The sequence below is a fragment of the Coloeus monedula genome (genome assembly GCF_965178545.1).
Source record: "Coloeus monedula genome assembly, chromosome: 2".
NCBI classification, from domain to species: domain Eukaryota; kingdom Metazoa; phylum Chordata; class Aves; order Passeriformes; family Corvidae; genus Coloeus; species Coloeus monedula.
Window position 1 is genome coordinate 14,433,739 of NC_138782.1, and position 72,089 is coordinate 14,505,827.

The following is a 72,089-nucleotide window of genomic DNA, read 5'->3' on the forward strand; positions in this document are numbered from 1 at the left end:
TCCTCAGCTTGGCGCCCATCACCTTGTAGAGGGCGCAGGCAAGCTTGGTGACCACAGTGCGGACATTGGCGCTTCGGACAGGCAGCGCCTTGTTCCCCAGGAAGGACCAGAGCACGGGCAGGGCGTAGCGCTGGACGACTTCGGGGCTCCTGGGATAAACCCATCCCACAAGCGCTGCCGGAGGAGAGACACAAACTTCTTAACCAGCAGCCTTAATGCAAACAAGGATCTACCTCTAGTTGTGATTTTGGGAGTCTCTCTGGCTAAGATCAGTGAAATAACAGTGAGAGCCCCATGATCCAGAAATGGGCAAAGCAGCTGAACATCCCCAAAACAGAACCACCAAGCCCTCAGGACTAATTTCTCCAGATCCGAGCCTTGCACCTGTGGCAGACTTCACACCTTTACTAAATCATTCCACAATCTGTTTCCGGCATGATGAATGACCAAAATGTCAAATTGCTGTTTATTTCCATTTAGAAGTTGTCTAAACCCACTGCTGAAGGTTTGAAAGGCACTTTAGAGAGGAAATTGAGAGATTTCTAATAAAAAGGATGACTCCGTTTTTGTGACCTGGCTTAATTAGCAGTGGATTTAGACCCAGCTAAAGCAAGGCTATAAATAAAGCAAGGCTATAAATAAAGCAAGGCTATACACTGTCTTCTCTAGTATATATTGAGGTTATCATTTTTCCATGCCTTGGCTATTGCTGACATAGCAAGCTCCTCTGAGCAATCAATTACCAGCTGCATTTGGAGCATTTTGGGCAGCGCTGACACAGGAAGACCCTGACTGCACACCCTGAAATGCTCAGTCCAATGGCACTTCCCCAGCACAGGCAGGGAGCCTCAGCACTCTGCTTCTGCCCCTCTGCCCCCAAAGGCTGCCTTGCACAAAATCCGTGCCTCTAACATGTGTGCTGAGTTTTGGCCTAAGCTGTGACCCCCAGGCACTGCAGGCTTCCACCTCAAAATTTTCCAAGAGCAAAGCAAGAATTCTGTGAGGACAAAACAAACCAATCCCCTGAAACAGCATTTGCCACCATTTTCCCTAAAGGATCAGAGCTGTCCCGGAGCTTCCAAGAGAGGAGCCAACTTGGGAACGTTTAGCCCCTCCCTTTCCTGGAGGCGGCTTCTGAGATGCCCCAGTGAGAGCTCAGCCCTGAGGCCGAGCGCCGCCCCCATCTCAGGTGCTGCACACCTCTGCAGCAGCCAGGGAAAACCTGCCCAATACACCTTCCATGGCTATTGGGCAGGAGGGACAAGCTCAGCACCTCCTGATTTGGAGGAGCCACTCTAGTGTCTATTCACTGGCATTCCCTGTAAATTCTGCCTCGGAAGACCTCTTGCCTTAGAAGGGGAGGCCATACCTGAGAGATGCTCCGTGACATCCAGCAGAGCTTGGCCCTTCAGTTCACTCCTTCGGTGGCTGAACTCTTTCAGCAGGGATACTTTATCTACAAGGGAAACACACATTTCTGCTCTCTCTTCTGAGGTCATAAGAGAAAGGACAGTGGGGAGGGAAAGGGCAGGGGCAACTACATTTTGTAAAAGAAAGGAAATTCCTGCCGATTTTTGAATCTTTTTCTTCTTTCCTTCCAGCCTACTTGGGAGGATTTTAAATTCCAAAAGAAAAGCTCTCCTTTCACATTTTAAATCCAAAGTTGTCTGCTGTACCAGGAGCTATGGTAAGCATTTCACATCAGGGACCTCAAGACTTCAATCACATGTAAGCAGTGAAAAGGTTTTGCATCCCAGAGCTTTGCAGAAGTGATCTTCTCTCTCCCCTATGGAAAAGGGTGAGAAGGCTCCAAAACGCACACCTCCATTGCCACCTGAAGGATAAGCTGTTTTTAAATTGTCAGGTTACCTGTGTGGATCTAGGGACAAGACTCCAAGTTACTCATACAAGAGCTATTACTGCTCAGTGCCTCAGTAGCCTGTGGGTTTCTGTAACAGCTGTGAAATCAGATCTTGGCAGAGAGACTGGAAAATGAACTGATTTCCTAATACTTGACCGGCGTATGTATTTTAGTTTTCCTTGTGCCTATCTGTTGCGGTTTCAGGGGTCTCGTTTGAATTTGCTGTTGCCTGCATTGGCCTGCAAGCCTCCAGTCCTGCCACTCTAATAAGCCATGGCAAGCTTTTCCTGGAGACAGAACGTGTGTGGGATGAAGTTTGGTCCCTCACAGGGTCACAGGGCTGGCAGTGACAAAGCAGGCAATCTGCTTCATTGGGAACCACTACAGAGCTACACCCCAGGGTGGGTTTCAGTAGCAGGGTATTACTAAGAGCTCCTTTCCTGCATGAGATACAAAAAGGAGGTCCCAAATGATCTTCATGCAAGCATGCAGTAAAGAAGTGATCCTGCTGTCCTAAAGAAGCTAATGCCTATGATGTGGAGCCTTCCAGGAGGCTGCTCTGCAGAGGTTCTGATGCGCCAGTGTCCCTTCATGCCAACAGCAAAGCTATTCATTTGGGAAGTCAAATGGGGCCCAGGCAAACTCCAAAAATCCCTTTGGCCCTGAATTCCAGCAAAGCTGTAGTCCAGCACTTCCTCTTCAGACAAGCAGCACAGAGCCAAGGGCTCCTGGGACTTTTGGGAAATGCTGATGCACATTCAAGCCTGTTGGGGGACTGGTGCGTAAGGACTGCACCTGCACAGCTTCTGGTGGGTGTCAGCTGGAGGTTTCCACAGACAACAGCTGTCAAGGCACTCAGCCTTGACTCGCAGAGGCAGAGACACACTTGAGGAGAGTCCATGCCAGGGCTCAGCCTTACCTAAGTGAGCCATGGATTCTTCCAGCGCTTTCACAGCTGCGGCATAAACCCCGGGGTCCTTTGAGTTTAGGTTGTTTGTTATTCCTTCAACCAAACAGATGATCACCGGGTTTAAGCCATCTTTCAGGATGCCTATGATTTCAGCCAGCACGTCCAGCGCCTTCTGCTTCACTTTCTTGTGCGTATCACCAAGTCTCGGGACAAAATAATCAAAAATCTGTGAAGAGAACAAACAACATGAAAGTTGGATTAAAATGTCCTTGTTTGAGGAAGGGACGCAGAAGTGAGCACTCAGCAATGTAAAAGATGAAAGTGATCCTTCCTGTCAGGTCAGCACTTGCTTGCACAATTTCCCTGTTTTCCTGTGGGCCACTCACTGGAATGGTTGTGCAACCTCATGCTGGTTGAAAGATTTTCATATATTTTGAAGAGCTTTGGGTGGGGACAGAATAGTTCCTATGGTGTTTCTCTCCACATTTCAGTCATTAAATTAATCCCATTTATTGATGCAAAACAGTATCTTTGCTTTTGAAGTATGGAACCAGATATTTACAATGCCCCTTTTTCTACACAATTGCCTCGAGTTCTGAGGGCAGTTACGATTTTGCCAAAACTATGGCTGGAGGAGATCCAGGTTTTGTTCCATCTGTCTCAGAACTTGTGTCTGGAGAAGTGCAGGGCTCTGATCAACTCTTCCAGGATCCAGACCAATTGTCTACCCAGCAGGTAGACTTCTGAAATTTAATGTGCTGTACCGCTCTCATTAGAGCAGGTTCAGTCCCTTGACAGCCACATTATCAGGCACCATTTTCTGGACAAAGGGAAAAAGCAGCTGCTGGGAGGAGAAGGAAGAGATCTGTCCCTAGCCATTTCCCTCTTTTTCTAAAGAGAAAAAAGACCCCCCCAAGAAGGGTGAGCACCGTCTTTCCCAAGAGGAATAGGGATGCCGATGGAAACGAGTAGCCAGAGCTGTGCCTGTGCAAGACAAGTCGGAGTTTACAGAAGTATCCTTTTAAAAAAAATTGGTTTAAACCTGCCCAGCCTGATATTTCTCTTCCCCATCCAAACCCATTCTTTTGTCTTGAGAATAATTGCCACGCTTTCAGTGGCTGGATTCCCTTCACTTAACCCAAGTGGGAGTAGGAGACAGCAGAAGTTACACCAGCAGAAAACTCTGTCCTCATCTGATGAACAGCATCAATGGGCACCTGCCAGACAAATACATCTGGACTGAAATCACTTGTCCTGAAGCGTGGACCTGAATTAAATGTTTCAGGGGAAGAGGCACCAGCCTGTCCCACACAGCCAGGATGTAGTGCCAAGACACACTGAATTAACTTTCCTGCTACAGGCTTGGGAAAGGAGCTAAAGGAAAGGAACAGTGAAGACACCCTGCATACTTGGACACTGTTAGTGGAGACGAGCTGGGGGCTGCTTTTGCACAGGTCTAGGAGGAGTGCCACTCCTTCCATCCGTGTCTTAAACTCCTTGGCTTCCAGGAGATTGTACAGCTTCTGGAGCGGCTCCGTTTCTTCCACAGCCGGAGGTAACGTGACCTGGGCTTTTGGGCGGCGTAGGAGGCGTTCATCAGAGGTAGACTTCACCCTGGAAAATAAAACCAAATGAGGACCTGTTGGTGATCATACCTTCAGTTAATTGTGAGCAGAACATCTTGGGGAGGTTTCCTAATGATATGATTTGAAGCTAGAAAATCCTGATCTGAAAACAACGTGAGACCTCATGACAGTCATTACAGGAGACTATCTGCAAGCAACTTTCTCACCAGTGCTTACTCAGGAAAACCAAGGATGAGATGCATCTCACTTATCTCCAGACAGCTTCCCAGGTACACATGTTGCACTGCTTTGTGAGGAAAGAGAGACGCTACTTCCAAGTTTAAATGCTTCATCATGAGGGAGGTGCGTGTCTTATAATAAGGAAACTCATCCCTCTGGAGAAGCGGCTCTACAGCAGGCATGACAATCTGGAAAAGTAGCTCAGATGCATCTGAACAGATGGATAGGGGCATATCTGAAGGATCCAGAAAATCCGTAACAGGGATAAAAACAGAAGCCAGACATCCCAGCACTACGCTCATATGATTGCTTCCCTAGAGACTAGATCCACAGCTTAACAAACCCACTGGGAACAACTCTCTTGAGCATGGGAAGATCCTGACTATGCTACTGAGGCATGTGGTCACTCTCCTGCCAGCGCTGAGCATGACAGAGCTAAATAACTCCCCTCTGTTATCAGAGGACAACAGGTACAAGTAGCTCTCCCACTGGCAGGAAGAGACAGCAAGGACCAAATTCCTGTCTCAAATGCTGATTGCAGCACAGGGGGAAATAAACCAAACATGCTGTCCATCAAGCAAACAGTATGAAGGACAGGAATGTCAAGACAAAACGTCCACATTGAGACACCTGTTGACCAAAGTTGCTCAGGAACTGGCTTGCTACTTACTACTCATCTTGGTACTGTCTGAGGGTAAGAAAACCATGACTCAGGGAGGCCAAACCACATGCATGGGAAGTGCTATTTTGGGCAACGGCATCTTGCTTCTAGACTGGGACTTCTCATCAAAACACCCATCTGAAAAAGCCTGCTCTCAGAGGAAAAAATCCCTGCTTGAATTTACTTGTCCCAAGTGAGGCAGTGGAGACATGGCCCTCTCACAGCCTCCACAGCACTGTCCTTGCCACTGCACTGGATCTTCTGAGCTGCAACCAATGGGTGTCTTTTTGTCGCCCATTTTTTGTGGAAAGCCTTCCAGAGAAGTTGTGTTCAGCGTAATGCAGAAGGAGACATTTTTTATGATAGAGCATTTGTAGGGAAAGGAAACAATGTCTGGCACAGGTCATCTCCACCAGAAAGATTTTCCTGAGGAAGAGACATGTAAAGCTTGCCATGTGCTTTGTCACATCTAACTAAAGTGCTCAGTACCGTTTACTAGAAGGCAATGTGGCCTGGGGCTTCTTCGAGCCATCGCTCCTCTTCTTCACAGGCTTCTCGACAGATGGGTGTTCATCCTTCTGCGTTTCCATCCCCTACAAAGGCATAAAGAAACCCCATGGATCTTTAGAATGTAAAATAGGAAATTACCTGTTTAAAACACCACTTATAAGCAGGATCACTGCTACCAAGGCTTGGGCAAACATTTCCAAACTTACAGAAGGAAACAGGCCAGAGGTTCAGTGATGCCAACTCTTTGTTTTCAATAGCCCAAGGCAGGTTATGGCTGCTACCATACTGAGCAGCAGTCTAAAATCCCAAATTCATTCCTCTTGAGCATAAATGGGAATAATGCAAACTGGTAGGGAACTAATGCTCTTAAAGGAAGCTGCAGAAAAATTTGGACTCTTTGGAGGTTGGCCCATTGTGTTGGAAGTTGATTTGGTTCCACACTCACTCTCCCTGTTGCTGCACAAAGGCACACTCCCTTCTATAACGTAGGTAAAAAGAATAAAAAAAAAAACCCAGGCAAACAACTGATTTTCCACTGGATGCTGCTGAATTCACCAAGCTTCTTCCAGCTCCACAGGGCATGACAGCAGGGCAGTATTCCCAGAAGATAGACAGTAATTGTAGCAATTGGGATTGACTGGGACATCTTTTGTATATTTGGACATTTTCTTGGCACTACTGCTTCCGGTGTCTTTTGCAAAGACTCTGTTATCTCCAGAAGCACTGTTCTCACTTAATTGCGTCACTGGGGGCAGAGTAGGGATAGTGGGGTGGGGGGTTATGCTTAAATGTAAACCTATTTTCTCCTCTTTCCCTTCCCTGTTTGTGGCCGATATTCAAAATATCCAATACTACACTTTTCCTCTAATATTATCAGTTCCTTTGTGCTCTGCAGATGAACAGGCTGCGGATCAACAGTTCATTCCCAGGAGCAAAATGATTTGGCAGAAAAGGAATGAGATAAGATTAGGTATGTTTGATCTCATATCAGCAGTGGCAATACTTGCACAAAGGAGACATTTCTCCTACCAAGCACTTACTTTCTTCTTCATTCTTGTCAGAATATCTTCCAGGTCACGGGTGGAAAGAGATTGTTCCAAAAGCCTTTTAAATTTTTGGTGGTTCAGCATCATTTTCACCATCTCCTGTCCATAATGCCTAAAACAAGAAAGACAGAAAGAAAGAAAGAAAGAAAGAAAGAAAGAAAGAAAGAAAGAAAGAAAGAAAGAAAGAAAGAAAGAAAGAAAGAAAGAAAGAAAGAAAGAAAGAATAGAAGGTGAACAAACAAAGGAGGAGTGTTAACAGAAATAGCTGATACCTTAACCTCAGCAGCTGCCATACCTGCATGAGAAGGCATTACCTACTCAGCAAAGAGAGAGATTTACCTCCACTTGTCACTGCACAGTGCTGTCAGCTGAACACAAGAGGCAAGAGGAGAACGTGGGGCAACAGAAAAATACAATCTCACTCTGAAACTGTGGGTGCGCTTCTGTGGCATCGAAGGATCCCAGGGAACAAGCGAAACACCTCTGCTTTGAGTCAGAGCTTATGAGCAGTGTCTTGCTGCCATTGCACAGGAATTTGCCTTTCTTTAACTGGCAGGGAAGCCAGGACCAAATGCCTCATGCTTGCTTTTGATTATTCTATACCATATGTATGCACAGGGACAGCTAGTTGCTCATGCCTTCTTGGCAGCTATTAATGGGAATTGAATCCTCAAAGTAAGGGGATTTGGGTGGTTTGGGTTGATTTTGCCACTAGGAAACCACAGTTCTCTTCAAGAAGCAATTTGGAGGTCATTCAGCCACAGATAAGAGCATTATAGAAATCTGCAGAAGAGGTTTAGAAAGACCGAATACATTGGCTAAAGACCCCTGGAATATTTCTAGGAAAGTCTTACATTATTGAGAAATAGATGTATGGGATCCTTCAGTGATGAACATTAGCCAACATTTTGGCTTTGTCTTGTGCACCTAAGGCCAAGCAAAACTGTTTGACTGGCTCATCTGATGGCTCTTTTGATCTCAGGAAGGAATCATTCAAGTCCCAGGAAGTTGGCAATGCTCCCTCTTGCGGGACAACCTCAGGTTCCCCAGCACAGTCATTTCCCCAGACAAGCCAGGGCAGTGGTCACAGCACCAAGCCTGACAGAGCTCAAGAAGCCTTTGGACAATGCTCTCGGGCACATGGAGTGACCCTTGGGGGGCCCTGCACACGGGCAGGAGCTGGACTCGATGACCCTGATGGGTCCCTTCCAACTCAGCGTATTCCGTGACTCTGTGAACCTCATCCACACAGTGAGGGAACTTGATATTTCCTTTAGCTTCCACTCTTTTGTGGTTTTGCCCTTTACAGCCAGACACCCAACAGTTTTCCTGTTTTAGGAGGTGAAATGAAGATCATTACCTTGTGTCCTTGTGACAGTCCTGAGCAAGCGTCCCTGCCGCGTGCGCCAGCCTCTCAGCCCTGGGCGTTCCTGCGAGCTTCGTGACTCCAGTTTTCTCCATCAAGGACAGGAGGAGTTGGGCCGCGCACTTCCGCACCTGGACGTGGCGGCTCCTGGGAAGAAGAGAGCGGACACTGGGGCACAGGGAGCAGGGGGACACAGCGCAGGCCTTGGCCAGAGCATGCTCCCTGTCATTGCTAGGGGAAGGAGGCCTGGGCTCTCCCTGACACTTGGGACACCTGTAGAAGGTTCTGTCCGCAGAGAAACACAAAGTTAGCACTGTACAGAAGGACTGCCTGCAAGCAAGAGTGAGGAATTCAGTCTCCCTGCACTATCTGATACTCAATGTCTTTCCCCAAATTCACTCTGAGAAAGAGGGAAATTAAAGACAACCCAGGCTGACCCATCAGGGGCCAGCCACTACACAGACAGCCGCAGCAGGATTGAGGATATTTGCACCCATTTACCCCCAAATCTGCAGACCTTGGGAAAGAAACAAATGCAGGGAAAACACGCTGTGGGACATGAAGTTGCAGAATATCCAGCAATGCAGCGAGTTTCTTCTGTGAGGCTTGGCAAGAGATACATCTGAACGTTTGCCCCTTTTCCAAAGCTGAGGAAAGGGTGGCAGTCAGTTTAGCTAGGTTGTCCTGTTCTAGACAGTGTCTCTTGGGGACTATCAGGCCCAGCACCAACACTTAAGGCAGCACCTGCTTCAGCTGTCCCATGGCAGTCGGCCTGTGAAGGTGCCTGTACAGTGATTCATCATCTCAAGGCTAACATGAGACATCAGTTGGAATAGCAAGTGGGGCTCTAAGGCCAGGACAGTCCTACAAGACTCCTCTTGGCAGGAGCTGCACCTGCTGTGCAGGCTGTGCCACACCCAGCACGTTCTCCCCCATGTGCTCCATGCTGCAGCAAGAACCCTCCTTACTTCTCAAGTGAATGGCATAATGAGGATGCATGGTTTTTCCCAGGGCCTCTGTGGTTAGGGCTGTGAAATATCAAAGAGCGCTCACAGCTGCAGTTGCAATTGTCCCTCTTCCCACAAAACCACAGGGCTCTATCCTTAGCCTTTGCAGGCACTTGCACTTGCCCACCATTCACCACATCTAGGCAACTCGGACAGACTGGGAGAAGTCCAGGAAGCAGCAGCAAGCTGAGTCAGGGGAGGTTGAGGTTGGATATCAGGAAAAAGTTTTTCACCCAGAGGGTGGCTGGGCACTGGAACAGGCTCCCCAGGGCAGTGGTCACAGCACCAAGCCTGAGAGAGTTCAGGAAGCCTTTGGACAACGCTCTCAGGCACATGGTGTGACCCTTGGCGTGTTTGTTCTGTGCAAGGCCAGGAGCTGGACTCAATGATCCTGATGGGCCCCTTCCAACTCAGCATATTCTACAGCTCTGTGATTCTGTCAACTAAAGGGCTGCACGAGGGCAGAAATAGGTGACAAGAGGAAAGAAGTGAGGTTGATTGGAGAATCAAGTCACTGAGTTCACAGAGATGCAGGATACAGGACCCTTCCCTCCCACCATTCCCATTCTCTCTCTCAGCCCTTCTCCCCCCCACACAATAGAAGGTGAAGAATATCACTAAGAGAAGAAGAACCTACTGGACTCCACTGTCCATGAGAGCAGTCATTGCTCGTGCAGGAGTCACATGCTCCACCATGACTCCCAGGGTGTGACTGGCTGCTTTCTGAACAAACTCTGGGGAGTTCCACACCATCTGGAGAAGGACCCGAGCAACCTCATCCACCTCCGAGTCCATGTCCTTCTGCAAGGTCACAAAGAGCTCTCCAAGAGTGACGATTGCAGAGTAAGACACCTTTGAGCGAAGGCTGGTCACCTGGGGAAGTCATGAGGGGAAACATAAGAATCACTTTGAAAAGAAAACCAGTTGCCTTAGACAAAAGTCCCAGGAAATGACAACACTTCCCGCTGTGTCCAGGGGAACACAAAAGCACAGGCAGAGCAGAAGAGCCCAAGCACAGAAAGGCACTTCACTCTGGCACCTACTTGTGCTAGGCCTCAGGCCTGCTTCCTGCAGGCCTAAAACATATTCTTTCACTTAAAGTGTTCTACTTAACTCTTCTGGAATGTCCACTGCTTTGGTTTTAGGCCCTTTCATTCAAAAAACAAAGAAACAAATTAAAGCAAGGGCTGCTCTCAAGCCATAAAGGCACAAGTCATAAAGACAAAAGAGTCATTTGCTCCTGTTTGAAAAAGCAACAGCAGCAGTTGAAGCCCTCAGCCAGGAAACAGAAAACACAGGCTCAAGTCTACAGACTAATTGGCAGTGTTGAATTACAGCTTGGGCAGAGATTTGGACTGCAGCAAATAACAGAATTAGTGTCTCCGCTTCTGCACTTGCACGTTGCACTGTAATGGCAGCTCGCTCCAAGAGGAGAGTGTCAGATGCCCGACCTACCAGTAAATAGAGCTACATGTGCACACAGATCCTATAGAGAGCTGACAGACATGAGAAAGATAAGGTCTAGAAACAGAAATGAAGGCAGTCCCTGAGCACACAGGGAGATGAACAAGCACATATCTACTCTACACACCACGTATGAAGCACGGAGGACGATTCAGAACAAGGTTCTTACCTCGTTGGTAAGTGCCAAGCAAACCTCACGAAGTCTACAAAGAAGGACTTCTGAGTGGGACTCAGCCAGGTGTTTGATGCTGAAGAGTCCCTTCTCCTTCAGCTCCCTGAAAGGCAAGTACCAAGAAGATTGACTTTCTCTCCACCCAAGAACTAGGCAGCACCCTCTGAATTTACCAGGCTGGCGGCTCAGTCAAACAAAGGGAGGTGCTTTTCAAGCAGTCCTTGATGAAATCGTGGAACTCGCTGCCACAGGTTGCTGTGGCTGTCAAAAGCATACACAAATCCAAGAGGCAAATAGAGGGCTTTCAGAGTCTTCATTTGTGGCTGTTTAACAAGACAGCCTTTCTGAAGTCTCTGGCACATGAAGTCCCTATGTCAGTGCTTCCTGGAGGCTGTGAGACCGTGCCATGCTGCTGTTTCTTGTCACCTCCCTGTACCTGTCCCTGAGACACAGTCCCATTGGGCTGCGTCTGGGGCATTTTCCTTCTTTGCCAGCCCCAGCAGGCAGTTCAGCAGTGAGAGTCTGCACTGGCACTCTGTAGCTGAGTTTCCACTCTGCAATCTAGGCCTGTCTGTCACCCACTCCACTCCACCTCACACATTCCCCAAGAAAGCAGCAGGATGCCCCAGAAGATTCCACACCAGGGCAAGAACAGATGAAAGTCTGGCTTTTCCCAAAAGCCCCTACCTAAAACAACAGCAACATGTTATTTACAAGGTGCAAACAACTCCCTCTCTCAGCACTTGCTTTGTGCAGGACCTGAGCTACAGGAAGGCGCGTGATGCATCGGGGCTGCAGCGCAGGGCTGGCGGCTGACGCCACGGGCATCCCTGAGTGTCACCGGCACCCCCCCACAGCTGCAGAAGCTCTCTGCACCTCACAGGGCACCAAACAGAAATGGGGAAGAGAAAGCAGAAGAGAAAGGGCAGAGCAAAGGCGAGCAGTGAGTAGATGATAACCCAGACATCAAAAAGACAACCAATATCACCTAACATTTGTGGGGTTATCACCTCTGGACTTCTACAGGCCTCCTTCTGTCTGTGTCTAAGTTTGGGACACATTGTGAGTATTGACAAAACATCTCAGGCCCATATGAAGCAGTGAGAAGGAAACAGTTGAATTGCAAAAGTGCAAGATTCCTAGAGGATTTTATTTCTTTTTCCTTCTCTTCTGCCGTGAGCCCCTCAGGACTAATGACAGGCTGAGTGACTCTATAGCACAACTCAGTGCATTTCTCAGAAAGAAGAGCTCCCTGTAGCTGCTCCTGGGACTCACATGCGGAAGGTCACAGGCAGACCCTGACTCCTGCCACTGCTGCCAGCAGTGGGGCCAGAGACAAATCTCACTCAGTCCCACTGGGCCCCGAGACACCCAAATCTCTACACTCCAAACTGCTGCCATCCTGCTTCTGGCTTCAGCCAGCAAATCATCTTGTCCCACAGCTTTCTCTCTTCCCTCAAGATTTCCTTTGCAGCCCCACAGAGCAGCAGGCAAAGCGAGGAAACAGCACGGACCTGCTGCAGCTGGAGCACTGCTGCAGACCAAGGCCAAGAAAAGGCTGCTCTCCAATCTTTATCCTCTCTCTGCTCTGGAGTGGTTTCACTGGTGCCCCTCGGCCCTCTGGGCTGTTGGGGCTCAGAGGCACTAGCAAGATACTCTCCTAACCTACCTTAACGCTAAGAGGGAGACAGAGTGAACGGGGCCTTTCTTACCAGTCATCGCTGCTGAGCAAGGAGAGTGCCTCGAGCAAGGACTGCTGTGGCTCCAAAGAGGCTCCGTCCTTCTGCCCCTTCCCACGGAGCGGCTCCTCTCGGCGCTTGGCACCAGTGGCCGTCTGCGGGGTCACTGTAAGGAGAGGGTCAGCCATGAGCGCTGCAGCCCCGGGCAAGGCACCCCGCCATGGAGCGGCCTGCAGCCCCATCTCCCAGCCAGGCTTCCATGAGGTACAAACTGGCACTGGCTCAGAGAATTCCCTGCTCTCTGGCTCCTTGCTTTCTCCCAGCCCCCCCAGCTGGGCACAGCTCCTTGGCTCAACCTGACAATTGCCCACACAGCGCCAGCTCCCAAGTGCCACAGGTACCACAGCCAGCGGCACCTTCCTGAGGCCGCAGAGCTCCCACTCCCTGGGAGACAGTGCCCACCAGCAGGACTTGCTCCCCAGGAGGGACCCCTCAGCTGCCTCTCCTGTCTCAGCGCCCTGATTTCCCCGAGCCCTGAGGACAGAGGCACTCTGCAACTCCCTGAGGAAAGACCTGCAGCTGCCTCGTGACAGCACCAAGCCGAGCCTGAACAACCGAGTCCTGCTGGGCCCGGCTGAATCCCCTCAGAGCAGCTACCAGGGAACAGCGATACCTGACCCTTCACACCTCACAGCGCCTCTGTTCCCATTGGCTTCAAATATTCTAGACAGAGGGCAGCTGAGTGCACTTACATTTCAGCCTGCTCTTGGGAAGGGAGTAGTTCATGGATTTTGTTCTTTCTAATCATCATGGATCTTTACTATTTCAGTAAAGTACACACTGGCTGTATTTGAAAGATGCTGAGGTGAAATCTGTTTGTCATCAAATGGACTTGTGTGCACACTGTGCAAGACTAAGCTTTCTCTTGTGGAAAAATGGAATCTCTAGCCCAGATGGTTGATAAAAAAGCCTTCCAAATGCAAATTGATGATAAGAATACGTAAATACAGATGCAGATTGTTGGCAGACACAATCTCTTGACAGTTGGTTTACAAGGTATGAGAAAATTCAGATGATAAATGCATTTCTTAAGAAACCCACTTGTCATCCAAAGGACTGTTGATCATCAATTTCATGTCATGCACTCAACAGGTCGTTTTCTAATGTGTACAAGGAAACATCTGAGCTGTGTCAAATGATGGAGTTTAAATATTGCACAGAATCTAGATGAACTGCTCTAGACTCTGTAGAAGTTTTGTGCTACCCTGCATGTTCTCACACAGTATGGACGAAGCGTAACATCAAAAATATTCAGATGGGAGCTAATCTGGCTGTCACTGGTGTACCCCTGTCACTGCCATCAGTGGTGTCACTGCAGAAGGCTGTCGATGTACACAGCTATATTCAATAGGAATGGGGAGCCACGTCAGGCTAGTTCTGGTCAATTGTGACCATGGAAGTAGCATCACTAGAAAAGAGCACTCAAAGTATCATTCCTAGCTCCCTTCTTCTTATCTCACCCTACTCAGGATCACAGCACAGGCAGGCTGCCCTCACAGGAGAGGCAAGAGCCACCAGGGACTATGTGCTGTGTATTCACTGCGGGCAGCAAACAGCCTGGGAGCAGCAGGCAGCCCCTCCTGGCTGTCACCTGCTACACAGGCCGCTGTATTTGGGTGGGGTGACCCAGGAGGCGCTGCTTGTTCCCTCTTGGCATTGCAGGCCGTGGGATGGCAGCGGCGAGAAGCCATTGGGCACTTCTGGGAGCAGCAGCACGGCTGCACCAAGTGGCTGACTGCCATGCAGAGACAACCCTTGCTGGGAGAGCAGGAAAGCTGGCTGCAGAGCCGGACAGCAGCACAGGCAGAGGGCCAAGATGGAGAGTGGACAATTGATCGTGGTGGTACTCGTAGGTGCACAGTGAGCACACCCTGCCAGACTGCCCCGAGCTCATCCCTGCAGTTACAGCTGCCTCCTGGCACCAGTGCTGTAGTTTGCTCTATCAGGATGGGCAAAAGCCAGAGCTTAGGTCTTTACCACTACTTTATGCAGCTCAGCTTTCCAATGGATCAATAAGAACCAACTGCTCCAGTACTGCCGAGCTGGAGTAACTCAAGAGTAGATTTGCTGCTCATTCTCAGCACAGGCTATGAACCCAAGATCCCAGCTGTGGTGGCTGAGGCAGGAGGCGGTTTGTGCTCCTTGTGCAAGGAAAGCCGGTGCAGGAAAAAGCTGCTGTGGAGCAGGCTTACCTGAGGAGTTGTGTGGGAAGCTGCCGTCTCCATGGATGATGGGCTTCTTGGGCAGTAAGGGCACGTTGTCCTGCTTCCTCAAGACCTTCTTCTTCAAGGCACTACCAGGGTGTTTTCTCTGCACACTGGAAGCTGTGCCATTGACAGGCGGTAGGCTAAAGCCTGCAGGGACCAAAGAGGAGCTTGGAAGTGGAGGGTGACAATGGAAAGGCCCAGAAAACTTGCTGGAGCTGGGTAATGTCTCTTTGTTATCCCAAAGAACTTCAAGTATAACAGTGGCACAGCACCATGGGAAAGTGATCACAGAATCAGAGACTCCTAGAAGAGTTTGGGTTGGAAGGAACCTTTAACCACCACCTAGTCCAGCCCCCATGAGCAGGGACATCTTCAGCATGAGCAGGTTCCTCAGGGCCCCATCTAACATGGCCTTGAACACCTTCAAGGATCGATCAACAACAGCTTCTCGGGGAAAACTCTCCCAGTGTTTCATCCCTTTCATTATAAAATAAATCTTCCTAATATCTAATTGAAATCTACCCTCTTCTGGTTTAAAACCAAATTGCAGTGATGCTTCCCCGAAGAAACAAGGAAACCCCAGTAGTGCTTTGCTTTTGTTTTCCTGTTTCAGAGGCTGGCTGGGGAAGTTAACCAAAAGAAAGCGCAGATAACCTTGCCTGATGCCCTCGGGCTGAGTGCTGCCTCCTGAGGTCCCTGCTGCTGCCCTGGGGCAGCGCACACAGCACTGCAGTCAGGGCCCCTCAGCCGGGATTCAGTCGGGAACGCTGCTTGCTCCGGGGGCTACACCAGAAGCACTGGCTCGGGGCTTCAGCACAGCTCTACAGCACCAGCTCCTCAGCAGGGAGAGGTGGGAGAAGGGTCTCTGGGGTTTTCATTAGAAGGAGTTGAATTTTGTTTCTTCCAGGTTGCACCTTGGTTGAAAAGCATTCTTTTGGACCCACTTTTCCTGGAGGCTGCTATCCAGGAGAGAGTCTGAAGCCCCAGTGTACTTTGCAAGACAGAATTTTACACTTTGAAGGACTTCAGAGGGGAAGGTGGGAAGCTGATATTCTGTTACGGACTCAGTGAGGCCATGGGCAAGACACTTCATGCCTCTCCATTTTCCTTTGGGGACCGGAAATACATCCTATGCAAACTCCCACTCAGATGCAAGTGTAACAGCCCCCCAGTCTGAGGGCAACACTGTGCAGAGGGCAAGCAAGTGATCAGAAAGGACCACAGGTGTAGCAACCACTTACTTGCTGCAGCTCCATCCCCAGGGTCAACTGTCTGTGGAGGCAGCTGCAAGGACGTTTCCTTTTCTCTCTCTGTCTTGATCTCTTTCTCCAAAAGCTCCATTGGCATCCGCTCTAAGTTCCTTTGAGCCAACATGCTCAATGCAGCACGGACCTACATGCAATGGGAATGCATCACAGACTGTAAGCAGAGACACACAAACCAGACACAACATCTCATCAGGAGCACAGAGCCCTTAGAGTTCCACAGTCCTTGATGCAGCTCCATGTACATTCCAATGGTTTCTGAAGAATGTCTCCCGTCCTCACCTTGGCAATTACACACAGTGAGGTGGAATGCTTTATTGCCATAACCTCCCACTGCTCCAAGGTACTGTTTCTCACCCTCTGTCAGGAGGCCTTGCTTGAAGCAAGAAAATCACAGGAGTGCTCCAAGACAGACGAAGAGCCCACATGACCAGTGAGCAGGCAGTTCCCTTCCTACAGGCCATGGCAGGAGAATAAAAACCATGTGCAATACGCAGCAAGGAGGGGTAATTAGCTGTTGCTTAACACTCATGGCCAGGAATTGCAGCTGTTTCTCACTTCTGGCTTCTGAAGGACTCAGCTGCTCTCAGAGACCGTGAGGCCAAAAAGACGAGTCACGTGAAAACAAGTTGCAGAAACATTGATGTTAATGCGTGGAAAAATTGAGAATGGGAGGGCTGTGAGATACAGCAAGAAAGGTAACCAGGAAAAATCAAAGTCTCCCATTTTATTTTGCAGCCTTGCTTACACTGAACATTAGAATCCTTGCCCACATTCACTGATGTGTAGCTTGCTCTGCCATTCAGAACTTCTCTACAAGGGCCTTTGCACATAAAGAATGCTTCTGGCATGACCTTAGCACCATCTCCAAACCAGTGACCTTGCCACCACTGGAAATAGCCAAGCAATTGCTCTGTAGCTGTCAAATATATTCCCAAGAGAATCCCCATCCCCCAAGAGTGGAAGATGATGATTTTCAGGGACATTTTGGGCCTAGCACTAAACAGTCACTGGAAAGGAAGTCTGCTCATCCCTGTCCTTATCCCTCACCTTTCGAAAGCCATCCTTCAGGGCTTTGGCACTCGTAAGGCCAGCACTGGTGGGGTGATCCGTCTCCTTGGCCTGGCTCAGTGGGAGCCCTGTTAATGGAAGCAAAGGTTCCTGGAAATCTCTGGCACACTTCAAGCCCCCAACAGCTGGGCAACAGGCAAGACAGCTTCCAGATTGCAGAGCTCTGATAAGACCCAGAGATTGTGTCTGAGAGCAGCAAGGTACATATGCCTAGAACCTCTCCCAATGGATGGGCTACTGCCACAGTGCACTGGCAGCAGACATGGCATTGCTCTGTTGGCCAGCAGAATGAAACCTCCTGCATGATGGAGGCCTCAGCCCTGGATGCTGGAGAGCCGCTGTGTTTGATAGAGAAGGGCAGAGACAGAGCTTGCTCTTGACAGAGATTCTTATCTGTCCTAATTCATGCTGATTTTAGTAAACATCTTCCTGGTTCCTAAAAGAACTCCCAGGTTCTAATACCCATAAGCATTTAGATCAATATTTTCTTCTCTTTGTGGCAATATTTTAGAGAACATGAAAAGAAAACCTTAGCATTGCAGGAGTGTTAGTAAAACGTGAATTGTGTTCTTGAAACTGGATAATTGGCTTTGCCCAAGGATTTTCATTCTAAACTGTGTGAGACTGGGCCACTTTCAGGCCAGTCTGACTAAAGGCTGATTTTCCTAATGGAAGTGGAACAATGTAGCTCATTCTGAAACACTCTCCAACAGAGCCCTTAAAACTCAGAGGATGAATCACTCTTTACATGGCTTCACAGAGGATAAAAACACGTGGCAGCAAAGAAGCAGAAAACCAATGTCTTAAATCAGGATTTTTTGCCCAGCAAAATGGTCAGCTTAATAATAAAAAAGAGTCAGATATGGGCTTTGAGGAAGGAGGGCTATTCCAGATTGGGGGCAAGGCCTTGGAAGGTAAGAGCATCTGGGAAGTTGACAGGGAAAATACTGACTCCAGGGTAGCCTCCTTGGGACCAGTGCAGTCAGCCCCAAGTGCAAAGTGGAGACACAAAATATAACAGAGGCCACAATGCCAACATAAAGCATCGGAAGCTACAGTATTTCATGTGAGAGATTCCCTGGAAACCTCTAAAGAGCTGCACAGGGAAACATGCTCCTGCCAGCAGCCACTTGAGGCAGGCCAGGGAGACACCCTGACCCACTTGCACAGAGCCAGCACAGGAGCAGCCTGGCCTCTGGGCTGCCCTGGGACAGCAGGGAGCCCAGAGGCCTGTGCTTTCCAGGAATGGCTCAGCTGCACACGCACCCTCCTGCTCCTCTCGCGGCCCCACAGCTGAGCAGCCCTACAGCTACACGGGGCACTGGGAGCAGCACAGCTCATTGCAGGGGGCACATGCAGGGCAGAACTGTTCCCTGGCAATGTGCCCAGGCTCTCTAGGCTGGCACAAGAGCCTTCCTCCCGCCAGAGAGCGGCCCAGCTCCCGCCTTACCTCTTTGTGAGGCTGAGCCATGCTCAGCCTTCAGCTGGTGCTCCCTGGCAGTGACCCCGGGGGCAGCGCTGCTCAGCTGCCCCTGCCGGGGCTCCTGGGCCAAGGCCCCCTGAGCAGGCTGCGAGCGGAGACCTGCACTGCCAAGGCCGGGCTTCCGCGCATCAGTCTTCAAGCCGAAAAGTTCAGCCAGTTCCCTTGGGAACAGAGGCATCCCAGGTCCTATCACACACCATGAACTCTTTCCCTTCTTCCTCTGGGTTTTTGTTGTAGACTCAGAAGAAGCTGTAGATCAGGTACAAGGGAAGAAGTGAGTTAGTTGAACTCCCACCTTTACAATCACCACAACTAATGGGTGAGGCACTCGAGGGGTTATTTATTATTGAGAAGATCGCTTTGTTTTTATTTTTCATGAAACTAGCATCACTATAATTGCTCTGAGCTGTATGGAGCTGGCAGGACAGGAGAGAGAGGTTCCACTACTTTGCTTCTGTGCTGCTCATGGCTCATCCACTACTTGGGGATCCCTTTCCTTCCAAACAGTTGGCAACCCACAGGGGTCTCTAGAATTTGACAATTCCACCTAGGAAGTAATTGCTTTCCCAAGCCAGTTTTCAAGGCCTTTGTTTCTGTAACTCCCCCTCAGTTCTCGGCTGGGTTTTCTTGGTGGTTTTTATTTCTCTTTACAACAAAGGCAGTGCTGGGGCACAAACAATGGCACCCCATGTGTTAGAAGCAAAAGAAGATTTGCAATCCCCATTAGATGTCCCCAGTATTCAAGCAGCCCATATCTGTAGGGAACACATTGCTCATGCAAACGTTCCAGCTTTTCTCTGCTTTCTTGCTCCAGGAGTTTATTCCCTGCTTTCCTTCCTGCAGAGACACCCAAACCCAACATAAACATGACCTGCCTCAAAACATTTCTGATCTTCGCTAATCCCGACAATTCAAAATTTTCTTAATGGAAATGGCATGGTGCAGGTTAATCTGAAATGCTCTCCATTGGAGCTTTTGAAACTCAGAGAACTAATCTTTCTGTACAGGCCTCCACCGATGATAAAATCGTGTGGCAGCTGAGCAGTAAAAAGCAATAACTGTCTTAAATCAAGATTATTTTCCCCTGTAGAATGGTCAGCACAATTATAAAAGCGTAACAGGTAAGCTTTAATGAGATCGCCCATTTCTAGTGCAGAATTAATCCAGCAAAAATGTCACCTTACATACTCAGCAATTCTTCTCCCCAGATGCATTCAGCATTCCAGCTGCATATCAGCAATTAAGGAATCATTCCAAAGGGGCCGTGCCCAGGATTTGGCAGAACTAACACTGAGGCAAGGGACCAGTGGATCTGATCCCTTTTTCTGCATCAGCAAAATTGTTTCTTCAAATCTCATCTCTCCTATCATTCCACGCCCAGAGATGGCAAAGGAACAACAACACTGGCATTGAGGCTTTGAACTTGAAAGCAGGGGCTGACACACATGCACCAGACACCTCATTTGGTCTGGCACAACTCTTCTTGTCAGGGATCAGGCAAGGCAGGGAGGGGGGACAAGGCAGAAGGCATCTCCTCCCCCAGCCTCAGCCTGCAATACTGACACGGGCAGAGAGAGTCAGGGAAGAGATTTGTCCTTGTGAACCTGCCATAGGTGGCTTTAGGCTTGTGCTGTCAGAGGATGACAAACTCTGATCCTGCATAGGCTGCATCCATTTGGAAGTCTCCTTCCCCTTAACTGGAACATTCACAAGGCCTTTCTGTCTAAGGAGGTTTCTATTTCCTATTTCTCCCCATGCAAAACCAGGCAATGTCCATGAATCTCCTTCAGATCTCAAAGGGTTCCGCACAGAAACTGCCCCAAGGGAAGGTGTCCTCCTTCAAAGGCAGGAGGAAGGAGTGGGAACATTTCTCCTTTCATGCTAAATGTCCTTTTTTCTCTACTAATTATGACCTTAGAAAGGGTGCAGGGAGATGAAAGGCATGTGCAGGATGGAGAGGAATGTTTTCTTTTCCTGTGGTGCATTTCCCGAGCCCCAAGGTACCAGTGCAGCTCCTGGAGTAATTTTCACTGCACCACCGGAGCACACTCCCAGTGACCAAGCTCTGGGAGAGTGCACTGAGCCCAGCAAGGAATTGAAAGGAATTGGAAGACATTTAAACCAGGATGGTTTTCAACCAAACTGCCACAATGCCACCCCATGGTCAGCATTCCAATGGTCAGTTTAGGATAGACATGCCCTGTACCTACCTGCATGTTCAGAGTTCTTGTCTTTGCTTCTGCTGCTGGATCTTGGCCTTGAGAAAATGGAGGACAAAAGAATATATGAGGAGGTAGAAAGAGAAGGGCATGGAATGTGTGTAGCATTCAAAGGAGGCAAACCTTCTTAGCATGGTCCCCCTGATGAAGGAGGAAATGCAACACATAAACCCAACACAATGCAAAGCTGAGGAATTGTCCTTAAGCTTTCAGGTGCTGGAGTCCCACAGAGCTTGCCAAGCTCCGGCTGAAACACAGCAGTCATTCTTCAACTTGCATCAGACCTGCCCAGTTCTCTCCTTTTGGAGCCAAGTGGCTCCTACAGCCTCTGTGAAGCAGCAAGAGCTGCTGAGCTGAGACACAAGTCTGTATGGAGGGCAGCTACTTTTGTTCTGCTGCCAAAGCTTGACTTTGCCTGCTCATGCCTTACACTGGTGACAGTCTCGGGCTACATGGGGTCATAGCACTGCTCTCTCCTGAGAATGACAGTACACCTCCTTGCTCTTTCAAGGACTAAAAGACCTTTTCCAACTCAGCTGCCAGGTAAGGATATTCAGATTGCACTTTAAAAGCCCTACGGAGGCTTTTCAATTGGAATGATACTTCTGGGACTCCTTCTTTATCCTTGTCACTAGGATAAGCTTGACAGCTACATTTTCTCACACATATATCCAAGCCAGTATCTTTGCATCAGGTACAGTCCTATAACTCTTCTCTAGCACCTTGCCCTCTTTGATCTAAAGCCCAGATCGAAATACTAAACATGGATCAGATTATACATCTGTACCCCAAGTTTTATCTGGGCTCTGGTTTCACGGTGGAGGCCCAGGCACAGAGAAGTCACGCCTGACATTTACAGGAGCAGCATCTGAATTTGCAGACACCTCCTCAGTAGCCAATATTTGCCCTGACATATCCTCATGGCTGCAGAAGTTGACAGTCAAGGATCACAGTATTCAAAGAACCGCAGTATCCAGATCCATGCAATACAGTTCCCAAATGACAGCACAAACACCACAGAGGGAATCAGTAGCCGCGTCCAGCAGAGGACCTGTTCTGAGGTGCTCTTAAGCCCTGCCTCCTCTTCCCCACAACCACCTCTGCTCTTAGGGCATATGGTGTTGGGTTTGCCATTGTGCTGGATCACCACAGATGGGCCAAATGGGGAATACACTGAGGTTTGCCTAAATACATGGGAGAGATGACTGTGGAAAATAACCTCACGAGACAGGAAGAGCGAGGGGAACAGCACACTGGAGCAGCAGACACCTTGGCTTACCTCATCTCCTGGGACTCCTGGAAATCCAGCTGCGGAGAGCTTGGGACAGATGCTGCTGCACTGCTCACAGGGGGACTCACTGCCTTGCGTATTGGGGGGATCAAAGGTGGTCCCAATGACCCCTTCTTCATATCCCCACCACTGGAACACAGCAAGGAAGCCTGCAAAGAGTAGAACACCGTACTCCTCAGATCCAGCATCCAGCCTTGCCCCCATTTATGCCTGAAGACATTTAGCCATGCTCTTAGCTGGGACCTGGCAGAAATGTCAAACTGATGGAGCAACTTGGTCTAGGACAGGGAATGGAAAGGGAAGTGGTGAGGGAGAGACCATGTCCCACATTTGCCACCACTATCCCTGTGCTCACTTCTCTGGAAATGTGGCTACATTCCCAGATGGCATCCACATGTTTGGCACCAAGATGTTCTGCGGTGCCACTGCCTCCACTGGCCTTTTGGATCGTATGGGAATGGCCTTGGATCCCTATTCTCTCCCTGTCCCTAAAGCACCTAACAGCCAGTGCTGATCTCCAGCCAAGTCCCCACAAAGCCATCCTGCAGGATGTCCAAACCTGCTTTTCTCAAGCCCCTCATTTCTGCTGCTGCTTCCCTTCCCTCGTACAGTTCCCCAGCAGCCTTTGAGCCCCGATGCTGCTGAGCTCTGGGCATGCTCGGTGCTCTCTCTCCAGCTCCCACACATCCATCATCTCAGGCTCACTGGCATTTAGGAAGTTCTGCCGAGCTCCCTGCCCTGCTGCTCTCTGGAAGGCCTCTGCCTGCCCAAGTTGCTCCAGGGCCTCCATGCCATGTCCAGCAAGCGGGGTGGAGGCGGCGGGGGCAGATGCACACCCTTCCTTAGTATCCCATTGTCCCTGGCACAGCTAAAGAGCCAAATCAGGCCCTGTTCAAACTTCAGTGGAAGGATCAGTTCCTCTCAGGGATACGCTGGGCCCTTTCTCAGCAAGGCTGGAATCAAGTACACAAGCCTTGGGTTGGACATTCTGTTTACCAAAGCTGTTGTTCATCTGCCTCCTCCTGCACCCCACAGCAAACCCAGAACAACTGCAGGTCCTGGCCCTGCTGCAAAGGCAATCGTGGGGGTGGGCTCTGGGCTGCTCTCCCCATGGCCACCTGCCATCCCTTCCCTCTGGACAAAGCCATGCCAGAATGCACAAAGCTGCCCAGAAGCTGATGAAGTCTAGAAATAGCATCAGAGACAACTGGACACAAGGGCATGGCTGTACAACTCAAAAGCTGATACAACCTGCAACTGACTTTGCAGGACTGCCTGTTCCAGCAAACACCTTTCTCCGTCCAAACCAGACACAGCTGACAGAGAACACCACCAAGACACAGAGATGGTTCACACACACCCGTAGTTTACTAAATGTAGAAGGATTGGTTCACAAGATTGGCCAACTTCAGCTGCTCTGACTGCCTGTTGGTGTTTTCTCAGCCATAAGACAGAGCAGGAGCCACAACAGAGCCAGAAACCATTCAAAGACCTCCCCTGCTATTGATACTCACTGAGGACATGAAGCCTGCACTACACACCCACTGCAAAGACAGCCTGAAGTGCAGTGTCCTGCTGAGCTCTCCCTTTGCTCAGCTGCTTCCCTGGCCTCACACCACAGCAAAAGGTCTCAGAGCTTTGCCTACAGCACATAAACTGAACCCCTTCCACACAGGACTCTAGCTTCATTTCCTTACCTTCCATCCTTTTCCCTCTGTACTCAACTCCTGGTTTGCTCTACTGTCTTCGTCGTAGCTAGTGCCATTTTTCCCATTCTTTTGCTCTCCACTACATATTTTCTTTGCATTTGAAGAAGGAGAGCTCTTCTGGATGGGAGGCAATGGCTTGGAGGGAAGGAGCATAGAGGGAGATGCCACAGTAAGCCTCTTAGGAAGACTGTAGCCAGTCCGTCCTGCAAAAGTGGAGACACAAAATAAACAGAGGCCACAATGCCAACATAAAGCATCTGAAGCTACAGTATTTCATGTGAGAGATTCCCTGGAAACCTCTAAAGAGCTGCACAGGGAAACACGCTCCTGCCAGCAGCCACTTGAGGCAGACCAGGGAGACACCCTGACCCACTTGCACAGAGCCAGCACAGGAGCAGCCTGGCCTCTGGGCTGCCCTGGGACAGCAGGGAGCCCAGAGGCCTGTGCTTTCCAGGAATGGCTCAGCTGCACACGCACCCTCCTGCTCCTCTCGCAGCCCCACAGCTGAGCAGCCCTACAGCTACACGGGGCACTGGGAGCAGCACAGCTCATTGCAGGGGGCACATGCAGGGCAGAACTGTTCCCTGGCAATGTGCCCAGGCTCTCTAGGCTGGCACAAGAGCCCTCCTCCCGCCAGAGAGCGGCCCAGCTCCCGCCTTACCTCTTTGTGAGGCTGAGCCATGCTCAGCCTTCAGCTGGTGCTCCCTGGCAGTGACCCCGGGGGCAGCGCTGCTCAGCTGCCCCTGCCGGGGCTCCTGGGCCAAGGCCCCCTGAGCAGGCTGCGAGCGGAGACCTGCACTGCCAAGCCTGGGGGTCTGCACAGCATCCTTGCAGCCAGCCAGGGGCGGGAGGGCACCAGGGTGGGGAGGCCGCACAGGGCCCTCCTTAGGCATGGTCTCCATCCACTTCTTCCTTGAGGTTTTGTCTACAGAAGAAGCTGTAGATCAGGTACAAGGGAAGAAGTGAGTTAGTTGAACTCCCACCTTTACAATCATGGGTGAAGCACTCAAGGGGATTTTTAAATATTGAGAAGATCGCTTTGTTTTTATTTTTCATGAAACTAGCATCACTATAATTGCTCTGAGCTGTATGGAGCTGGCAGGACAAAAGAGAGAGATTCCACTACTTTGCTTCTGTGCTGCTCATGGCTCATTCACTACTTGGGGATCCCTTTCCTTCCAAACAGTTGGCAACCCACAGGGGTCTCTAGAATTTGACAATTCCACCTAGGAAGTAATTGCTTTCCCAAGCAAGTTTTCAAGGCCTTTGTTTCTGTAACTCCCCCTCAATTCTGGGTTGGGTTTTGTTGGTGGTTTTATTTCTCTTTACAACAAAGACAGTGCTGGGACACAAACAATGGCACCACGTGTTAGAAGCTGCAGAAGCTTTGCACTCCCCATGAGATGTCCTCAATACTCAAGTAGCCTGTATCTGTAGGGAACAAACGGGGCATCCAAATATCCCACTTTTGCTCTAATTCATGGTTCCAGGGATTTATTGCCTGCTTTCTTCGCTGCAAAGAAACTGAAACCCAACACAAACATGACCTGCCTCAAAACATTTCTGATCATGGCAGTTCCTGACAATTCAACATTTTCCCAATGGAAGTGGCATAGGGTAATCATAAAAAGAAGACCTGTCTTAAATCTGGATTTTTTTCCCCTGTGAACAGTCAGTTCAATATTAAAAGAGATAGCTCATTTCTACTCCAGAATTAATCCAGAAATGCCACCTTACATACTCAGCAATACTTCTCCCCAGATGCATTCAGCATTCCAGCTTCATATCAGCAATAAAGGAGTCATTCCAAAGGGGCCGTGCCCAGGATTTGGCAGAACTAACACTGAGGCAAGGGACCAGTGGATCTGATCCCTTTTTCTGCATCAGCAAAATTGTTTCTTCAAATCTCATCTCTCCTATCATTCCACGCCCAGAGATGGCAAAGGAACAACAACACTGGCATTGAGGCTTTGAACTTGAAAGCAGGGGCTGACACACATGCACCAGACACCTCATTTGGTCTGGCACAACTCTTCTTGTCAGGGATCAGGCAAGGCAGGGAGGGGGGACAAGGCAGAAGGCCTCTCCTCCCCCAGCCTCAGCCTGCAATACTGACACGGGCAGAGAGAGTCAGGGAAGAGATTTGTCCTTGTGAACCTGCCATAGGTGGCTTTAGGCTTGTGCTGTCAGAGGATGACAAACTCTGATCCTGCATAGGCTGCATCCATTTGGAAGCCTCCTTCCCCTTAACTGGAACAATCACAAGGCCTTTCTGTCTAAGGAGGTTTCCCTATTTCTCCCCGTGCAAAACCAGGCAATGTCCATGAATCTCCTTCAGATCTCAAAGGGTTCCGCACAGAAACTGCCCCAAGGGAAGGTGTCCTCCTTCAAAGGCAGGAGGAAGGAGTGGGAACATTTCTCCTTTCATGCTAAATGTCCTTTTTTCTCTACTAATTATGACCTTAGAAAGGGTGCAGGGAGATGAAAGGCATGTGCAGGATGGAGAGGAATGTTTTCTGTTCCTGTGGTGCATTTCCCAAGCCCCAAGGTACCAGTGCAGCTCCTGGAGTAATTTTTACTGCACCACCGGAGCACACTCCCAGTGACCAAGCACTGGGAGAGTGCACTGAGCCCAGCAAGAAATTGAAAGGAATTTGAAGACATTTAAACCAGGATGGTTTTCAACCAAACTGTCACAATGCCACCCCTGGGTCAGCATTCCAGTGGCCATTTTAGGACAGACATGCCCTGTACCTACTTGCATGTTCAGAGTTCTTGTCTTTGCTTCTGCTGCTGGATCTTGGCCTTGAGAAAATGGAGGACAAAAGAATATATGAGGAGGTAGAAAGAGAAGGGCATGGAATGTGTGTAGCATCAAAGGAGGCAAACCTTCTTAGCATGGTCCCCCTGATGAAGGAGGAAATGCAACACATAAACCCAACACGATGCAAAGCTGAGGAATTGTCCTTAAGCTTTCAGGTGCTGGAGTCCCACAGAGCTTGCCAAGCTCCGGCTGAAACACAGCAGTCATTCTTCAACTTGCATCAGACCTGCCCAGTTCTCTCCTTTTGGAGCCAAGTGGCTCCTACAGCCTCTGTGAAGCAGCAAGAGCTGCTGAGCTGAGACACAAGTCTGTATGGAGGGCAGCTACTTTTGTTCTGCTGCCAAAGCTTGACTTTGCCTGCTCATGCCTTACACTGGTGACAGTCTCGGGCTACATGGGGTCATAGCACTGCTCTCTCCTGAGAATGACAGTACACCTCCTTGCTCTTTCAAGGACAAAAAGGCCTTTTCCAACTCAGCTGCCAGGTAAGGATATTCAGATTGCACTTTAAAAGCCCTACGGAGGCTTTTCAATTGGAATGATACTTCTGGGACTCCTTCTTTATCCTTGTCACTAGGATAAGCTTGACAGCTACATTTTCTCACACATATATCCAAGCCAGTATCTTTGCATCAGGTACAGTCCTATAACTCTTCTCTAGCACGTTGCCCTCTTTGATCTTAAGCCCAGATCGAAACACTAAACATGGATCAGATTATACATCTGTACCCCAAGTTTTATCTGGGCTCTGGTTTCACGGTGGAGGCCCAGGCACAGAGAAGTCACACCTGACATTTACAGGAGCAGCACCTGAATTTGCAGACACCTCCTCAGTAGCCAATATTTGCCCTGACATATCCTCATGGCTGCAGAAGTTGACAGTCAAGGATCACAGTATTCAAAGGACCGCAGTATCCAGATCCATGCAATACAGTTCCCAAATGACAGCACAAACACCACAGAGGGAATCAGTAGCCGCGTCCAGCAGAGGACCTGTTCTGAGGTGCTCTTAAGCCCTGCCTCCGCTTCTCCACAACCACCTCTGCTCTTAGGGCATATGGTGTTGGGTTTGCCATTGTGCTGGATCACCACAGATGGGCCAAATGGGGAATACACTGAGGTTTGCCTAAATACATGGGAGAGATGACTGTGGAAAATAACCTCACGAGACAGGAAGAGCGAGGGGAACAGCACACTGGAGCAGCAGACACCTTGGCTTACCTCATCTCCTGGGACTCCTGGAAATCCAGCAGCGGAGAGCTTGGGACAGATGCTGCCGCACTGCTCACAGGGGGACTCACTGCCTTGCGTATTGGGGGGATCAAAGGTGGTCCCAATGACCCTTTCTTCATATCCCCACCACTGGAACACAGCAAGGAAGCCTGCAAAGGGTAGAACACCGTACTCCTCAGATCCAGCATCCAGCTTGCCCCCATTCATGCCTGAAGACATTTAGCCATGCTCTTAGCTGGGACCTGGCAGAAATGTCAAACTGATGGAGCAACTTGGTCTAGGACAGGGAATGGAAAGGGAAGTGGTGAGGGAGAGACCATGTCCCACATTTGCCACCGCTATCCCTATGCTCACTTCTCTGGAAATGTGGCTACATTCCCAGATGGCATCCACATGTTTGGCACCAAGATGTTCTGCGGTGCCACTGCCTCCACTGACCTTTTGCATCGTATGGGAATGGCCTTGGATCCCTATTCTCTCCCTGTCCCTAAAGCACCTAACAGCCAGTGCTGATCTCCAGCCAAGTCCCCACAAAGCCATCCTGCAGGATGTCCAAACCTGCTTTTCTCAAGCCCCTCATTTCTGCTGCTGCTTCCCTTCCCTCGTACAGTTCCCCAGCAGCCTTTGAGCCCCGATGCTGCTGAGCTCTGGGCATGCTCGGTGCTCTCTCTCCAGCTCCCACACATCCATCATCTCAGGCTCACTGGCATTTAGGAAGTTCTGCCGAGCTCCCTGCCCTGCTGCTCTCTGGAAGGCCTCTGCCTGCCCAAGTTGCTCCAGGGCCCCCATGCCATGTCCAGCAAGCAGGGTGGAGGCAGCGGGGGCAGATGCACACCCTTCCTTAGTATCCCATTGTCCCTGGCACAGCTAAAGAGCCAAATCAGGCCCTGTTCAAACTTCAGTGGAAGGATCAGTTCCTCTCAGGGATACGCTGGGCCCTTTCTCAGCAAGGCTGGAATCAAGTACACAAGCCTTGGGTTGGACATTCTGTTTACCAAAGCTGTTGTTCATCTGCCTCCTCCTGCACCCCACGGCAAACCCAGAACAACTGCAGGTTCTGGCCCTGCTGCAAAGGCAATCGTGGGGGTGGGCTCTGGGCTGCTCTCCCCATGGCCACCTGCCATCCCTTCCCTCTGGACAAAGCCATGCCAGAATGCACAAAGCTGCCCAGAAGCTGATGAAGTCTAGAAATAGCATCAGAGACAACTGGACACAAGGGCATGGCTGTACAACTCAAAAGCTGACACAACCTGCAACTGACTTTGCAGGACTGCCTGTTCCAGCAAACACCTTTCTCTGTCCAAACCGGACACAGCTGACAGAGAACACCACCAAGACACAGAGATGGTTCACACACACCCGTAGTTTACTAAATGTAGAAGGATTGGTTCACAAGATTGGCCAACTTCAGCTGCTCTGACTGCCTGTTGGTGTTTTCTCAGCCATAAGACAGAGCAGGAGCCACAACAGAGCCAGAAACCATTCAAAGACCTCCCCTGCTATTGATACTCACTGAGGACATGAAGCCTGCACTACACACCCACTGCAAAGACAGCCTGAAGTGCAGTGTCCTGCTGAGCTCTCCCTTTGCTCAGCTGCTTCCCTGGGCTCACAGCATAGCAAAAGGTCTCAGAGCTCTGCCTACAGCACATAAACTGAACCCCTTCCACACAGGACTCTAGCTTCATTTCCTTACCTTCCATCCTTTTCCCTCTGTACTCAACTCCTGGTTTGCTCTACTGTCTTCGTCGTAGCTAGTGCCATTTTTCCCATTCTTTTGCTCTCCACTACATATTTTCTTTGCATTTGAAGAAGGAGAGCTCTTCTGGATGGGAGGCAATGGCTTGGAGGGAAGGAGCATAGAGGGAGATGCCACGGTAAATTTCTTGGCAAGACTGTAGCCAGTCAGTCCTGCAAAATGGAGACACAAAATATAACAGAGGCCACAAAGCCAACATAAAGCCTCTGAAGCTACAGTATTTCATGTGAGAGATTCCCTGGAAACCTCTAAAGAGCGGCACAGGGAAACATGCTCCTGCCAGCAGCCACTTGAGGCAGGCCAGGGAGACACCCTGACCCACTTGCACAGAGCCAGCACAGGAGCAGCCTGGCCTCTGGGCTGCCCTGGGACAGCAGGGAGCCCAGAGGCCTGTGCTTTCCAGGAATGGCTCAGCTGCACACGCACCCTCCTGCTCCTCTCGCGGCCCCACAGCTGAGCAGCCCTACAGCTACACGGGGCACTGGGAGCAGCACAGCTCATTGCAGGGGGCACATGCAGGGCAGAACTGTTCCCTGGCAATGTGCCCAGGCTCTCTAGGCTGGCACAAGAGCCCTCCTCCCGCCAGAGAGCGGCCCAGCTCCCACCTTACCTCTTTGTGAGGCTGAGCCATGCTCAGCCTTCACCTGGTGCTCCCTGGCAGTGACCCCGGGGGCAGCGCTGCTCAGCTGCCCCTGCCGGGGCTCCTGGGCCAAGGCCCCCTGAGCAGGCTGCGAGCGGAGACCTGCACTGCCAAGCCTGGGGGTCTGCACAGCATCCTTGCAGCCAGCCAGGGGCGGGAGGGCACCAGGGTGGGGAGGCCGCACAGGGCCCTCCTTAGGCATGGTCTCCATCCACTTCTTCCTTGAGGTTTTGTCTACAGAAGAAGCTGTAGATCAGGTACAAGGGAAGAAGTGAGTTAGTTGAACTCCAGCCTTTGATATCTACTCATCAAATGGGTGAGGCACTCAAGGGGTTTTTTAAATATTGAGAAGATCGCTTTGTTTTGATCTTTCATGAAAATAGCATCGCTGTATTTCTTCTTAACAGTATGGACCTGGCAAGCCTGAAGGGCAAGGTGGAAGGCTGCAATGATAAGAGGGGAAAAAACCCATTCCTTCTTGAGACTGGGCTTCTGTGCATACCAAGTGCAGACCCACACAGTCCTGACTGCTGTTCCTGCAAAGCAGCAAGACCTCTCAGCAAGCAGGCAGGCCTTGCTGGTGTTTTAATAGCACCGTTATAACATCCTCAGGGTTGGAGCTGATCAGCAAGCAGCGGAAGAACAGGAAATTTATTTTTAGTGAGACCTGACATTGATGGCAAAGGTAGAAACAGGCCTTGCATCTTATGACCATGTCCACTTTGTGGTCTGCTGTGGCCACAGTCCCTGTCCTGGCTGGCAGTATGAGTGATTTGGCTACTGAGAAAAAGGAGAAAGCAGAGGAAACTAAGGACAGAATGTTGTGATGCCTTGGGCATCCTTGCAGGATCATCTGTACCTGTCAGCCACCTACTCTGACACAGAGCCAGCACTGACCACCATCGACCAGTTTTCCCTGAAATCTGCTGGGATTTTTTTCCATTTGGCTGAGGCCTTTCCTCTCCATTCTATCCTCACCTTTTTCTTCAGCGGTCTTTCCTTTTCCAGTGAAGTCCATGTTGGAACCCGTGCTTCTGCCTCGCAGAAGTATCTGGGTTTGAATTTGGGAACGCTCTCGGCGTAGACAGCGACGGGAGCTTGGTACCCAGCCTTAGAACAAGGTCGGGGGACTCCAATCGCCAGCAGTCGGCACAGAGAGGCAGAGCCAGACGCGTCTCCTGCCGCTGTGTCTGTGACACCCGCGACCTTCACAACCTCAGCGCGGGGCTGCCCCTTTGTGACGCGCTCGCCCGTGGTTCTCTCGTCTCCATGGCCGCAAAACCCCCATCCCAACACCATCCCCTTCCCTTCCCAAGGGCAGCCAGCCCTAAGCCCCAGCAGGCCAGGCCTCTGGGTTTGACACTGTCTAGGAGGAAAGGCACTTTCCAAAGCTACTTTTCAAGGCATTTATTTTTGTAACTCCCACTCAGATCTGGGCTGGGTTTTGCACTTTTTGGATTTGATTTTTTCTGTTCACAACAAACGAAGGGCTGGCACATGAACAATGGCACCCCATGTCAGAAGTTGAAGAAGCTTTGCACTTTCCATTAGATATCCCCACTATTCAAGCAGCCCATATCTGTAGGGAACACATTGGCCTATCCAAACAATCCACTTTTGCTCTACTTCATTTTTCCAGGGGTTTATTCCCTGCTTTCCTTCCTGCAGAGACACCCAAACCCAACATAAACATGACCTGCCTCAAAATATTTCTGATCTTGGCTAATCCTAACAATTGAAAATCTTCCTAATGGAAGGTCCTAAAGGAAGTGCCTGACTGGGCAGGTCATTCTGAAATGCTCTCCAACAGAGCTCCTAAAACTCAGAGAACTAATCATTCTGTACAGGCCTCCACCAATGATAAAACTGCCAAGCAGTAAAAAAAAAAGGACTAACTTTCTGAAACCAGGATTTTTTTCCCCCTGTAGAACATTACAGTCAATAATAAAAGAGAGAAAGAGAAGCTTTAATGAGATAGCTCACTCCTAGTCCAGAATTAATCCAGCAAAAATGCCACCTTACATACTCAGCAATGCATTCAGCATTCCAGCTGCATATCAGCAATTAAGGAATCATTCCAAAAGGGCCGTGCCCAGGATTTGGCAGAACTAACCCTGAGGCAAGGGATCAGTGGGTCTGATCCCTTTTTCTGCATCAGCAAAATTATTTGTTCAAATCTCATCTTTCCCATCTCTTAAAGGAAGCTTTGCCCCCTGCACTAGATGCTCCCAGTATTCAGTGGGCCGATATGATCAGTGTATCTGTAGGGTGTAAATTGGCCATGCAAATGTTCTCCTTCCTTGTGGCAGGGGTTTATTCCTGCTTTCTTTCCTGCAGACACACCCAAACCCACCATTAACATCACCTGCCTCAAAACAATTCTCATCTTGGCTGTCCCTGAAAATTCAAAACTATACACAGAGAGTTTCCCTGTCCCCAGGGACAGGCTCTAAGGCTGGGCTCTCACTTGCACGGAATGAAGAAGAGCTGCTGCACTTGCCAGCGGCTCTGGGGTCTCGCAATCAGCGCTTTGAGCGCAGCTTTTGTACACACTCCGCCTCCCTGAGCCGAGCAGCATTCCTGGGCATGGGCACCGCCGCTGCAGGCCAACATCCTCCAGGCACAGCTGCAGGAAGGAGATTGCAACGAGTCCTGGCTGAAGGAGTCTCCAGTCTGCTGCAGCCCTTCACCTGGGGCGGAATTGTCTTGTGCCGCCATGGGGGGAGCAAAGGGGTGATGGGCTCTGTGCAGATGAGGGTCTCCTCGATGTGCTGCTGGTCGCTGGGCCGATACAGCTGCTGGTGCATTGCCCCGCAGCATCAGGAGCCTGCATGGAAAAATAACACTGCCAGTGCAAGTGACAGCCACCCATCCCTGCCATGGCCCTGCCCGCAGGGCGTCCTGCCTACCAAACTGCTCGAGTCAGGTCATGTTAGAGCAACATAAAAAATGTTCAAACGATGCATTTTCCACATGCTGTCAAAATCACGGCCATACAGTCCACATGTTGGAGGCAGACTGCTGTCAGCAGAATGGAGGAAGCCCCAGCAGCTGCTCTCCCCATGGCAGGATGCCCATGGCAGCAGAGGCAAGTCTCTGACCTTGCCCACTGCAGTGGGACCCAGGACAGTGCTTTGGAGTTGTTCCCGCTGAACTCAGGCTGCTGCTACAGCAGCAACATCACTTCACACATTTGATAACAAAGAGTTGGAATGGCACGCAGGACTTGCCCCAAGAGCTACAAATAAAAGGCAGGGTGGTTAGAAGAGTTTGCTCCTTTTTAATACAAGCAGGCCTGGATTTAAGCAGGGACACTGGGCTAATCATACTGGGGACTGCTTTATAAGCCTTGTCTCTAGCAATTCCCACCAGTCTGCAAGATTTTGTCAGTAGAAAGGGGTAGATAAGATTTTACAGCACATCCATGAGCAAGTCTGGGCCAGAACTCAAAGCACAAGACAAATACTCCCAAATCTGCCCCCATGGGGAAAGGAAGCAGAAAAGCAGGTGAAACAAGTGCCATTGCAGCTAAATTGCCTGCATTTATCTTCTGGTCCAACCTTTCTGTACAAAATCTCCTCAATTCAAACACACAGCTTAAGATCAAGGAATAAAAGTGTTTCGAGAGCATTTCAAGCCTGATTCCTCTTACTTGCATGGAAAGGTAGATGCTAAATTCCTTAAAAACACAAATGCGGGTCTGTTTGGGACTGCATCCTTCAAAACAAGGAATGGAGGTTTAGAAGCACAGAACTGTTTCCATTGGGAAAGACCTTTAAGCTCACAAAGTTCCCCCAATAACCTGAGACCGCTAACACTGCCAAGGCCACCACTAAATCATATCCCAGGATGGGATGCCATTGGCCTTCTTGGCCACCTGGGCACACGCTGGCTCACGTTCAGCCACTGCCAAGCAGCACCCTCAGGTCCTTCTCTGCTGGGCAGCTTTCCAGCCACTCTGCCCCCGGCCTGTAGCCTTCCGTGGGGTTGTGGCCCAAGTGCAGGACGGGACACTTCACCTTGTTGAACCTCATACCACTGACCTCAGCCCATGATCCAGCCTGGCCAGATCTCTCTGTAGACACTTCCTACCCTCCAGCAGATCAACACTCCCACCCAGCTTGGCGTCATCTGCAAACTGGCTGAGATGCCCTTGATCCTCTCCTCCAGATCATTGATAAAGCTATGAAACACGACTGGCCCCAGTGCTGAGCCCTGGGGAACACCACTTGTGACCAGCCACCAACTGCATTTAATTCCATTTAATTCCACCACTCCCTGGACCTGCCCATCCTGGCACTTTTCACGCAGGGAAGGAAGACTGCATTAAATACTTCAGACTTTTCCTCATGCTTTGTTCTATGCTTCTCCCCACATCCAGTAAAAGGCAGAGATTCTCCTCAGGCCTCCTTTTGTTGCTGTTGTATTTACAGAAATAGTTCTACTCTCTTTTGCAAGTTTCTAGGAAGAAATTCTTTATTGTGAGGCTGCTGAGGCACTGGGAACAAGTTACCCAGAGAAGCTGTGGATGCCCCAAGCCTGGAAGCGTTCAAGGCCAGGTTGGATGGGGCCCTGAGCAACCCGGTCTAGTGGAAGGTGCCCCTGCCTGACACAGGCTGGCTCAAAGGGTCGAGCTCTGGCGTGCCCTCGGTCAGAGGGAACGCAGCATCACTTCCACAACATCCTCAGGGAACGCCTTTGGTGGCGAAGCAGGGGATGCAAGCTGGACGCATGTGCTGCTTCCTCCTCAGAGGAGGTACGACAGGCAGCCGGTATGTGGGCTGGCGTCAACCGGGAGGAATAAGGAATAAAGGAATAGAGAGGGGCCTCTGGTGTAGGTTCCAATACAGATTTATTGCTGGAGGAGCCAGGGACCACAAAGGCTCAGAGGGAAGCCGTGCATGGCTTTTTAAAGGGGGGTGGAACAAGGCGGGGAAAAGGGAAGCACCCAATGGGGTACAACCAAGGGGGAGGATACCGTTAAACACGAACCAATGGGAAAACAGGGAGGTGGGACTCACAACAGGGAACCAATGGACAACTGAGAAAAAGAGAACTTTCTAGAACAGGGGGAGGTTACTTGGGTCTGAGAACCACCCAGGGGATGTGGCTTAGATGTCCGAGCCGTCCCATGATCCGCCCTCCGATCCACTGTCATGGGCGGGGAAATCCACCCAATGGATGGCCCTGACTTGAGTGGCATGTAATGATCTCGGCTCCTGAGTGAGGTGAGCCACCCCAACACCTGCCCACAGCCAGAGCTTTGGAAGTAGAGAATCTTTCAGGTCCTTTCCAATCTAAATCATTCTGTGATTCTACGATTTCCCTGCAGGAGTCAGATTAAACTTGGGCTTTGTCCCTTCCAATTTTGTCCCTGCATCCGTAGAGTCCTCCTGAGTTGCCTGCCCCTTTCTCCAAAGATGATAAACTCTCCTGTTCCCCTGAGTTCCAGCCAAAGCTCTCTGTGGGACCCATTGAGAGTGGGGCTAGTACATAAGGCAGGGAGTCAGGTATATCTTCCAGGGTTTCATTTCATAGGAGTAGTAGCAAGGAAATAGGTCAATGATGTTCTCCCATTGTTGTGCAGCAAACATACAGTAATGTTATATGAAACATGCTCATGGCAACCACGCTACAGAGCCCATCAGGACTGGAGCTGCTGTGGAGGTCAAACACAGTTTATCATCAGTCAGAGACTTGATGGGAGGATAAAATTAAATTTGAGTGATGTCAGTTCTTTGAGGCTTTTCTGAGCCCTGAAATTTCAGCTTAATGTACCTGAAGCATGAGTTTTATCTAGTGCAACAAGCCCATTGGAACGGGGCAGTTTCCTCAGGCCTGCGGGAGAATCCCACTGCAGATCCTTGTGCCACTGATTCCATCTCTCCCCACCTTTCTCAGTTCTTGGTGGCAAGGTCACTTAGGTTAGACACACAGCTCCCAAGAAGTGCTCCTGTATTTTTTCTGCACAATGAATTAAAGTGAGATTACACATCCCAAATCTGTGCTTTCTTTCTGGAAAACTGATAGATTTGGGGAATTTCTGGAGCAGGAAGCTTGCTTCCTCAAATATTTCCTGTGCATGGTAATGAGCACAGAGGAAAGATTTAATGTTAAAAGCTTTGCTCAGGCAATGCTCTTTTGACAAGTTCCCTCCTTAGCTCTCCTTGGGAAGATCTGAAAGGTTCAATGATCCCAGCAAAGCTCCTGCAATGGCTGCCCGTCAGCAGAGCAGGGCTGTCAGCTGTGAACCAAGTGTTGCCACAGGCAGCAGCTTACCCAGGGCAGCAAATCAGGAGCTAGGAAGGAGCTGATCTGAAGGCCAAACCTCCTTAGCTCCTTCCAAGAGCACTGCAACAATTCCTCATTCCAAGGAGGTGCAGTGCTGGACACCAGAGCTCCGTGTGAGGACTGGACACAAGTTTGCTCCCACCGAGTGCTGTGATGGTTTCTGCAGGAGCTCTGGGCTCCTGTGCCTGCCGGACACCATGAGGAGAGAAGGAGCCGAGTACACTGACGCACCTTTGCCTCGAGCATAGGCCGGCCTTGACCAAACACACTGAAAGGTTTCCCTGAGGAGATTTACAGCCAGACTGACAATCTCACAAAGTCAGACCCGAAACCAGTCAGAATTTACCCGTGAGAATATTACAGTGAAATTTTGCAGCTTTAGTGAAACCCACAGAGAAGGCCAAGAAGATAATCAATGAGAGAAGATGTTCTGGACACAAGCGGAGGATGTTCTTGTTATGGGACATTAAGAGTGTACAAGGAAGAACTTGTGGATAATATGTAGCAACTCTACCTTTGCTTGTATAGCTAATTGTTTTACTGCCTGAATGGTCATTGTTTGTTAGACAGCCTTGTTGTTTGCTAAGCAGCCAATCTTAGTTAGGCCACAGCATTTGTGAGGACGTTTAAGAATAGCAATAGAAAAAATAAAAAATCTTTCTACCTCTCTCAACTATGGATTACGACTAGTGTGTCCTTTTATGTCCACCTCGACAACAGCCACATATGGTGACCCCAAGACGTGATCCAAAGAGCCTGCCTGGAGAGCAAGAAGCCTCCACGGAGAACAGGGGAGGCGGATTCAATGGGAAGGAGAGTAGCAAGGAGAGCTACCAAGATTCAGATCGGACTGCAACCTTTTAAAGGTGAGCCTGTTGATGACAGAATGGGAGCAACTACATCCCAAGAGGAAAATTCAATAGTTAATATATGGACATCAATGTTAAAATGACGTGGCATAAATTATGATGAGCTGATATTGCAAAGACTGTTACTTTGGAGCAAAATCAAGGAATTGAGACCACGTGTGTCAACGCTTTTAGTATACAGACATGGGAAGCAGTAGTATGGAATATTTTGGACCTTGCTTCTCAGGGGGATGATACTGTTAAAGAATTTATGATGACAAGGAGGTTAGTTTTAGACACTTTGAAAGAACTGAAAAAAGAGCAAGATGCTGCAGCAGCTGGCCCGGCAGAGAGAACAGACACAGATAGTGCTGGTGAGACTGGTAACATTGCAGCGGGCGGGGGTGGCAGGGCACAGGCTGGCAAAGACAGACCTGTATTGTTTCCAATACCCAAGCTGTGGAGGGCTTTGCCTCCTCCCTTTGCAGATTCTGCTTCTCACTCCACTTCTCCCCCCCGTCCCTACAAAACCCTTTGATCTATCTTTACCACCTGCCAGGAGGGGTGACATTGATGGAAAAGGTGAAAATGAGAGTGTGCCATCAGCACCCCTGCTGCCCGCTGCTGCATCCCCGCTGTTTGCTGCTACTAATCCTTTTGTACAAGAAACAAAAGAATCCGTGCCAGAAAATCCAAATGATAGCTTGCTTTATAGAGATACTTTAACTTTGCCACCCTTATCTGTAGCTCGGGGTATGCGAGATTCTGCCACTGTTTGAAGAGATATCAGACTCCAAGTGTTATCTGATAGAGATTTTGAAGCAGCAGAAAAGATCATTCGGCAGTTGCCAGAGTCAAAAGAGCCATAAGACTCTGTAATTTCTGCTTTCCCAGTTATAAGAGGCAGGGGTCAAGTGCCCGATCAGCATGTTCCATTTAACTGGCAGGTATTATCTGAGCTATGCCAGCTTGCTACTAACTACAGTTTGGGATCCCCTGCTGTGACGAAAATGCTGAAATTCATGACAAGTTAACTCCCTTTGATTTAAAGCAGATTGCTAGATTGGTTTGCATGCCAGTTCAGGATATGGTGTTTGAGACTGAGTGGAGGGCTTCTTGTGAAGAGACTGCTCTAAATAATAAGCGATTGCCAATGGCTGATCCTCGGTTTGGCGCAGGTTTGCCTCAATTAATGGGGTTGCACGCTGTGGAGGAGCCTCAGCTGCAGGCTCGCCTGCACCCTTTGATCCTAGCGCAATCCCGTGATCATGCTTTGCAAGCTTTATTTAAAGTAGTGAGTATGTCAGCTCCTGGGAAAAGCTACACAACTATTAAACAGAGCCCTAATGAGACTTTTATAGCCTTTTAGACCGCCTTCAGGATGCGATAGAAAAACAAATTGTAGATGCAGATGTAAAAGAAGCTTTAATTTTGCAAATGGCACAAGACAATGCAAATGAGGAATGCAGGAAAGCTATTGATTTGCTGCCTATGAAAAAGTCCTCATTGAATGATACGATTAATGCACGTGCTAAACTTGGGACTACACCACATCAAATGGCTATGCTAACCGAGTCTGTTACTACAGCTGTCACAGCAGCTATTAAAATGACACATAACTGTTATAGCTGTGGACAGCCGGGCCATTTTAAATCTCAGTGTCCACACAGAACTCCATCCTCCAGAGCAACTGCAACCAACAACAACAAAGTAGCTCCAGGAGCAGTTCTGTGTAACCGATGTGGTAAACCAGGACATTATGTGAAACAACGTAAATCTCATTTCCAAGCCAATGGGCAGCCTCTCAAAAATCAAGGAAACTGCCAACGGAACACAAGGGGACAGCGTGTGCAGACAAAAATGCTTCCCCAGGAACTGCTGCGCCCGGCACAGGTTTATGTGACAGGCCTGCCAGCGGAACAAAAGGCTCAGCAGGGATGGATGTTTGCACCGCCAGCACAATGATTATAGATGCTCCTGCAGTTCAAAAAGTGCCTTTGGATGCACATGGACCTATAGGGCAAAACTTAAGTGCTTTACTAATAGGAAGATCCAGTGCTACTTTGCAAGGGATTTTTGTGCATCCGGGAGTAACTGATGCAGACTTTACAGGACAAATATGTGCAATGGTTTCTACACCCACTCCTCCTGCAGTCAGATCTGCTCATACTCGTATTGCTCAACTTGTACCTTTCAAGTCTTGTGTTCCCAGGACTGGACTTACAGAGAGAGGAGACCCAAGGCTGCGGTTCTACTGGCGCGCCTCAGGTTTTCTGGACTCAACAACTTTCCAAGCAGAGACCGCAACTGATTTGTGAGCTGACACTGAAAGGGGCACAGCCACAGACTGTTAAGATCAAGGGGTTGCTTGATACAGGAGCAGATGCCACAGTGATCTCATTTCACGACTGGCCAAACTCATGGCCTGTCACTGCAGTGGGAAATTCAATTGCAGGTCTTGGGGGAATGACACAAAGTTATTTAAGTACACATTTTGTGCTCATAAAAACTCCAGACAACCAGGTTGCTACAGTTCGCCATGTATGGGGACGTGATGTTTTGGCCACTTGGGGAGTTACAACTGGACAAATTTTTAATAGGGGTCATTGTGCAGGGCGGTTGCCACCCAGTAACACCTCTACGATGGTTAACTGACCGATCTCTGTGGCAGGCACAATGGCCTTTAACACAACAGAAACTTGCCGTCCTGAACGATTTAGTTGATGAGCAGTTATCGCAAGGGTACACAGAGCCATCTGTCAGCCCCTGGAATACTTCTGTATTTGTGTGTAGGTACAAAAATGCTGCTAGCAAGGATTTTCTTGCTATTTTCTAAGTCCGTGAGAGACTTTTCTCTCTCACAGAAGAGGTAGCAGAGTTATGTAAACACCCAAGCCACCTGCAACCTTGAAAAGTCTTGTTCATGGTATAGTAGAAAAATATTTTGACAATGGATCTTTTAGGATTTTAGCCAATCACCCCATGGGGTGGCTGTCCAATTAGACTATGAAGAAAAAAGTCTATAAAAGAGTTTGTAAAATAATTAAATAAATCAATCTTGCTGCACAATTCCTGCCTGCTGGATCTTCTCTCCTCCTCCTCCCTATGGCTGCAGGACATGGTGATATACCCTAGGGCCCAGGCCTGCGGTAATATTTGGAGCTGCCCGACGTGATCTGCACACTGCGAAGTGTCCTGCTGCTGCGAGCCAAGCCAAATTCCTCTAGAGGTACACTGTTCCCCTTCCCCCCCAGGACCGGGAGGTCCAACAGGACTGAGAAATGGCGAACAGCGGCTCACAAACCGACGCTGTGGTACTGGTCTGGAAAGGTGTGTTTAGTATAATGCACACCTCCATTCCTGAAAACTCAGTTCAGGAATTATTAGATTGGGCTACCTTAAAAGGGATTTCCGTGGACAGAGATACTGCCCTGGGCTTTGTCTTATGGCAGGAACTTGGCTGTGCTGTCCGACACGAGCTCCCGTCTGGGAACCCAGCAGCGTTAGAATTATACCAGACCCGGTGTTCATTATATATGCTGCTGACAGACCTTGACTGTGATAGCAGAGCTGGCTCGCCTATTTTGGTGGTAAGTGACAGAGGAATGTCCGAGGGGGACCCCGCTGACCGGGCTTCCGGGGCAAATGATGGTGGATTTGGAAAACCCCCCCCAGCTCCACAGGCAGAGCCTGCGCCACCTCACCCTGCACAATCGCAGGACTCCGCAGCCCCCAGGGACCCCGCGCCGGCAGAGGCAGGGGGGGTCAGGGCAGTGGGAGGGCACACAGCCTGCCTCACCGCTCAGCTTGGCGGCTGCCACGGCTTATCCAGGGCCGCAAATTAGCGGCTTAGCGAATTGGACCCCCAGAGCAGCTCCTAGCCCGTCTGCGTATGCACCAATAGAGCAAAAATCACCCCGATGTCCCTTCTTAGCCGGCATAGCGCCAGGTGTGAGTGCACCGAGACTGCCTGGGTGTGGTCCACTGCCCTCCTTGGTGCTGGACTATTCTGCGCAGTCGCAGAACCGAGCCATCAACCTTTTAATACAGCATCTGCCTTTGCTGACAGAGTTACCAAACATATCCCAAAGGCTGGAGTATTACAGCTGGTGGTGGGGTCCGTGGCTGCGACCCAGGAAGATATGACCGGTCCGGGGAGATGGTCCCGAAAGGAATCGCCTACCCGAAGTCTGGTATCTTCCTCTCAGCTGCTGGCAGAGGAGCCCTTGCAAAAGCTATCAGCTCTTTAGTGATTATCAGCTCGTGATTTCAGCTCAGCTCTGCAGGGCTGCCTCTAAGGCCAAACCAGACCAGAGAGAGAGACGAGAAGACCCGTATGGCTGGTTCCGCACGAAGGTAGCTTTATTGGTGGTTCCCTCCGGCGAAGGGAAGGCCAGTGACGAGCTCTCTCCCACAGAGGCGAACTGGTCTTCTTTTATAGGGATACAGGGGATCAGCAAGGGGACCAATGGGTTACAGAGGGTCTGGGATAGACCAATGGGTTACAGAATGATCTGCATAGGGTCTCCCAAAGGATTGTGGGTCTACTTTTCCTCACCATGACTCAAAAAGTCCTTTCCTTTCCAGGGAGTCCTGCTGGGCGATTGCGAAATCTCTTATCTCAGCAGACATCCCTCCAGGGCAGTGGCTGGGCATATCCCACACTGGAGGACCTGTTTAGCTTGCTAGGGCAGCTGCTGCAGATGCCAGAGGCACCCTGCCATGCAGGGCACACCGAGCCTGCGCCACCAGCACCGCCCGCGCCGCCCACGGGAGACGCGGCTCCAAACCAGGAAGCCGCGTGACCGGCAGCAAACCCAGAAGTAGCGCTGCCGCGGGAAAACCCAAAAGCGGCAGCGGCTGCGGAGCGGCGGCCGGGGGCAGCGGCGCCGAACGCGGCCGGGGAGCGAGAAACAGCAGCGGTTTCGGCAGCGACTGCGCCGAACGCGGCCGCGGAGCAAGGGCCAGCGGCAGCGCCAAGCGCGGCTGTTGCCCCAGAGACGGCGGCAGCAGCTCCAGTACCGGTGCAGTCGGGACTGGCCGAGACGGCATCTCGTAAAGAAGCTGCTGTTCAAACTGCAGCGCAGCCAACTGCAGTGTGTGCTGTCCTGCCTCTAGCGAACTTAGCCAAAGTGCCCCTCCCCGTCCATCTCTGTTCGCTCCCAGCGTCTCAGAGTTGCCTTTGCCTGATGACTCATCGCCAGGCAGTGAGGCAGATGAGGTTCTGGCCCCACGTCGTCAGGCGGCTGTAGCCGCGCGGCGAAGAAAAAGGCTGCGCCGGTCTCACCCTTGGACCTTTCAGGACTGCACGGTAACAGTGCATCCGACCCACTACAGGCACTTCTTAGAGTCAGTTAAGATGCGAGCATTGGAGGAGGGTGACTGGAGGTTATTGGAAACACTTGGAATGCCAAATAGGATTCTGGGCATAACCGGGAAGCTGTTACACTTCATCCACAGGCTATGCCAGAAGTTCAGGATGGTAGTGATTCCCCAAAATGGGAGATCCAAGCTTTCCCAGTGTATAAGGCTCTCCCAAATTCAGGCGAGCGTGATAAGCATGAGGTGATTGCTTGGAAAGTTGCCCAGGACCTGCAATCCAAGGTGGCACAATATGGACTAGGTTCTTCTGAGGTTATGCAGATAATAAGGGTGATAAATACAGATTTGCTTTCTCCATTTGATATCAGACACCTAGGCCAAATTCTATTTCAACCTCTACAATTTACAGTTTTTGAGAAAACTGGGAGAAAGCTGGCCGACAAGACTGCATTAGCAAATTTGCAGCTCCCTGCTACTGATCCTAGACAGACAGCAGGAGTGGATGCTTTGATGGGGACTGGTCCCTTCTCTGATCCCAGTCTACAGGGTACCTTGTCCTCTAGCATCCTGCAGCAAGCTCAACAGGTCGGCATGGCTGCCCTGTTGAAAACCATAGAGTTGTCTGCGCCCAGAAAGCGATATACTGAAATAGTTCAAGGGAAATCAGAGTCATTCCTCTCTTGTAGAGAAAGTCACCGCTTCTCTCGAGAAGCAGGTTGAGGATGATGGGTTAAGACAGATGTTGTTAAGGCAAGACAGATGTTGTTAAGGCAGTTAGTGAGAGATAATGCAAATGAGGAGTGCAGAAAAATCATAGATGCCTTACCAGGGGATCCTGAGGTAACAGACATGGTCGAAGCCTGCGCTAAGGTGGGATCTGGGAACCAGAGAAGGTCTGCTTTGGCTGCGTTCCTGCAGCCTGTTCACGCATCTTCTGGTCGTGAACCAAAGCAACCAAAACAGGCGAAAAAACGGAAGCGTCCTAAGCCGAGCCAAAAAGAGAACACACCGATCCCCCAGTGCAAGAGGTGTGGCAGGCCAGGGCATTGCTTGGACTATTGTAGATCCCGGACTCATGCCGATGGTCAGCCTTTGCCAGGAAACTTCCGCCAGGGTGCAAGGAGGGGGAATTGCTCTCCGATGCAGTCGCTCCCCCAGAGAGTGGCACAGGCACAGGCACAGGCCTACCCAGCCACCCTAGAGACGGCACCCAGGGATCAGACAGCACCCACGGATCAGACGGGTTAGACATCCACACCACAGCCGCAGTCATCTTAGACTCTAGCGGCATTTATAATGTTCCCTTGGGCGCATATGGACCCTTAGCCCAGGGATCCAGTGCGATGCTGGTGGGAAAACCTGACGTCGCCCATCAAGGAATCTTAGTGCACTCAGGAGTTATTGACGCTGACTTTAAAGGTCAGATTTGCGCTATGGTCTCCACGCAAAAACCCCCTGTAACTATTCCTGAAAAGACCTGCCTTGCTAAATTAGTGCCTTTTAAGTCTTGTGTCCCCAGGATAGAACAAACTCACGAAGATAACGGCAGTGGATCTACGGGACTTCCATAGGCCTTCTGGACTGCAGACATCTGACCAAAGGCCACAGATGACATGTACCCTGATCCTGCCGAACGCCCGTCCACCCCGGACTCAGCTTCGAGGTTTGATTGATACGGGTGCTGATGTAACGATCATCTCCTTCTCTGCGTGGCCTCCCTCATGGCCTTTAGCCCCAGTGGGATCGGCCATCGCAGGATTAGGAGGAACCACACAGAGCTATTTAAGTGAACGGCCTGTGGTGGTGAAGGATTCAGAGGGGCACACAGCTACAATTAGGCCTTATGTTGCTACCACTTCCCTTAACCTTTGGGGACGGGACGTGTTGGCAGCTTGGGGCGTACGGATTGGGACAAATTTTTAGCAGGGGTCACTGTGTGTAAGGGCGCACAGCATCTTACACTGCCTTTGCAGTGTTGATTAACACACCAATCCGAGTCAGACTCTGCTCGGTTAGTTGAATTAAGGGCCGTTACCATGGCTTTTCAGCGATTCTCACAGGAACCTTTGAATTTGGTTACTGACTCTGCTTATGTAGCAGATATCACCCAAGACTTAGATTGTTCACTTCTGAAGGAGGTGAACAATGCGGCTCTGTTTTCGCTGTTGCAAACCTTGTGGTCTGCAATTCAGGCTCGAGTGCATCCATATTACATTCTGCACATTCGAAGCCACACCAATTTACCAGGGTTTCTAACAGAAGGCAATGCCAGAGCTGCCATGCTGGCCAACCCTGTGTGGGTAGGGCCTCAGCCTGACAAAATTGCACAAGCCAAGGCATCGCATGGTTTCTTCCATCAAAGTGCACATACCCTGCAGAAGCAGTTCCATTTAACGCCAACCGAGGCGCGCGACGTTGTCAGTGCTTGCGCTGACTGTCACGGACTCGCTGTGCCTTTGCCAGCGGGGGTAAACCCCAGAGGGCTAAAAGCCTTGCAGATTTGGCAAACGGATGTAACTCACATCCCAGAATTTGGTCGGCTGAAATATGTGCACGTGTCTATTGACACTTTCTCCTCGGCTATGTGGGCTACTGCTCACACTGGAGAGAAGGGCCGTGATGTCATTGCCCATTGGAAATTGGCTTTCTCAGTCCTGGGCGTGCCAGCTTCTGTGAAAACTGATAATGGTCCTGCCTACGCCTCAGAGAAGAGGCGGCAGTTTTTACACCTATGGGGTGTAGACCATACCTTTGGTATCCCACATTCTCCTACTGGCCAAGCCATTGTCGAACACGCTCATGGTACCTTGAAGCGTGTTTTGGACAAACAGAAAAGGGGAATGCATGGAGAAACCCCACAGAGCCGACTAGCAAAAGCTTTGTATACAATTAATCACCTTACAGTACCACAAAATTCAAATAATCCTGTTATTCTGAATCATTTTCTCTCATTGCAGTCTGCAGGCGACAGACAGCTGCCCTGGGCAAAAGTCTGGGTATGGAATTTACTCACTAACCAGTGGGAAGGCCCGCATGAGCTTATCGTTTGGGGTCGTGGGTATGCTTGCGTTTCCACAGATACTGGGGTATGGTGGCTACCTTCAAAATGCATTCGCCCTGACCTACGGCACCAGAGGCAGAACAGGCAACCTCCAAATAATGACCAGAACACCAACCACCCAAATGGTGACCAGAATGTAGATCATCAGCCTAATGACTCTTCTGATGATGACCAGGATGTCAACCATCAGGCAGATGGTCCTTCTACAAGCAGAGACTGAACTTTAAATTTCTAGTTATGGAGTCAGATAGTTAAAGCCTTAAGGACATATTTAGAATGAATAACTGATGCCGATTTCTATTTAGGATTAATAGTAGGGTTGTTATCTTATAAAACAAAAAGGGGGAATTGTAGGTACAAAAATGCTGTTAGTGAGGATCTTCTTGTTATTTTTCTAAGTCCGTGAGAGACTTTTCTCTCTCACAGAAGAGGTAGCAGGGAATGTAAACAACCAAGCCACCTGCAACCTTGAAAAGTCTTGTTTATGGTATAGTAGAAAATATTTTGATAATGGATGTTTTAGGATTTTAGCCAATCACCCCCCAGGGGTGGCTGGTCCTTTGTCCAATTAGACTATGAAGAAAAAAGTCTATAAAAGAGTTTGTAAAATAATTAAATAAATCAATCTTGCTGCACAATTCCTGCCTGCTGGATCTTCTCCTCCTCCTCCTCCCTATGGCTGCGGGACACGGTGATATACCGTAGGAACCAGGCCTGCGGTAATAGGTTGCATGATCACTGACAATGCTGCCTTTCCAGAATTTATTTCTCAGTTGCCTTTCATAGTCATTTGAAGCTTTTAAACCTCACATGTCAATTTGCTCTGCCTTAGGGAAAAACACCTCTGAGCCCTGTGCAAACTGTAACCTTTTGACACCAAAGTCTTCATGGTTTCCAGGTTCGGATGTTAGAGAAGAAAATGCATGTGAATGTGTTAATTAGGTTTCTGGAGGAACAACTCTGTGTCACGTGGCTGCGTGTGTTTCCTTAGCTATGGGTCAAATCCCAGACTAGTAAAGCCTGGGAAGGCTGGCATGCGTCAGGGAAAACTAGTCCGTGAGCTTATGGGGTTGCCTTCACCAGCAGAGTGGATGTGTCCTTTGGGGATTCCTCTGGAGACAAAATTAGGCACCTGCTCCTTCCTGCAATATTCTCTTAGATCTTTCTAAAATATCCTAGAAAAGGCAGTGAAACCTCATGTCTACTTGCACACCCACTGTTTGAATAGGGACATTTTTGTCTCTCCGCTAAGTCATTGCTCTTGCACACCAGAAACAGGAACACCAACAAACGGGAATGATGCATGATCCTCCTGCTGGTGCCTCAGAATATTGGTAGGTGCAGATCTGGGTAGCTACGCAGATTAACATTTAATTAGCATTTCATGCTCCTTCAGGATACCCAGATCTCAGGGCATTTTGTTTCCAAGCTGCAGCTATACCATCACTCTCGGGGGAAGAACAGTAAATAGGAAACAGCGACTGCCAGTATTGCAAGAGTGTGGGGCAAAATCTGAAGTGTCTGTGTAAAAAGATGAGTGGGAAGAGTGTCATTGCCACAGCCAAAGCTTAATTAGGGCAGCAGGATCAGTTCTTTACTGCATGGCTGCAAGATGATCATCAGGGACCTTCTTTTTGTACTTCATGCAGGAAAGGAGCTCTTAATAATACCCTGCTACTGAAACCCACCCTGGGGTGTAGCTCTGTAGTGGTTCCCAATGAAGCAGATTGCCTGCTTTGTCACTGCCAGCCCTGTGACCCTGTGAGGGACCAAACTTCATCCCACACATGTTCTGTCTCCAGGAAAAGCTTGCCTTGGCTTATATGAGGGGAAAAACCAGAAGAATAATAAAATGGACAATTAATCTGATCACTTTGGAGGACATGCTCATGCATTCACATGTCAGCCTTGTACCGGTTTGTTCGTCATCATGAAACATATCAATAGAAAAAACTCAGATCCCATGCTACATCTGAATGAAATTCCTTCAGATTATTAAGATTTCTGCTGTCAAGACCAGGACAAAACCCTTCTGACACTCACTTGCAGCTGTCCTGGATTTCTGCAGCCCTTTGTGGAAACCTGCTGTAGGTACAGTGTCTGGAGTTGGTTTGGGCCTTTAGGAAAGATGTGTGGAACAGTATGCAGGGCTCTCCTAGGAGAAAACTGTTTGTCCAAGACCAGGGACATCGTGCCTGCAGAAGTGGAGTGGCCCCGCTCCCAGCCCAAGAGTCTGTGAGCTGAGCCACGCCGGGGAGAAAAGACCCCGAGGGGCACCAGCCCAGCCGCCTCACCTGCCGTGACCGTTCTGCGGAGCTCTGCCGTGGGGTGGAAGTCGACGCTGGGCGAGCCACCGAGCTTTCATCTGCTGCTAGAACTACTCCGTGATAGCTCCTGTTTTTCCCGAGAGAGAAGCCGGCGCCATCTTGTAACGCGTGTCCTGGGCGGGTTTTCCTCTGGCATTTTGGGTCTTTGTTCCAGTGGGAGGATGGTGAGGTCTGACAGTTTGATATCTACAAGTTACTTACTTATTTTTCCTTGCCTTCTGGGCATTCTGTTTGTTAATAAAGTGTTGGGTTTTTTCCACTTTCATCTATTAGTATTCATTTCCTATTGCTGGAAAGGGATAGTTGGAACAGTTTAGAGGAGACAACTTATTCCAGACTGCCCTAAGTTTTCTCAAACTGAGACAAATGGCTTCACATAGGAACATCCCCAAGGCTGCTGAGAGGAAGGCACGAAGGAAGACAAACCTAGTTGTGCCAGTTTGGCCAAATTTAGAAATATATCCCCTGAGAGAAGGCAGGTCACCACCCCTCCCCCACCAGGTTCGGGAAGAAATAAATTTTCCCCAAAGGAAAGTGAAAGAGATAAAAACGATTTCTTTAACAAACACACGGGAAAAGGAAAATAATGCTAACTAATAAAAATCTCTCGCTGTGGAGAAAAAACCTGGCAAAGTGTTAAGAGTCCTCCCTTTGGTCTCCTCGGAGCTAGGACTTGGCCCAGGGCCAGGCCCTCTGTGCTCGCTGGAAAGTCCTCCTGATGTGCTCTGATATTGAAGCAGTCCAGTAGAAAAGGGAGAAAATCTGAAATTCCTGGGAAGGAAAAAAAGTTCAACTCTCAGTCTCTCTCTGGAGAAAAAGAAACTGAACAACTGGCCAAAAGCTGACCAGGCAGCTGCAAGCCGGGTGCCTCCTCCCTCCCCTGCCACAGCTGGAAAAAAAGTCACTATCTCTGTGTGACCTTGAACAAGCTGCAAACTGCTTTGAAAAAGTTTTGCTCAGTTTTCCCTTCCTCCTCTCAGGCTCAGTTTAAAGGCATAAAAAGGCACAAAAATTAATTTCTGGGCATAGGGCAGCAATATGGGATACACATCATAAATTCACACCAAGGCACTAGTATTTCTGAGGGAAGTTCTTTTGCACCAAACCAACCGGAGTCGTCAAACAGCTGACCGGACGTTTCGAGACATGGGCCAAAGGGGAAACCTTTCAGTGTGTTTGGTCAAGGCCGGCCTATGCTCGAGGCAAAGGTGCGTCAGTGTACTCGGCTCCTTCTCTCCTCATGGTGTCCGGCAGGCACAGGAGCCCAGAGCTCCTGCAGAAACCATCACAGCACTCGGTGGGAGCAAACTTGTGTCCAGTCCTCACACGGAGCTCTGGTGTCCAGCACTGCACCTCCTTGGAATGAGGAATTGTTGCAGTGCTCTTGGAAGGAGCTAAGGAGGTTTGGCCTTCAGATCAGCTCCTTCCTAGCTCCTGATTTGCTGCCCTGGGTAAGCTGCTGCCTGTGGCAACACTTGGTTCACAGCTGACAGCCCTGCTCTGCTGGCGGGCAGCCATTGCAGGAGTTTTGCTGGGATCATTGAACCTTTCAGATCTTCCCAAGGAAAGCTAAGGAGGGAACTTGTCCAAAGAGCATTGCCTGGGCAAAGCTTTTAACATTAAATCTTTCCTCTGTGCTCATTACCATGCACAGGAAATATTTGAGGAAGCAAGTTTGTTGTTCCAGAAATTCCTGCAATCAGTCAGATTGCCAGAAAGAAAACACAGATTTGGGATGTGTAATCTCACTTTAATTCATTGTATAGAGAAATACAGGAGCACTTCTTGGGAGCTGTGTGTCTAACCTAAGTGACCTTGCTACCAAGAACTGAGAAAAGTGGGGAGAGATGGAATCAGTGGCACGAGGATCTGCAGTGGGATTCTCCCGCAGGCCTGAGGAAACTGCCCCGGGCTTCCACTGGGCCATGGCTTTTTACTCCACATCAAAACTTCATGCTTCACACTGGGGTGGTGAATCTTCCCTGGCCTTGTCAGGCCACACTGTGATCTCAGAAATGCTTGTTAGGCCTCAGCCTTGATGAACAGCCCCTGGACTCAGCTCCTCTTGAGCTTGCCCAAAACACTGAGTGCTCCCAGGAACTTGTGCTGTCTAACCAGCTCCTGGGGTTTTCTCTGAACAGTCTTGGAAACTACTTTTCTTGCCTGAATGCCATAACATCCTTCTTCTCGCACTTCCAAAGACAGGGCGCTGACCCAAAGTGCGGCCATGATGAAGCATTTTATGACTGAAGCCCACTGTCTTGTGGCCCATAAACAGCGGTCCAAAAGGAAGCCCTCGAAGCTCTCCTGGACCACAGCGGCTGCCACTGGCAACCTCCAGTGGGGCCTCTCAGAGCCAGCGAGCTCAAGTTTCCTGTACTCACAGGATCGTCGATAACAATGGATCCTGGGCCAATACCCCCCCTCCTCACGGCTCCAGTTTAACTACTGTTAAGCTTGAGTGCTGTTAAGCTTTTAGGCCACATTCCTTTTCATCCTTGTCCTTTCTCTCCCTTTGTCAAACCCGTCTAAACACACACACACACACACACACACACACACACAGAGTTCTCAGTTCATGTCTGGTTTGATTGACTGCATTTTGTTTGTTGCTCTTTTCCCTTGTTGTGCCTTAAAGGACTAGTAAGTAATAGCGTGAATGTTGCCAACAAGTTTTGTTGAGCTGTTACTTAACATTCTGTACTAGTTTGAAAACAAACCAGTGAGAGATCACAAGACAGAACTGTAATTTAATAGGAAAATTAAAATAATTGCAATAGTACAAGAACACTGACAGAGTCAGGATACAACCTGACACCCTGTTAGTCAGGGTGGTGGTAGCAGCCCAGATGAAATGGTCCTATTGAAGCAGTGATCCTGTAGAAGGATCTGGTTTTCAGAAGAGGTCCAGTAGTAGCTCTTATCCTCTGGGAATCCAGTAGGGAAGAGCTGCTTGTGCTTCAATCCTGCCTGATTATATCCAGGTGGGAATGCTTGGCTCCTCCCCCTGGGTGGAGCATCTCCCAATGGGCTGATGTAATTCTGTGAGTCATGCAGTGGGCCATTGATTGCCCATTAAACAGAGATAGCCCCCAGAGGGATTTATCAAGGCTGAGTCATGGTAGGAGATCAGGAACACAGCCCCATCTGTTTTAACAGCTTGTGAAGGTGACAATAGAATACATACTCTTGGTTGCATCTTACACTGTAACCTAGGACATATTCAATCTGGTTTTACTGATAACCTTGACAGTGAATTTTTAAGCAATCTCAAACACTCGTTTGTAACAAGCCTTGGGAGCATGAGGTACAGGGCTGACATTGGAAAGCAGGAGAATCACTCTAAAGTGACGAGTTTAAATATCCATTTCATTGCTCTTCTCTTTATTTCACTCGATTAAGCCAAGCCAAGCTTTTCTTGGAGGCAGAACGTGTGTGGGATGTACTACGCCATTATCCCATAACTCTGGGCTGAATGGCACCCAGGCTAGGGTACAGATTTGAGGAACCCTTGTCACCTGTTCAGTAACCTCACAGTCCGCTCATCCTTCTGCAAACAAGTTGCAAACAACGCCGTTGGACTGCTGTCCTGGGTAAATATACATACAGATGCCTTTTCCAAAGCAGTGCCTCTTTTCCCAGTGAAATACACGTCCTCTTCTTACCTATGGAATTGTGGTTGAAGACACCTCTGAGCCAGATCTGTCTGACATTGCAAAGGAGCAAAGCTTTGGGATTTGGGCACATTCTCTTTGTTGCTTTGCTCAGGCCTTTTGTGAGCACAGAATACATCGAGGCAGAAAACTGTAGACTACACAGGATCTTCTGGGTCCATTGTCCCCCAAACATGGTAAGAGGTGGCCCCATTGTAATGCTAAATAACAAACAGCAGCACAAATGACATGAAGAAAACATGGCAAAAGAGGAAAAGGAGAGGCGCTGTGAGGAAAGAATACCGTGAGACAGTGGCACGTTGAGTCAGCTGCACTCTGACAACCTCTAGGCTAGCAGGTCTCACATTCTCGGCTTGTTTTTTTTTAAAATTATTTTATTTAAAACAAACAAAGAAAACACCTCAAAATAAAAGATATACTGTTGAAAATCTATTTTCAAAATTTAAAAGATAAAATGACAACACATTTATTCAAACCTACATCTACATGTCAGAACATATGTACATCTGTAACTACAAAGCCTAACGTAGAAATCCAAATCTTCAAACATTCTTCAGACAGGCAGAACCCTCTTCCTGAGCTTGAGGAAAGAGAGCTCTTCTGGACAGGAGGCAAGGGCTTTATCGGTTACGGAACACAGGAAATGTCCAAGGAAAACTTCTTGATAAGACTGTAGCCAGTCACGCCTGCAAAGTGGAGACACAAAATATAACAGAGGCCACAATGCAAACCTAAAGCATCTGAAGCTACGTATTTAATGGGACAGACCACCTGGAAACTTCTAAAGAGCTGCACAGGGAAACATGCTCCTGCCAGCAGCCACTTGAGGCAGGCCAGGGAGACACCCTGACCCACTTGCACAGAGCCAGCACAGGAGCAGCCTGGCCTCTGGGCTGCCCTGGGACAGCAGGGAGCCCAGAGGCCTGTGCTTTCCAGGAATGGCTCAGCTGCACACGCACCCTCCTGCTCCTCTCGCGGCCCCACAGCTGAGCAGCCCTACAGCTACACGGGGCACTGGGAGCAGCACAGCTCATTGCAGGGGGCACATGCAGGGCAGAACTGTTCCCTGGCAATGTGCCCAGGCTCTCTAGGCTGGCACAAGAGCCTTCCTCCCGCCAGAGAGCGGCCCAGCTCCCGCCTTACCTCTTTGTGAGGCTGAGCCATGCTCAGCCTTCACCTTGTCCTCAGTCGGAAGTTGCTTCAGGCACCCCATGCCACGACTAGGAAGGGGGGTGGAGAGAGCGGGGGCAGGTGCACACCCTTCCTTTGCGTTCTGTCATTTTTGGCACAGCTAAGAAGTCACGTCCGGAGGTGTCCAGCTCAGCACTTTGCCATCTCTCTGCAGGTCATCGAGCCTTCACCAGCCCAAAATGTCAGAGAGGTTTTCCCGCACATGCGGAGGCTGGCTGGCAGCGTGCTTCCTCAGCTTGGCGCCCATCACCTTGTAGAGGGCGCAGGCAAGCTTGGTGACCACAGTGCGGACATTGGCGCTTCGGACAGGCAGCGCCTTGTTCCCCAGGAAGGACCAGAGCACGGGCAGGGCGTAGCGCTGGACGACTTCGGGGCTCCTGGGATAAACCCATCCCACAAGCGCTGCCGGAGGAGAGACACAAACTTCTTAACCACCAGCCTTAATGCAAACAAGGATCTACCTCTAGTTGTGATTTTGGGAGTCTCTCGGGCTAAGATCAGTGAAATAACAGTGAGAGCCCCATGATCCAGAAATGGGCAAAGCAGCTGAACATCCCCAAAACAGAACCACCAAGCCCTCAGGACTAATTTCTCCAGATCCGAGCCTTGTACCTGTGGCAGACTTCACACCTTTACTAAATCATTCCACAATCTGTTTCCGGCATGATGAATGACCAAAATGTCAAATTGCCGTTTATTTCCATTTAGAAGTTGTCTAAACCCAAGCCAAAGATTTTGAAATGCACCATAGAGAGGCAGTTGAGAGATTTCTAATAAAAGGGATGATTCCATTTTTGTGACCTTTGATGTCAAGTGCCACAAGTCTAATCTGGCTCTTCCCTTTGCTTGGTGGCACACGGCAAAGGGCAGTATTAGACCACACTTGGAAACTCCAGCACCAGAGATGGGTGTTGCTTGACAGCTGGATTTGAAACATCAGTGACTAGCCGGTGTCTTTGGCAGAAGGCTTTTGTGGCTTCTAACAAACAGCTGTTTCAAACCTCAGGGTGTCTTAGGTAATTGGCCAGACCCCATTGCCATGGCATTGGAGCATCTCCAAACTTTAATGGCATTTCCCCTCACAATGTTAATTGTTTTCTTACAATGTGTGCTGAAATAGTGGAATAGAGAGAGAAAAATGCTACAGAGGGGACGGAAATGTAACCAAAACACAAGTGTTCTCTCCCGCTGTCTCCGAAGCCTGCTCTCTGCTCATTTTCTGAACTGAACTGTATCAAACACAGACAAAAGTTTCCTACCAACAGGCTCCTTGCATGGCAGATTTGGCTGAGAGACCAAAACCTGATATGGTCTGGGGACCATTCTTATTTTCTGACCAGGCAAAATGTTATGTAGTCGCCATTTATTATTCTGTGGTGGAAGAGACTTCATTTTCTCTATGCTGTTAATCCACCAGCAGTCATCAACATTTAAACACCTCCTGAAAGTACCTCAAACCAATTCTGCTAAGCAGGAAAAGGCTTACGGTATCCATTTTAAAATGGGAGTACATTTGAGCTTACATGCAATTAAAGACATCGGTCACTACGCAACTTGCGCAGAGAAAGAGCCGTCTGTTCCCACTAAATCTCAGAGGGAACATCTGCTCTTTCTAAAGAAGTCCTAATTCATGTTTAATTCCTTTATTTGAAAAAGAGATTAAAATAGCTGCAAAACTAAATTCCCTATTCCTGGAGATCTACTTTATTCAAATGCTCTTTAAAGGGCCTTTGACACTCCCAATCGCGGAAGGTGCCCATTTGAGATTCAGAATGAAGACACAAGGTGTATTAAACCTTGCATTTAAAGATGCTGGCATAATTAGCAGTGGATTTAGCCCCAGCTAAAGCAAGGCTATAAATAAAGCAAGGCTATACACTGTCTTCTCTAGCATATATTGAGATTATCATTTTCCCATCCCTTGGCTATTGCTGACATAGCAAGCTCCTCCGAGCAATCAATTATCAGCTGCATTTGGAGCATTTTGGGCAACGCTGACATAGGAAGACCCTGACTGCACACCCTGAAGTGCTCAGTCCAATGGCACTTCCCCAGCACAGGCAGGGAGCCTCAGCACTCTGCTTCTGCCCCTCTGCCCCCAAAGGCTGCCTTGCACAAAATCCGTGCCTCTAACATGTGTGCTGAGTTTTGACCTAAGCTGTGACCCCCAGGCACTGCAGGCTTCCGCCTCAAAATTTTCCAAGAGCAAAGCAAGAATTCTGTGAGGACAAAACAAACCAATCCCCTGAAACAGCATTTGCCACCATTTTCCCTAAAGGATCAGAGCTGTCCCAGAGCTTCCAAGAGAGGAGCCAGCTTGGGAACTTTTAGCCCCTCCCGTTCCTGGAGGCAGCTTCTGAGATGCCCCAGTGAGAGCTCAGCCCTGAGGCCGAGCGCCGCCCCCATCTCAGGTGCTGCACACCTCTGCAGCAGCCAGGGAAAACCTGCCCAATACACCTTCCATGGCTATTGGGCAGGAGGGACAAGCTCAGCACCTCCTGATTTGGAGGAGCCACTCTAGTGTCTATTCACTGGCATTCCCTGTAAACTCTGCCTCGGAAGACCTCTTGCCTTAGAAGGGGAGGCCATACCTGAGAGATGCTCCGTGACATCCAGCAGAGCTTGGCCCTTCAGTTCACTCCTTCGGTGGCTGAACTCTTTCAGCAGGGATACTTTATCTACAAGGGAAACACACATTTCTGCTCTCTCTTCTGAGGTCATAAGAGAAAGGACAGTGGGGAGGGAAGGGGCATTGGCAACTACATTTTGTAAAAGAAAGGAAATTCCTGCCGATTTTTGAATCCTTTTCTTCTTTCCTTCCAGCCTACTTGGGAGGATTTTAAATTCCAAAAGAAAAGCTCTCCTTTCACATTTTAAATCCAAAGTTGTCTGCTGTACCAGGAGCTATGTTAAACATTTCACATCAGGGACCTCAAGACTTCAATCACATGCAAGCAGTGAAAAGGTTTTGCATCCCAGAGCTTTGCAGAAGTGATCTTCTCTCTCCCCTATGGAAAAGGGTGAGAAGGCTCCAAAATGCACACCTCCATTGCCACCTGAAGGATAAGCTGTTTTTAAATTGTCAGGTTACCTGTGTGGATCTAGGGACAAGACTCCAAGTTGCTCATACAAGAGCTATTACTGCTCAGTGCCTCAGTAGCCTGTGGGTTTCTGTAACATCTGTGAAATCAGATCTTGGCAGAGAGACTGGAAAATGAACTGATTTCCTAATACTTGACTGGTGTATGTATTTTAGTTTTCCTTGTGCCTATCTGTTGCGGTTTTGGGGGTCTTGTTTGAATTTGCTGTTGCCTGCATTGGCCTGCAAGCCTCCAGTCCTGCCACTCTAATAAGCCAAGGCAAGCTTTTCCTGGAGACAGAACGTGTGTGGGATGAAGTTTGGTCCCTCACAGGGTCACAGGGCTGTGACAAAGGAGGCAATCTGCTTCATTGGGAACCACTACAGAGCTACACCCCAGGGTGGGTTTCAGTAGCAGGGTATTACTAAGAGCTCCTTTCCTGCATGAGATACAAAAAGGAGGTCCCAAATGATCTTCATGCAGCCATGCAGTAAAGAAGTGATCCTGCTGTCCTAATGAAGCTAATGCCTATAATGTGGAGCCTTCCAGGAGGCTGCTCTGCAGAGGTTCTGATGTGCCGGTGTCCCTTCATGCCAACAGCAAAGCTATTCATTTGGGAAGTCAAATGGGGCCCAGGCAAACTCCAAAAATCCCTTTGGCCCTGAATTCCAGCAAAGCTGTAGTCCAGCACTTCCTCTTCAGACAAGCAGCACAGAGCCAAGGGCTCCTGGGACTTTTGGGAAATGCGGATGCACATTCAAGCCTGTTGGGGGACTGGTGTGTAAGGACTGCACCTGCACAGCTTCTGGTGGGTGTCAGCTGGAGGTTTCCACAGACAACAACAGCTGTCAAGGCACTCAGCGTTCTCTTGACTCGCAGAGGCAGAGACACACTTGAGGAGAGTCCATGCCAGGGCTCAGCCTTACCTAAGTGAGCCATGGATTCTTCCAGTGCTTTCACAGCTGTGGCATAAACCCCGGGGTCCTTTGAGTTTAGGTTGTTTGTTATTCCTTCAACCAAACAGATGATCACCAGGTTTAAACCATCTTTCAGGATGCCTATGATTTCAGCCAGCACGTCCAGCGCCTTCTGCTTCACTTTCTTGTGCGTATCACCAAGTCTCGAGACAAAATAATCAAAAATCTGTGAAGAGAACAAACAACATGAAAGCTGGATTAAAATGTCCTTGTTTGAGGAAGGGACGCAGAAGTGAGCACTCAGCAATGTAAAAGATGAAAGTGATCCTTCCTGTCAGGTCAGCACTTGCTTGCACAATTTTCCTGTGGGCCACTCTCTGGAATGGTTGCGCAACCTCATGCTGGTTGAAAGATTTTCATATATTTTGAAGAGGTTTGGGTGGGGACAGGATAGTTCCTATGGTGTTTCTCTCCACATTTCAGTCATTAAATTAATCCCATTTATTGATGCAAAACAGTATCTTTGCTTTCGAAGTATGGAACCAGATATTTGCAATGCCCCTTTTTCTACACAGTTGCCTCAAGTTCTGAGGGCAGTTATGATTTTGCCAAAACTATGGCTGGAGGAGATCCAGGTTTTGTTCCATCTGTCTCAGAACTTGTGTCTGGAGAAGTGCAGGGCTCTGATCAACTCTTCCAGGATCCAGACCAATTGTCTACCCAGCAGGTAAACTTCTGAAATTTAATGTGCTGTACCGCTCTCATTAGAGCAGGTTCAGTCCCTTGACAGCCACATTATCAGGCACCATTTTCTGGACAAAGGGAAAAAGCAGCTGCTGGGAGGAGAAGGAAGAGATCTGTCCCTAGCCATTTTCCTCCTTTTCCAAAGAGAAAAAAAGACCCCCCAAGAAGGGTGAGCACCGTCTTTCCCAAGAGGAATAGGGATGCCGATGGAAACGAGTAGCCAGAGTTGTGCCTGTGCAAGACAAGATGGTGTTTACAGAAGTATCCTTTTAAAAAAAATTGGTTTAAACCTGCCCAGCCTGATACTTCTCTTCCCCATCCAAACCCATTTTTTTGTCTAGAGAATAATTGCCACGCTTTCAGTGGCTGGATTCCCTTCACTTAACCCAAGTGGGAGTAGGAGACAGCAGAAGTTACACCAGCAGAAAACTCTGTCCTCATCTGATGAACAGAATCAATGGGCACCTGCCAGACAAATACATCTGGACTGAAATCACTTGTCCTGAAGCGTGGACCTGAATTAAATGTTTCAGGGGAAGAGGCTACAGCCTGTCCCACACAGCCAGGATGTAGTGCCAAGACACACTGAATTAACTTTCCTGCTACAGGCTTGGGAAAGGAGCTAAAGGAAAGGAACAATGAAGACACCCTGCATACTTGGACACTGTTAGTGGAGACGAGCTGGGGGCTGCTTTTGCACAGGTCTAGGAGGAGTGCCACTCCTTCCATCCGTGTCTTAAACTCCTTGGCTTCCAGGAGATTGTACAGCTTCTGGAGCGGCTCCGTTTCTTCCACAGCCGGAGGTAACGTGACCTGGGCTTTTGGGCGGCGTAGGAGGCGTCCATCAGAGGTAGACTTCACCCTGGAGAATAAAACCAAATGAGGACCTGTTGGTGATCATACCTTCAGTTAATTGTGAGCAGAACATCTGGGGGAGGTTTCCTAATGATGTGATTTCAAGCTAGAAAATCCTGACCTGAAAAACAACGTGAGACCTCATGACAATCATTACAGGAGACAATCTGCAAGCAACTTTCTCACCAGTGCTTACTCAGGAAAACCAAGGATGAGATGCATCTCACTTATCTCCAGACAGCTTCCCAGGTACACATGTCGTACTGCTTTGTGAGGAAAGAGAGACGCTACTTCCAAGTTTAAATGCCTCATCATAAGGGAGGTGTGTGTCTTATAATAAGGAAACTCATCCCTCTGGAGAAGTGTCTCTACAGCAGGCATGACAATCTGGAAAAGTAGCTCAGATGCATCTGAACAGATGGATAGGGGCATATCTGAAGGATCCAGAAAATCCGTAACAGGGATAAAAACAGAAGCCAGACATCCCAGCACTACGCTCACATGATTGCTTCCCTAGAGACTAGATCCACAGCTTAACAAACCCACTGGGAACAACTCTCTTGTATCAGCCAGTCTCTTCCATGAGCATGGGAAGATCCTGACTATGCTACTGAGGCATGTGGTCACTCTCCTGCCAGCGCTGAGCATGAGAGAGCTAAATAAATCCCCTCTGTTATCAGAGGACAACAGGTACAAGTAGCTCTCCCACTGGCAGGAAGAGACAGCAAGGACCAAATTCCTGTCTCAAATGCTGATTGCAGCACAGGGGGAAATAAACCAAACATGCTGTCCATCAAGCAAACAGTATGAAGGACAGGAATGTCAAGACAAGACGTCCACATTGAGACACCTGTTGACCAAAGTTGCTCAGGAACTGGCTTGCTACTTACTACTCATCTTGGTACTGTCTGAGGGTAAGAAAACCATGACTCAGGGAGGCCAAACCACATGCATGGGAAGTGCTATTTTGGGCAACGGCATCTTGCTTCTAGACTGGGACTTCTCATCAAAACACCCATCTGAAAAAGCCTGCTCTCAGAGGAAAAAAACCCTGCTTGAATTTACTTGTCCCAAGTGAGGCAGCGGAGACACGGCCCTCTCACGGCATCCACAGCACTGTCCTTGCCACTGCACTGGATCTTCTGAGCTGCAACCAATGGGTGTCTTTTTGTCGCCCATTTTTTGTGGAAAGCCTTCCAGAGAAGTTGTGTTCAGCGTAATGCAGAAGGAGACATTTTTTATGATAGAGCATTTGTAGGGAAAGGAAACAATGTCTGGCACAGGTCATCTCCACCAGAAAGATTTTCCTGAGGAAGAGACATGTAAAGCTTGCCACGTGCTTTGTCACATCTAACTAAAGTGCTCAGTACCGTTTACTAGAAGGCAATGTGGCCTGGGGCTTCTTCGAGCCATCGCTCCTCTTCTTCACAGGCTTCTCGACAGATGGGTGTTCATCCTTCTGCGTTTCCATCCCCTACAAAGGCATAAAGAAACCCCATGGATCTTTAGAATGTAAAATAGGAAATTACCTGTTTAAAACACCACTTATAAGCAGGATCACTGCTACCAAGGCTTGGGCAAACATTTCCAAACTTACAGAAGGAAACAGGCCAGAGGTTCAGTGATGCCAACTCCTTGTTTTCAATAGCCCAAGGCAGGTTATGGCTGCTACCATACTGAGCAGCAGTCTAAAATCCCAAATTCATTCCTCTTGAGCATAAATGGGAATAATGCAAACTGGTAGGGAACTAATGCTCTTAAAGGAAGCTGCAGAAAAATTTGGACTCTTTGGAGGTTGGCCCATTGTGTTGGAAGTTGATTTGGTTCCACACTCACTCTCCCTGTTGCTGCACAAAGGCACACTCCCTTCTATAACGTAGGTAAAAAGAATAAAAAAAAAAAACCCAGGCAAACAACTGATTTTCCACTGGATGCTGCTGAATTCACCAAGCTTCTTCCAGCTCCACAGGGCATGACAGCAGGGCAGTATTCCCAGAAGACAGACAGTAATTGTAGCAATTGGGATTGACTGGGACATCTTTTGTATATTTGGAAATTTTCTTGGCACTACTGCTTCCGGTGTCTTTTGCAAAGACTCTGTTATCTCCAGAAGCACTGTTCTCACTTAATTGCGTCACTGGGGGCAGAGTAGGGATAGTGGGGTGGGGGGTTATGCTTAAATGTAAACCCATTTTCTCCTCTTTCCCTTCCCTGTTTGTGGCCGATATTCAAAATATCCAATACCCCACGCTTCCCCTAACACTATCAATTCCTTTGTGCTCTGCAGATGAACAGGTTGAGGATCAACAGTTCATTCCCAGGAGCAAAATGATTTGGCAGAAAAGGAATGAGATAAGATTAGGTATGTTTGATCTCATATCAGCAGTGGCAATACTTGCACAAAGGAGACATTTCTCCTACCAAGCACTTACTTTCTTCTTCATTCTTGTCAGAATATCTTCCAGGTCACGGGTGGAAAGAGATTGTTCCAAAAGCCTTTTAAATTTTTGGTGGTTCAGCATCATTTTCACCATCTCCTGTCCATAATGCCTAAAACAAGAAAGAAAGAAAGACAGAAAGACAGAAAGACAGAAAGAAAGAAAGAAAGAAAGAAAGAAAGAAAGAAAGAAAAGAAGGTGAACAAGCAAAGGAGGAGTGTTAACAGAAATAGCTGATACCTTAACCTCAGCAGCTGCCATACCTGCATGAGAAGGCATTACCTACTCAGCAAAGAGAGAGATTTACCTCCACTTGTCACTGCACAGTGCTGTCAGCTGAACACAAGAGGCAAGAGGAGAATGTGGGGCAACAGAAAAATACAATCTCACTCTGAAACTGTGGGTGCGCTTCTGTGGCATCGAAGGATCCCAGGGAACAAGCGAAACACCTCTGCTTTGAGTCAGAGCTTATGAGCAGTGTCTTGCTGCCATTGCACAGGAATTTGCCTTTCTTTAACTGGCAGGGAAGCCAGGACCAAATGCCTCATGCTTGCTTTTGATTATTCTATACCATATGTATGCACAGGGACAGCTAGTTGCTCATGCCTTCTTGGCAGCTATTAATGGGAATTGAATCCTCAAAGTAAGGGGATTTTTTTGGGTGGTTTGGGTTGATTTTGCCACTAGGAAACCACAGTTCTCTTCAAGAAGCAATTTGGAGGTCATTCAGCCACAGAGAAGAGCATTATAGGAATCTGCAGAAGAGGTTTAGAAAGACTGAATACATTGGCTAAAGACCCCTGGAATCATTCAAGTCCCAGGAAGTTGGCAATGCTCCCTCTTGCGGGACAACCTCAGGTTCCCCAGCACAGTCATTTCCCCAGACAAGCCAGGGCAGTGGTCACAGCACCAAGCCTGACAGAGCTCAAGAAGCCTTTGGACAATGCTCTCGGGCACATGGAGTGACCCTTGGGGGGCCCTGCACACGGGCAGGAGCTGGACTCGATGACCCTGATGGGTCCCTTCCAACTCAGCGTATTCCGTGACTCTGTGAACCTCATCCACACAGTGAGGGAACTTGATATTTCCTTTAGCTTCCACTCTTTTGTGGTTTTGCCCTTTACAGCCAGACACCCAACAGTTTTCCTGTTTTAGGAGGTGAAATGAAGATCATTACCTTGTGTCCTTGTGACAGTCCTGAGCAAGCGTCCCTGCCGCGTGCGCCAGCCTCTCAGCCCTGGGCGTTCCTGCGAGCTTCGTGACTCCAGTTTTCTCCATCAAGGACAGGAGGAGTTGGGCCGCGCACTTCCGCACCTGGACGTGGCGGCTCCTGGGAAGAAGAGAGCGGACACTGGGGCACAGGGAGCAGAGGGACACAGCGCAGGCCTTGGCCAGAGCATGCTCCCTGTCATTGCTGGGGGAAGGAGGCCTGGGCTCTCCCTGACACTTGGGACACCTGTAGAAGGTTCTGTCCGCAGAGAAACACAAAGTTAGCACTGTACAGAAGGACTGCCTGCAAGCAAGAGTGAGGAATTCAGTCTCCCTGCACTATCTGATACTCAACATCTTTCCCCAAATTCACTCTGAGAAAGGGGGAAATTAAAGACAACCCAGGCTGACCCATCAGGGGCCAGCCACTACACAGACAGCCGCAGCAGGATTGAGGATATTTGCACCCATTTACCCCCAAATCTGCAGACCTTGGGAAAGAAACAAATGCAGGGAAAACACGCTGTGGGACGTGAAGTTGCAGAATATTCAGCAATGCAGCCAGTTTCTTCTGTGAGGCTTGGCAAGAGATACATCTGAACATTTGCCCCTTTTCCAAAGCTGAGGAAAGGGTGGCAGTCAGTTTAGCCAGGTTGTCCTGTTCTAGACAGTGTCTCTTGGGGACTATCAGGCCCAGCACCAACACTTAAGGCAGCACCTGCTTCAGCTGTCCCATGGCAGTCGGCCTGTGAAGGTGCCTGTACAGTGATTCATCATCTCAAGGCTAACATGAGACATCAGTTGGAATAGCAAGTGGGGCTCTAAGGCCAGGACAGTCCTACAAGACTCCTCTTGGCAGGAGCTGCACCTGCTGTGCAGGCTGTGCCACACCCAGCACGTTCTCCCCCATGTGCTCCATGCCCCAGCAAGAACCCTCCTTACTTCTCAAGTGAATGGCATAATGAGGATGCATGGTTTTTCCCAGGGCCTCTGTGGTTAGGGCTGTGAAATATCAAAGAGCGCTCACAGCTGCAGTTGCAATTGTCCCTCTTCCCACAAAACCACAGGGCTCTATCCTTAGCCTGTGCAGGCACTTGCACTTGCCCGCCATTCACCACATCTAGGCAACTGGGACAGACTGGGAGAACTCCAGGAAGCAGCAGCAAGCTGAGTCAGGGGAGGTTGAGGTTGGATATCAGGAAAAAGTTTTTCACCCAGAGGGTGGCTGGGCACTGGAACAGGCTCCCCAGGGCAGTGGTCACAGCACCAAGCCTGAGAGAGTTCAGGAAGCCTTTGGACAACGCTCTCAGGCACATGGTGTGACCCTTGGCGTGTTTGTTCTGTGCAAGGCCAGGAGCTGGACTCAATGATCCTGATGGGCCCCTTCCAACTCAGCATATTCTACAGCTCTGTGATTCTGTCAACTAAAGGGCTGCACGAGGGCAGAAATAGGTGACAAGAGGAAAGAAGTGAGGTTGATTGGAGAATCAAGTCACTGAGTTCACAGAAGATGCAGGATACAGGACCCTTCCCTCCCACCATTCCCATTCTCTCTCTCAGCCCTTCTGCCCCCCACACAATAGAAGGTGAAGAATATCACTAAGAGAAGAAGAACCTACTGGACTCCACTGTCCATGAGAGCAGTCATTGCTCGTGCAGGAGTCACATGCTCCACCATGACTCCCAGGGTGTGACTGGCTGCTTTCTGAACAAACTCTGGGGAGTTCCACACCATCTGGAGAAGGACCCGAGCAACCTCATCCACCTCCGAGTCCATGTCCTTCTGCAAGGTCACAAAGAGCTCTCCAAGAGTGACGATTGCAGAGTAAGACACCTTTGAGCGAAGGTTGGTCACCTGGGGAAGTCATGAGGGGAAACATAAGAATCACTTTGAAAAGAAAACCAGTTGCCTTAGACAAAAGTCCCAGGAAATGACAACACTTCCCGCTGTGTCCAGGGGAACACAAAAGCACAGGCAGAGCAGAAGAGCACAAGCACAGAAAGGCACTTCACTCTGGCACCTACTTGTGCTAGGCCTCAGGCCTGCTTCCTGCAGGCCTAAAACATATTCTTTCACTTAAAGTGTTCTACTTAACTCTTCTGGAATGTCCACTGCTTTGGTTTTAGGCCCTTTCATTCAAAAAACAAAGAAACAAATTAAAGCAAGGGCTGCTCTCAAGCCATAAAGGCACAAGTCATAAAGACAAAAGAGTCATTTGCTCCTGTTTGAAAAAGCAACAGCAGCAGTTGAAGCCCTCAGCCAGGAAACAGAAAACACAGGCTCAAGTCTACAGACTAATTGGCAGTGTTGAATTACAGCTTGGGCAGAGATTTGGACTGCAGCAAATAACAGAATTAGTGTCTCCGCTTCTGCACTTGCACGTTGCACTGTAATGGCAGCTCGCTCCAAGAGGAGAGTGTCAGATGCCCGACCTACCAGTAAATAGAGCTACATGTGCACACAGATCCTATAGAGAGCTGACAGACATGAGAAAGATAAGGTCTAGAAACAGAAATGAAGGCAGTCCCTGAGCACACAGGGAGATGAACAAGCACATATCTACTCTACACACCGCGTATGAAGCACGGAGGACGATTCAGAACAAGGTTCTTACCTCGTTGGTAAGTGCCAAGCAAACCTCACGAAGTCTACAAAGAAGGACTTCTGAGTGGGACTCAGCCAGGTGTTTGATGCTGAAGAGTCCCTTCTCCTTCAGCTCCCTGAAAGGCAAGTACCAAAAAGATTGACTTTCTCTCCACCCAAGAACTAGGCAGCACCCTCTGAATTTACCAGGCTGGCGGCTCAGTCAAACAAAGGGAGGTGCTTTTCAAGCAGTACTTGATGAAATCGTGGAACTCGCTGCCACAGGTTGCTGTGGCTGTCAAAAGCATACGCAAATCCAAGAGGCAAATAGAGGGCTTTCAGAGTCTTCATTTGTGGCTGTTTAACAAGACAGCCTTTCTGAAGTCTCTGGCACATGAAGTCCCTATGTCAGTGCTTCCTGGAGGCTGTGAGACCGTGCCATGCTGCTGTTTCTTGTCACCTCCCTGTACCTGTCCCTGAGACACAGTCCCATTGGGCTGCGTCTGGGGCATTTTCCTTCTTTGCCAGCCCCAGCAGGCAGTTCAGCAGTGAGAGTCTGCACTGGCACTCTGTAGCTGAGTTTCCACTCTGCAATCTAGGCCTGTCTGTCACCCACTCCACTCCACCTCACACATTCCCCAAGAAAGCAGCAGGATGCCCCAGAAGATTCCACACCAGGGCAAGAACAGATGAAAGTCTGGCTTTTCCCAAAAGCCCCTACCTAAAACAACAGCAACATGTTATTTACAAGGTGCAAACAACTCCCTCTCTCAGCACTTGCTTTGTGCAGGACCTGAGCTACAGGAAGGCGCGTGATGCATCGGGGCTGCAGCGCAGGGCTGGCGGCCGACGCCACGGGCATCCCTGAGTGTCACCCGGACCCCCCCCACAGCTGCAGAAGCTCTCTGCACCTCACAGGGCACCAAACAGAAATGGGGAAGAGAAAGCAGAAGAGAAAGGGCAGAGCAAAGGCGAGCAGTGAGTAGATGATAACCCAGACATCAAAAAGACAACCAATATCACCTAACATTTGTGGGGTTATCACCTCTGGACTTCTACAGGCCTCCTTCTGTCTGTGTCTAAGTTTGGGACACATTGTGAGTATTGACAAAACATCTCAGGCCCATATGAAGCAGTGAGAAGGAAACAGTTGAATTGCAAAAGTGCAAGATTCCTAGAGGATTTTATTTCTTTTTCCTTCTCTTCTGCCGTGAGCCCCTCAGGACTAATGACAGGCTGAGTGACTCTATAGCACAACTCAGTGCATTTCTCAGAAAGAAGAACTCCCTGTAGCTGCTCCTGGGACTCACATGCAGAAGGTCACAGGCAGACCCTGACTCCTGCCACTGCTGCCAGCAGTGGGGCCAGAGACAAATCTCACTCAGTCCCACTGGGCCCCGAGACACCCAAATCTCTACACTCCAAACTGCTGCCATCCTGCTTCTGGCTTCAGCCAGCAAATCATCTTGTCCCACAGCTTTCTCTCTTCCCTCAAGATTTCCTTTGCAGCCCCACAGAGCAGCAGGCAAAGCGAGGAAACAGCACGGACCTGCTGCAGCTGGAGCACTGCTGCAGACCAAGGCCAAGAAAAGGCTGCTCTCCAATCTTTATCCTCTCTCTGCTCTGGAGTGGTTTCACTGGTGCCCCTCGGCCCTCTGGGCTGTTGGGGCTCAGAGGCACTAGCAAGATACTCTCCTAACCTACCTTAACGCTAAGAGGGAGACAGAGTGAACGGGGCCTTTCTTACCAGTCATCGCTGCTGAGCAAGGAGAGTGCCTCGAGCAAGGACTGCTGTGGCTCCAAAGAGGCTCCGTCCTTCTGCCCCTTCCCACGGAGCGGCTCCTCTCGGCGCTCGGCACCAGTGGCCGTCTGCGGGGTCACTGTAAGGAGAGGGTCAGCCATGAGCGCTGCAGCCCCGGGCAAGGCACCCCGCCATGGAGCGGCCTGCAGCCCCATCTCCCAGCCAGGCTTCCATGAGGTACAAACTGGCACTGGCTCAGAGAATTCCCTGCTCTCTGGCTCCTTGCTTTCTCCCAGCCCCCCCAGCTGGGCACAGCTCCTTGGCTCAACCTGACAATTGCCCACACAGCGCCAGCTCCCAAGTGCCACAGGTACCACCGCCAGCGGCACCTTCCTGAGGCCGCAGAGCTCCCACTCCCTGGGAGACAGTGCCCACCAGCAGGACTTGCTCCCCAGGAGGGACCCCTCAGCTGCCTCTCTTGTCTCAGCGCCCTGATTTCCCCGAGCCCTGAGGACAGAGGCACTCTGCAACTCCCTGAGGAAAGACCTGCAGCTGCCTCGTGACAGCACCAAGCCGAGCCTGAACAACCGAGTCCTGCTGGGCCCGGCTGAATCCCCTCAGAGCAGCTACCAGGGAACAGCGATACCTGACCCTTCACACCTCACAGCACCTCTGTTCCCATTGGCTTCAAATATTCTAGACAGAGGGCAGCTGAGTGCACTTACATTTCAGCCTGCTCTTGGGAAGGGAGTAGTTCATGGATTTTGTTCTTTCTAAGCATCATGGATCTTTACTATTTCAGTAAAATACACACTGGCTGTATTTGAAAGATGCTGAGGTGAAATTTGTTTGTCATCAAATGGACTTGTGTGCACACTGTGCAAGACTAAGCTTTCTCTTGTGGAAAAATGGAATCTCTAGCCCAGATGGTTGATAAAAAAGCCTTCCAAATGCAAATTGATGATAAGAATACGTAAATACAGATGCAGATTGTTGGCAGACACAATCTCTTGACAGTCGGTTTACAAGGTATGAGAAAATTCAGATGATAAATGCATTTCTTAAGAAACCCACTTGTCATCCAAAGGACTGTTGATCATCAATTTCATGTCATGCACTCAACAGGTCGTTTTCTAATGTGTACAAGGAAACATCTGAGCTGTGTCAAATGATGGAGTTTAAATATTGCACAGAATCTAGATGAACTGCTCTAGACTCTGTAGAAGTTTTGTGCTACCCTGCATGTTCTCACACAGTATGGACGAAGCGTAACATCAAAAATATTCAGATGGGAGCTAATCTGGCTGTCACTGGTGTACCCCTGTCACTGCCATCAGTGGTGTCACTGCAGAAGGATGTCGATGTACACAGCTATATTCAATAGGAATGGGGAGCCACGTCAGGCTAGTTCTGGTCAATTGTGACCATGGAAGTAGCATCACTAGAAAAGAGCACTCAAAGTATCATTCCTAGCTCCCTTCTTCTTATCTCACCCTACTCAGGATCATAGCACAGGCAGGCTGCCCTCACAGGAGAGGCAAGAGCCACCAGGGACTATGTGCTGTGTATTCACTGCGGGCAGCAAACAGCCTGGGAGCAGCAGGCAGCCCCTCCTGGCTGTCACCTGCTACACAGGCCGCTGTATTTGGGTGGGGTGACCCAGGAGGCGCTGCTTGTTCCCTCTTGGCATTGCAGGCCGTGGGATGGCAGCGGCAAGAAGCCATTGGGCACTTCTGGGAGCAGCAGCACGGCTGCACCAAGTGGCTGACTGCCATGCAGAGACAACCCTTGCTGGGAGAGCAGGAAAGCTGGCTGCAGAGCCGGATAGCAGCACAGGCAGAGGGCCAAGATGGAGAGTGGACAATTGATCGTGGTGGTACTCGTAGGTGCACAGTGAGCACACCCTGCCAGACTGCCCCGAGCTCATCCCTGCAGTTACAGCTGCCTCCTGGCACCAGTGCTGTAGTTTGCTCTATCAGGATGGGCAAAAGCCAGAGCTTAGCTCTTCACCACTACTTTATGCAGCTCAGCTTTCCAATGGATCAATAAGAACCAACTGCTCCAGTTCTGCCGAGCTGGAGTAACTCAAGAGTAGATTTGCTGTTCATTCTCAGCACAGGCTATGAACCCAAGATCCCAGCTGTGGTGGCTGAGGCAGGAGGCGGTTTGTGCTCCTTGTGCAAGGAAAGCCGGTGCAGGAAAAAGCTGCTGTGGAGCAGGCTTACCTGAGGAGTTGTGTGGGAAGCTGCCATCTCCATGGATGATGGGCTTCTTGGGCAGTAAGGGCACGTTGTCCTGCTTCCTCAAGACCTTCTTCTTCAAGGCACTACCAGGGTGTTTTCTCTGCACACTGGAAGCTGTGCCATTGACAGGCGGTAGGCTAAAGCCTGCAGGGACCAAAGAGGAGCTTGGAAGTGGAGGGTGACAATGGAAAGGCCCAGAAAACTTGCTGGAGCTGGGCAATGTCTCTTTGTTATCCCAAAGAACTTCAAGTATAACAGTGGCACAGTACCATGGGAAAGTGATCACAGAATAAGAGACTCCTAGAAGAGTTTGGGTTGGAAGGAACCGTTAACCACCATCTAGTCCAGCCCCCATGAGCAGGGACATCTTCAGCTAGATTCAGCTAGGTTCCTCAGGGCCCCATCTAACATGGCCTTGAACACCTTCACGGATCGATCAACAACAGCTTCTCAGGGCAAACTCTCCCAGTGTTTCATCCCTTTCATTATAAAATAAATCTTCCTAATATCTAATTGAAATCTACCCTCTTCTGGTTTAAAACCAAATTGCAGTGATGCTTCCCCGAAGAAACAAGGAAACCCCAGTAGTGCCTTGCTTTTGTTTTCCTGTTTCAGAGGCTGGCTGGGGAAGTTACCAAAAGAAAGCGCAGATAACCTTGCGTGATGCCCTCGGGCTGAGTGCTGCCTCCTGAGGTCCCTGCTGCTGCCCTGGGGCAGCGCACACAGCACTGCAGTCAGGGCCCCTCAGCCGGGATTCAGTCGGGAACGCTGCTTGCTCCGGGGGCTACACCAGAAGCACTGGCTCGGGGCTTCAGCACAGCTCTACAGCGCCAGCTCCTCAGCAGGGAGCGGTGGGAGAAGGGTCTCTGGGGTTTTCATTAGAAGGAGTTGAATTTTGTTTCTTCCAGGTTGCACCTTGGTTGAAAAGCATTCTTTTGGACCCACTTTTCCTGGAGGCTGCTATCCAGGAGAGAGTCTGAAGCCCCAGTGTACTTTGCAAGACAGAATTTTACACACTGAAGGACTTCAGAGGGGAAGGTGGGAAGCTGATATTCTGTTACGGACTCAGTGAGGCCATGGGCAAGACACTTCATGCCTCTCCATTTTCCTTTGGGGACCGGAAATACATCCTATGCAAACTCCCACTCAGATGCAAGTGTAACAGCCCCCCAGTCTGAGGGCAACACTGTGCAGAGGGCAAGCAAGTGATCAGAAAGGACCACAGGTGTAGCAACCACTTACTTGCTGCAGCTCCATCCCTGGGGTCAACTGTCTGTGGAGGCAGCTGCAAGGATGTTTCCTTTTCTCTCTCTGTCTTGATCTCTTTCTCCAAAAGCTCCATTGGCATCCGCTCTAAGTTCCTTTGAGCCAACATGCCCAATGCAGCACGGACCTACATGCAATGGGAATGCATCACAGACTGTAAGCAGAGACACACAAACCAGACACAACATCTCATCAGGAGCACAGAGTCCATAGAGTTCCACAGTCCTTGATGCAGCTCCATGTACATTCCAATGGTTTCTGAAGAATGTCTCCTGTCCTCACCTTGGCAATTACACACAGTGAGGTGGAATGCTTTATTGCCATAACCTCCCACTGCTCCAAGGTACTGTTTCTCACCCTCTGTCAAGAGGCCCTGCTTGAAGCAAGAAAATCACAGGAGTGCTCCAAGACAGATGAAGAGCCTACGTGACCAGTGAGCAGGCAGTTCCCTTCCTACAGGCCATGGCAGGAGAATAAAAACCATGTGCAATACGAAGCAAGGAGGGGTAATTAGCTGTTGCTTAACACTCATGGCCAGGAATTGCAGCTGTTTCTCACTTCTGGCTTCTGAAGGACTCAGCTGCTCTTGGAGACCGTGAGGCCAAAAAGACGAGTCACGTGAAAACAAGTTGCAAAAATATTGATGTTAATGCGTGGAAAAATTGAGAATGAGAGGGCTGTGAGATACAGCAAGAAAGGTAACCAGGAAAAATCAACGTCTCCCATTTTATTTTGCAGCCTTGCTTACACTGAACATTAGAATCCTTGCCCACATTCACTGATGTGTAGCTTGCTCTGCCATTCAGAACTTCTCTACAAGGGCCTTTGCACATAAAGAATGCTTCTGGCATGACCTTAGCACCATCTCCAAACCAGTGACCTTGCCACCACTGGAAATAGCCAAGCAATTGCTCTGTAGCTGTCAAATATATGCCCAAGAGAATCCCCATCCCCCAAGAGTGGAAGATGATGATTTTCAGGGACATTTTGGGCCTAGCACTAAACAGTCACTGGCAAGGAAGTCTGCTCATCCCTGTCCTTATCCCTCACCTTTCGAAAGCCATCCTTCAGGGCTTCGGCACTCGTAAGGCCAGCACTGGTGGGGTGATCCGTCTCCTTGGCCTGGCTCAGTGGGAGCCCTGTTAATGGAAGCAAAGGTTCCTGGAAATCTCTGGCACACTTCAAGCCCCCAACAGCTGGGCAACAGGCAAGACAGCTTCCAGATTGCAGAGCTCTGATAAGACCCAGAGATTGTGTCTGAGAGCAGCAAGGTACATATGCCTAGAACCTCGCCCAATGGATGGGCTACTGCCACAGTGCACTGGCAGCAGACATGGCATTGCTCTGTTGGCCAGCAGAATGAAACCTCCTGCATGATGGAGGCCTCAGCCCTGGATGCTGGAGAGCTGCTGTGTTTGATAGAGAAGGGCAGAGACAGAGCTTGCTCTTGACAGAGATTCTTATCTGTCCTAATTCATGCTGATTTTAGTAAACATCTTCTTCCTGGTTCCTAAAAGAACTCCCAGGTTCTAACACCCGTAAGCATTTAGATCAATATTTTCTTCTCTTTGTGCCAATATTTTAGAGGACATGAAAAAAAAGCTTAGCATTGCAGGAGTGTAAGCAAAACGTGAATTGTGTTCTTGAAACTGGATAATTTGCTTTCCCCAAGGATTTTCATTCTAAACTGGGTGAGACTGGGCCACTTTCAGGCCAGTCTGACTAAAGGCTGATTTTCCTAATGGAAGTGGAACAATGTAGCTCATTCTGAAACACTCTCCAACAGAGCCCTTAAAACTCAGAGGATGAATCACTCTTTACATGGCTTCACAGAGGATAAAAACACGTGGCAGCAAAGAAGCAGAAAACCAATGTCTTAAATCAGGATTTTTTGCCCAGCAAAATGGTCAGCTTAATAATAAAAAAGAGTCAGATATGGGCTTTGAGGAAGGAGGGCTATTCTGGATTGGGGGCAAGGCCTTGGAAGGTAAGAGCATCTGGGAAGTTGACAGGGAAACTACTGACTCCGGGGTAACCTCCTTGGGACCAGTGCAGT